The sequence below is a fragment of the Symphalangus syndactylus genome, chromosome 22 (assembly GCF_028878055.3).
Source record: "Symphalangus syndactylus isolate Jambi chromosome 22, NHGRI_mSymSyn1-v2.1_pri, whole genome shotgun sequence".
NCBI classification, from domain to species: Eukaryota; Metazoa; Chordata; class Mammalia; order Primates; family Hylobatidae; genus Symphalangus; species Symphalangus syndactylus.
In genome coordinates this window covers 596,670-668,758 of record NC_072444.2, presented here as the reverse complement: position 1 = coordinate 668,758, position 72,089 = coordinate 596,670, and positions in this window count along the sequence as shown.

Genomic DNA, 72,089 nt, shown 5'->3' with positions numbered 1-72,089 from the left:
TGAGCAGTTATGAAACACTCTTTTTGTAGAAAATGCAAGTGGAGATTCGGAGCGCTAAGAGGGTAATAGTGGAAAAAGGAATGTCTTCAAATATAAACTACACAGAATCATTCGGTGAAACTTCTTTCTGTTCTGTGCATTCAGCTAACAGAGTTAAACCATACTTTTGATTGAGCAGATCTGAACACTCTTTCTGTAGAAAATGCAACTGGACATTTGTAGCGCTAAGAGAGTAGTAGTGGAAAAAGGAATATATTCAAATATATACTACACAGAAGCATTCTGTGAAACTTATTTCTGATCTGAGCATTCAGCTAACAGAGTTAAACCATACTTTTGATTGAGCAGTTTTGAAACACTCTGTCTGTAGAAAATGCAACTGGACAATTGTAGCGCTAAGTGGGTAATAGTGGAAAAAAGAATATGTACAAATATAAACTACACAGAAGCATTGTATGAAACTTCTTTCTGTTCTGTGCATTCAACTAACAGAGTTGAACCTTACTTTTGATTGAGCCGTTCTGAAACACTCTTTCTGTAGAAACTGCAATTGGACATTCTGAGCGCTAAGAGGCCTATATTGGGAAAAAGAATGTCTACAAATAAAAACTACACAGAAGAATTGTGTGAAACTTCTTTCTGTTCTGTTTGTTCAACTAAAAGAGTTGAACCTTAGTTTTGATTGAGCCGTTCTGAAACACTATTTCTGTAGAAAATGCAAGTGGAGATTCGGAGCGCTAAGAGGGTAATAGTGGAAAAAGGAATGTCTCCAAATATAAACTACACAGAATCATTCTGTGAAAATTCTTTCTGATCTGTGCATTCAGCTAACAGAGTTAAACCATACTTTTGATTGAGCAGATCTGAACACTCTTTCTGTAGAATATGCAACTGGACATTTGGAGCGCTAAGAGAGTAGTAGTGGAAAAAGGAATATATTCAAATATAAACTACACAGAAGCATTCTGTGAAACTTCTTTCTGATCTGAGCATTCAGCTAACAGAGTTAAACCATACTTTTGATTGAGCAGTTTTGAAACACTCTGTCTGTAGAAAATGCAACTGGACATTCGTAGCGCTAAGTGGGTAATAGTGGAAAAAAGAATATGTTCAAATATAAACTACACAGAAGCATTGTATGAAACTTCTTTCTGTTCTGTGCATTCAACTAACAGAGTTGAACCTTACTTTTGATTGAGCCGTTCTGAAACACTCTTTCTGTAGAAACTGCAATTGGACATTCTGAGCGCTAGGAGGCCTATATTGGGAAAAAGAATGTCTACAAATAAAAACTACACAGAAGAATTGTGTGAAACTTCTTTCTGTTCTGTTTGTTCAACTAAAAGAGTTGAACCTTAGTTTTGATTGAGCCGTTCTGAAACACTCTTTCTGTAGAAAATGCAAGTGGAGATTCGGAGCGCTAAGAGGGTAATAGTGGAAAAAGGAATGTCTCCAAATATAAACTACATAGAATCATTCTGTGAAACTTCTTTCTCATCTGTGCATTCAGCTAACAGAGTTAAACCATACTTTTGATTGAGCAGATCTGAACACTCTTTCTGTAGAAAATGCAACTGGACATTTGGAGCGCTAAGAGAGTAGTAGTGGAAAAAGGAATATATTCAAATATAAACTACACAGAAGCATTCTGTGAAACTTCTTTCTGATCTGAGCATTCAGCTAACAGAGTTAAACCATACTTTTGATTGAGCAGTTTTGAAACACTCGGTCTGTAGAAAATGCAACTGGACATTCGTAGAGCTAAGTGGGTAATAGTGGAAAAAAGAATATGTTCAAATATAAACTACACAGAAGCATTGTATGAAACTTCTTTCTGTTCTGTGCTTTCAACTAACAGAGTTGAACCTTACATTTGATTGAGCCTTTCTGAAACACTCTTTCTGTAGAAACTACAATTGGACATTCTGAGCGCTAAGAGGCCTCTATTGGGAAAAATAATATCTTCAAATAAAAACTACACAGAAGCATTGTGTGAAACTTATTTCTGATATGTTCATTAAGCTAACAGAGTTAAACCATACTTTTGATTGCGCAGTTCTGAACACTCTTTCTGTAGAAAATGCAAGTGGACATTCGGAGCGCTAAGAGGGTAATAGTGGAAAAAGGAATATATTCAAATATAAACTACACAGTAGCATTCTGTGAAAATTCTTTCTGTTCTGTGCATTCAACTAACAGAGTTGAACCTTACTTTTGATTGAGCCGTTCTGAAACACTCTTTCTGTAGAAACTGCAATTGGACATGCTAAGCGCTAAGAGGCCTACATTGGGAAGAAGAATATCTTCAAATAAAAACTACACAGATGCATTCTGTGAAACTTATTTCTGATCTGTAAATTCAGTTAACAGAGATAAAACATATTTTTGATTGAGCAGTTATGAAACACTCTTTTTGTAGAAAATGCAAGTGGAGATTCGGAGCGCTAAGAGGGTAATAGTGGAAAAAGGAATGTCTTCAAATATAAACTACACAGAATCATTCGGTGAAACTTCTTTCTGATCTGTGCATTCAGCTAACAGAATTAAACCATACTTTTGATTGAGCAGATCTGAACACTCTTTCTGTAGAAAATGCAACTGGACATTTGGAGCGCTAAGAGCGTAGTAGTGGAAAAAGGAATATATTCAAATATAAACTACACAGAAGCATTCTGTGAAACTTCTTTCTGATCTGAGCATTCAGCTAACAGAGTTAAACCATACTTTTGATTGAGCAGTTTTGAAACACTCTGTCTGTAGAAAGTGCAACTGGACATTCGTAGCGCTAAGTGGGTAATAGTGGAAAAAAGAATATGTTCAAATATAAACTACACAGAAGCATTGTATGAAACTTCTTTCTGTTCTGTGCATTCAACTAACAGAGTTGAACCTTACTTTTGATTGAGCCTTTCTGAAACACTCTTTCTGTAGAAACTGCAATTGGACATTCTGAGCGCTAAGAGGCCTCTATTGGGAAAAATAATAACTTCAAATAAAAACTACACAGAAGCATTGTGTGAAACTTATTTCTGATATGTTCATTAAGCTAACAGAGTTAAACCATACTTTTGATTGCGCAGTTCTGAACACTCTTTCTGTAGAAAATGCAAGTGGACATTCGGAGCGCTAAGAGGGTAATAGTGGAAAAAGGACTATATTCAAATTTAAACTACACAGTGGCATTCTGTGAAAATTCTTTCTGTTCTGTGCATTCAACTAACAGAGTTGAACCTTACTTTTGATTGAGCCGTTCTGAAACACTCTTTCTGTAGAAACTGCAATTGGACATGCTAAGCGCTAAGAGGCCTACATTGGGAAAAAGAATATCTTCAAATAAAAACTACACAGATGCATTCTGTGAAACTTATTTCTGATCTGTAAATTCAGTTAACAGAGATAAAACATATTTTTGATTGAGCAGTTATGAAACACTCTTTTTGTAGAAAATGCAAGTGGAGATTCGGAGCGCTAAGAGGGTAACAGTGGAAAAAGGAATGTCTTCAAATATAAACTACACAGAATCATTCGGTGAAACTTCTTTCTGATCTGTGCATTCAGCTAAGAGAGTTAAACCATACTTTTGATTGAGCAGATCTGAACACTCCTTCTGTAGAAAATGCAACTGGACATTTGGAGCGCTAAGAGCGTAGTAGTGGAAAAAGGAATATATTCAAATATAAACTACAGAGAAGCATTCTGTGAAACTTCTTTCTGATCTGAGCCTTCAGTTAACAGAGTTAAACCATACTTTTGATTGAGCAGTTTTGAAACACTCTGTCTGTAGAAAATGCAACTGGACATTCGTAGCACTAAGTGTGTAATAGTGGAAAAAAGAATATGTTCAAATATAAACTACACAGAAGCATTGTATGAAACTTCTTTCTGTTCTGTGCATTCAAATAACAGAGTTGAACCTTACTTTTGATTGAGCCTTTCTGAAACACTTTTTCTGTAGAAACTGCAATTGGACATTCTGAGCGCTAAGAAGCCTCTATTGGGAAAAATAATATCTTCAAATAAAAACTACACAGAAGCATTGTGTGAAACTTATTTCTGATATGTTCATTAAGCTAACAGAGTTAAACCATACTTTTGATTGCGCAGTTCTGAACACTCTTTCTGTAGAAAATGCAAGTGGACATTCGGAGCGCTAAGAGGGTAATAGTGGAAAAAGGAATATATTCAAATATAAACTACACAGTAGCATTCTGTGAAAATACTTTCTGTTCTGTGCATTCAACTAACAGAGTTGAACCTTACTTTTGATTGAGCCGTTCTGAAACACTCTTTCTGTAGAAACTGCAATTGGACATGCTAAGCGCTAAGAGGCCTACATTGGGAAAAAGAATATCTTCAAATAAAAACTACACAGATGCATTCTGTGAAACTTATTTCTGATCTGTAAATTCAGTTAACAGAGATAAAACATATTTTTGATTGAGCAGTTATGAAACACTCTTTTTGTAGAAAATGCAAGTGGAGATTCGGAGCGCTAAGAGGGTAATAGTGGAAAAAGGAATGTCTCCAAATATAAACTACACAGAATCATTCTGTGAAACTTCTTTCTGATCTGTGCATTCAGCTAACAGAGTTAAACCATACTTTTGATTGAGCAGATCTGAACACTCTTTCTGTAGGAAATGCAACTGGACATTTGGAGCGCTAAGAGAGTAGTAGTGGAAAAAGGAATATATTCAAATATAAACTACACAGAAGCATTCTGTGAAACTTCTTTCTGATCTGAGCATTCAGCTAACAGAGTTAAACCATACTTTTGATTGAGCAGTTTTGAAACACTCTGTCTGTAGAAAATGCAACTGGACATTCGTAGCGCTAAGTGGGTAATAGTGGAAAAAAGAATATGTTCAAATATAAACTACACAGAAGCATTGTATGAAACTTCTTTCTGTTCTGTGCATTCAACTAACAGAGTTGAACCTTACTTTTGATTGAGCCTTTCTGAAACACTCTTTCTGTACAAACTACAATTGGACATTCTGAGCGCTAAGAGGCCTCTATTGGGAAAAATAATATCTTCAAATAAAAACTACACAGAAGCATTGTGTGAAACTTATTTCTGATATGTTCATTAAGCTAACAGAGTTAAACCATACTTTTGATTGCGCAGTTCTGAACACTCTTTCTGTAGAAAATGCAAGTGGACATTCGGAGCGCTAAGAGGGTAATAGTGGAAAAAGGAATATATTCAAATATAAACTACACAGTAGCATTCTGTGAAAATTCTTTCTGTTCTGTGCATTCAACTAACAGAGTTGAACCTTACTTTTGATTGAGCCGTTCTGAAACACTCTTTCTGTAGAAACTGCAATTGGACATGCTAAGCGCTAAGAGGCCTACATTGGGAAAAAGAATATCTTCAAATAAAAACTACACAGATGCATTCTGTGAAACTTATTTCTGATCTGTAAATTCAGTTAACAGAGATAAAACATATTTTTGATTGAGCAGTTATGAAACACTCTTTTTGTAGAAAATGCAAGTGGAGATTCGGAGCGCTAAGAGGGTAACAGTGGAAAAAGGAATGTCTTCAAATATAAACTACACAGAATCATTCGGTGAAACTTCTTTCTGATCTGTGCATTCAGCTAAGAGAGTTAAACCATACTTTTGATTGAGCAGATCTGAACACTCTTTCTGTAGAAAATGCAACTGGACATTTTGAGCGCTAAGAGCGTAGTAGTGGAAAATGGAATATATTCAAATATAAACTACAGAGAAGCATTCTGTGAAACTTCTTTCTGATCTGAGCCTTCAGTTAACAGAGTTAAACCATACTTTTGATTGAGCAGTTTTGAAACCCTCTGTCTGTAGAAAATCCAACTGGACATTCGTAGCACTAAGTGGGTAATAGTGGAAAAAAGAATATGTTCAAATATAAACTACACAGAAGCATTGTATGAAACTTCTTTCTGTTCTGTGCATTCAACTAACAGAGTTGAACCTTACTTTTGATTGAGCCGTTCTGAAACACTCTTTCTGTAGAAACTGCAATTGGACATTCTGAGCGCTAGGAGGCCTATATTGGGAAAAAGAATGTCTACAAATAAAAACTACACAGAAGAATTGTGTGAAACTTCTTTCTGTTCTGTTTGTTCAACTAAACTAGTTGAACCTTAGTTTTGATTGAGTCGTTCTGAAACACTCTTTCTGTAGAAAATGCAAGTGGAGATTTGGAGCGCTAAGAGGGTAATAGTGGAAAAAGGAATGTCTCCAAATATAAACTACACAGAATCATTCTGTGAAACTTCTTTCTGATCTGTGCATTCAGCTAACAGGGTTAAACCATACTTTTGATTGAGCAGATCTGAACACTCTTTCTGTAGAAAATGCAACTGGACATTTGGAGCGCTAAGAGAGTAGTAGTGGAAAAAGGAATATATTCAAATATAAACTACATAGAAGCATTCTGTGAAACTTCTTTCTGATCTGAGCATTCAGCTAACAGAGTTAAACCATACTTTTGATTGAGCAGTTTTGAAACACTCTGTCTGTAGAAAATGCAACTGGACATTCGTAGCGCTAAGTGGGTAATAGTGGAAAAAAGAATATGTTCAAATATAAACTACACAGAATCATTGTATGAAACTTCTTTCTGTTCTGTGCATTCAACTAACAGAGTTGAACCTTACTTTTGATTGAGCCTTTCTGAAACACTCTTTCTGTAGAAACTGCAATTGGACATTCTGAGCGCTAAGAGGCCTCTATTGGGAAAAATAATATCTTCAAATAAAAACTACACAGAAGCATTGTGTGAAACTTATTTCTGATATGTTCATTAAGCTAACAGAGTTAAACCATACTTTTGATTGCGCAGTTCTGAACTCTCTTTCTGTAGAAAATGCAAGTGGACATTCCGAGCGCTAAGAGGGTAATAGTGGAAAAAGGAATATATTCAAATATAAACTACACAGTAGCATTCTGTGAAAATTCTTTCTGTTCTGTGCATTCAACTAACAGAGTTGAACCTTACTTTTGATTGAGCCGTTCTGAAACACTCTTTCTGTAGAAACTACAATTGGACATGCTAAGCGCTAAGAGGCCTACATTGGGAAAAAGAATATCTTCAAATAAAAACTACACAGATGCATTCTGTGAAAATTATTTCTGATCTGTAAATTCAGTTAACAGAGATAAAACATATTTTTGATTGAGCAGTTATGAAACACTCTTTTTGTAGAAAATGCAAGTGGAGATTCGGAGCGCTAAGAGGGTAATAGTGGAAAAAGGAATGTCTTCAAATATAAACTACACAGAATCATTCGGTGAAACTTCTTTCTGTTCTGTGCATTCAGCTAACAGATTTAAACCAAATTTTTGATTGAGCAGATCTGAACACTCTTTCTGTAGAAAATGCAACTGGACATTTGGAGCGCTAAGAGCGTAGTAGTGGAAAAAGGAATATATTCAAATATAAACTACACAGAAGCATTCTGTGAAACTTCTTTCTGATCTGAGCATTCAGCTAACAGAGTTAAACCATACTTTTGATTGAGCCGTTTTGAAACACTCTGTCTGTAGAAAATGCAACTGGACATTCGTAGCGCTAAGTGGGTAATAGTGGAAAAAAGAATATGTTCAAATATAAACTACACAGAAGCATTGTATGAAACTTCTTTCTGTTCTGTGCATTCAACTAACAGAGTTGAACCTTACTTTTGATTGAGCCGTTCTGAAACACTCTTTCTGTAGAAACTGCAATTGGACATTCTGAGCGCTAGGAGGCCTATATTGGGAAAAAGAATGTCTACAAATAAAAACTACACAGAAGAATTGTGTGAAACTTCTTTCTGTTCTGTTTGTTCAACTAAAAGAGTTGAACCTTAGTTTTGATTGAGCCGTTCTGAAACACTCTTTCTTTAGAAAATGCAAGTGGATATTCGGAGCGCTAAGAAGGTAATAGTGGAAAAAGGAATGTCTCCAAATATAAACTACACAGAATCATTCTGTGAAACTTCTTTCTGATCTGTGCATTCAGAAAACAGAGTTAAACCATACTTTTGATGGAGCAGATCTGAACACTCTTTCTGTAGAAAATGCAACTGGACATTTGGAGCGCTAAGAGAGTAGTAGTGGAAAAAGGAATATATTCAAATATAAACTACACAGAAGCATTCTGTGAAACTTCTTTCTGATCTGAGCATTCAGCTAACAGAGTTAAACCATACTTTTGATTGAGCAGTTTTGAAACCCTCTGTCTGTAGAAAATGCAACTGGACATTCGTAGCGCTAAGTGGGTAATAGTGGAAAAAAGAATATGTTCAAATATAAACTACACAGAAGCATTGTATGAAACTTCTTTCTGTTCTGTGCATTCAACTAACAGAGTTGAACCTTACTTTTGATTGAGCCTTTCTGAAACACTCTTTCTGTAGAAACTACAATTGGACATTCTGAGCGCTAAGAGGCCTCTATTGGGAAAAATAATATCTTCAAATAAAAACTACTCAGAAGCATTGTGTGAAACTTATTTCTGATATGTTCATTAAGCTAACAGAGTTAAACCATACTTTTGATTGCGCAGTTCTGAACACACTTTCTGTAGAAAATGCAAGTGGACATTCAGAGCGCTAAGACGGTAATAGTGGAAAAAGGAATATATTCAAATATAAACTACACAGTAGCATTCTGTGAAAATTCTTTCTGTTCTGTGCATTCAACTAACAGAGTTGAACCTTACTTTTGATTGAGCCGTTCTGAAACACTCTTTCTGTAGAAACTGCAATTGGACATGCTAAGCGCTAAGAGGCCTACATTGGGAAAAAGAATATCTTCAAATAAAAACTACACAGATGCATTCTGTGAAACTTATTTCTGATCTGTAAATTCAGTTAACAGAGATAAAACATATTTTTGATTGAGCAGTTATGAAACACTCTTTTTGTAGAAAATGCAAGTGGAGATTCGGAGCGCTAAGAGGGTAATAGTGGAAAATGGAATGTCTTCAAATATAAACTACACAGAATCATTCGGTGAAACTTCTTTCTGATCTGTGCATTCAGCTTACAGAGTTAAACCATACTTTTGATTGAGCAGATCTGAACACTCTTTCTGTAGAAAATGCAACTGGACATTTGGAGCGCTAAGAGCGTAGTAGTGGAAAAAGGAATATATTCAAATATAAACTACACAGAAGCATTCTGTGAAACTTCTTTCTGATCTGAGCATTCAGCTAACAGAGTTAAACCATACTTTTGATTGAGCAGTTTTGAAACACTCTTTCTGTAGAAACTGCAATTGGACATTCTGAGCGCTAGGAGGCCTATATTGGGAAAAAGAATGTCTACAAATAAAAACTACACAAAAGAATTGTGTGAAACTTCTTTCTGTTCTGTTTGTTCAACTAAAAGAGTTGAACCTTAGTTTTGATTGAGCCGTTCTGAAACACTCTTTTTGTAGAAAATGCAAGTGGAGATTCGGAGCGCTAAGAGGGTAATAGTGGAAAAAGGAATGTCTCCAAATATAAACTACACAGAATCATTCTGTGACACTTCTTTCTGATCTGTGCATTCAGCTAACAGACTTAAACCATACTTTTGATTGAGCAGATCTGAACACTCTTTCTGTAGAAAATGCAAGTGGACATTTGGAGCGCTAAGAGAGTAGTAGTGGAAAAAGGAATATATTCAAATATAAACTACACAGAAGCATTCTGTGAAACTTCTTTCTGATCTGAGCATTCAGCTAACAGAGTTAAACCATACTTTTGATTGAGCAGTTTTGAAACACTCTGTCTGTAGAAAATGCAACTGGACATTCGTAGCGCTAAGTGGGTAATAGTGGAAAAAAGAATATGTTCAAATATAAACTACACAGAAGCATTGTATGAAACTTCTTTCTGTTCTGTGCATTCAACTAACAGAGTTGAACCTTACTTTTGATTGAGCCTTTCTGAAACACTCTTTCTGTAGAAACTGCAATTGGACATTCTGAGCGCTAAGAGGCCTCAATTGGGAAAAATAATATCTTCAAATAAAAACTACACAGAAGCATTGTGTGAAACTTATTTCTGATACGTTCTTTAAGCTATCAGAGTTAAACCATACTTTTGATTGCGCAGTTCTGAACACTCTTTCTGTAGAAAATGCAAGTGGACATTCGGAGCGCTAACAGGGTAATAGTGCAAAAAGGAATATATTCAAATATAAACTACACAGTAGCATTCTGTGAAAATTCTTTCTGTTCTGTGCATTCAACTAACAGAGTTGAACCTTACTTTTGATTGAGCCGTTCTGAAACACTCTTTCTGTAGAAACTGCAATTGGACATGCTAAGCGCTAAGAGGCCTACATTGGGAAAAAGAATATCTTCAAATAAAAACTACACAGATGCATTCTGTGAAACTTATTTCTGATCTGTAAATTAAGTTAACAGAGATAAAACATATTTTTGATTGAGCAGTTATGAAACACTCTTTTTGTAGAAAATGCAAGTGGAGATTCGGAGCGCTTAGAGGGTAATAGTGGAAAAAGGAATGTCTTCAAATATAAACTACACAGAATCATTCGGTGAAACTTCTTTCTGATCTGTGCATTCAGCTAACAGACTTAAAACATACTTTTGATTGAGCAGATCTGAACACACTTTCTGTAGAAAATGCAACTGGACATTTGGAGCGCTAAGAGCGTAGTAGTGGAAAAAGGAATATATTCAAATATAAACTACACAGAAGCATTCTGTGAAACTTCTTTCTGATCTGAGCATTCAGCTAACAGAGTTAAACCATACTTTTGATTGAGCAGTTTTGAAACACTCTGTCTGTAGAAAATGCAACTGGACATTCGTAGCGCTAAGTGGGTAATAGTGGACAAAAGAATATGTTCAAATATAAACTACACAGAAGCATTGTATGAAACTTCTTTCTGTTCTGTGCATTCAACTAACAGAGTTGAACCTTACTTTTGATTGAGCCGTTCTGAAACACTCTTTCTGTAGAAACTGCAATTGGACATTCTGAGCGCTAGGAGGCCTATATTGGGAAAAAGAATGTCTAAAAATAAAAACTACACAGAAGAATTTTGTGAAATTTCTTTCTGTTCTGTTTGTTCAACTTAAAGAGTTGAACCTTAGTTTTGATTGAGCCGTTCTGAAACACTCTTTCTGTAGAAAATGCAAGTGGAGATTCGGAGCGCTAAGAGGGTAATAGTGGAAAAAGGAATGTCTCCAAATATAAACTACACAGAATCATTCTGTGACACTTCTTTCTGATCTGTGCATTCAGCTAACAGAGTTAAACCATACTTTTGATTGAGCAGATCTGAACACTCTTTCTGTAGAAAATGCTAGTGGACATTCGGAGCGCTAAGAGGGTAATAGTGGAAAAAGGAATATATTCAAATATAAACTACACAGTAGCATTCTGTGAAAATTCTTTCTGTTCTGTGCATTCAACTAACAGAGTTGAACCTTACTTTTGATTGAGCCGTTCTGAAACACTCTTTCTGTAGAAACTGCAATTGGACATGCTAAGCGCTAAGAGGCCTACATTGGGAAAAAGAATATCTTCAAATAAAAACTACACAGATGCATTCTGTGAAACTTATTTCTGATCTGTAAATTCAGTTAACAGAGATAAAACATATTTTTGATTGAGCAGTTATGAAACACTCTTTTTGTAGAAAATGCAAGTGGAGATTCGGAGCGCTTAGAGGGTAATAGTGGAAAAAGGAATGTCTTCAAATATAAACTACACAGAATCATTCTGTGAAACTTCTTTCTGATCTGTGCATTCAGAAAACAGAGTTAAACCATACTTTTGATTGAGCAGATCTGAACACTCTTTCTGTAGAAAATGCAACTGGACATTTGGAGCGCTAAGAGAGTAGTAGTGGAAAAAGGAATATATTCAAATATAAACTACACAGAAGCATTCTGTGAAACTTCTTTCTGATCTGAGCATTCAGCTAACAGTGTTAAACCATACTTTTGATTGAGCAGTTTTGAAACACTCTGTCTGTAGAAAATGCAACTGGACATTCGTAGCGCTAAGTGGGTAATAGTGGAAAAAAGAATATGTTCAAATATAAACTACACAGAAACATTGTATGAAACTTCTTTCTGTTCTGTGCATTCAACTAACAGAGTTGAACCTTACTTTTGATTGAGCCTTTCTGAAACACTCTTTCTGTAGAAACTACAATTGGACATTCTGAGCGCTAAGAGGCCTCTATTGGGAAAAATAATATCTTCAAATAAAAACTACTCAGAAGCATTGTGTGAAACTTATTTCTGATATGTTCATTAAGCTATCAGAGTTAAACCATACTTTTGATTGCGCAGTTCTGAACACTCTTTCTGTAGAAAATGCAAGTGGAGATTCGGAGCGCTAAGAGGGTAATAGTGGAAAAAGGAATGTCTTCAAATATAAACTACACAGAATCATTCGGTGAAACTTTTTTCTGATCTGTGCATTCAGCTAACAGAGTTAAACCATATTTTTGATTGAGCAGATCTGAACACTCTTTCTGTAGAAAATGCAACTGGACATTTGGTGCGCTAAGAGCGTAGTAGTGGAAAAAGGAATATATTCAAATATAAACTACACAGAAGCATTCTGTGAAACTTCTTTCTGATCTGAGCATTCAGCTAACAGAGTTAAACCATACTTTTGATTGAGCAGTTTTGAAACACTCTGTCTGTAGAAAATGCAACTGGACATTCGTAGCTCTAAGTGGGTAATAGTGGAAAAAAGAATATGTTCAAATATAAACTACACAGAAGCATTGTATGAAACTTCTTTCTGTTCTGTGCATTCAACTAACAGAGTTGAACCTTACTTTTGATTGAGCCGTTCTGAAACACTCTTTCTGTAGAAACTGCAATTGGACATTCTGAGCGCTAGGAGGCCTATATTGGGAAAAAGAATGTCTACAAATAAAAACTACACAGAAGAATTGTGTGAAACTTCTTTCTGTTCTGTTTGTTCAACTAAAAGAGTTGAACCTTAGTTTTGATTGAGCCGTTCTGAAACACTCTTTCTGTAGAAAATGCAAGTGGAGATTCGGAGCGCTAAGAGGGTAATAGTGGAAAAAGGAATGTCTCCAAATATAAACTACATAGAATCATTCTGTGAAACTTCTTTCTCATCTGTGCATTCAGCTAACAGAGTTAAACCATACTTTTGATTGAGCAGATCTGAACACTCTTTCTGTAGAAAATGCAACTGGACATTTGGAGCGCTAAGAGAGTAGTAGTGGAAAAAGGAATATATTCAAATATAAACTACACAGAAGCATTCTGTGAAACTTCTTTCTGATCTGAGCATTCAGCTAACAGAGTTAAACCATACTTTTGATTGAGCAGTTTTGAAACACTCGGTCTGTAGAAAATGCAACTGGACATTCGTAGAGCTAAGTGGGTAATAGTGGAAAAAAGAATATGTTCAAATATAAACTACACAGAAGCATTCTATGAAACTTCTTTCTGTTCTGTGCATTCAACTAACAGAGTTGAACCTTACATTTGATTGAGCCTTTCTGAAACACTCTTTCTGTAGAAACTACAATTGGACATTCTGAGGGCTAAGAGGCCTCTATTGGGAAAAATAATATCTTCAAATAAAAACTACACAGAAGCATTGTGTGAAACTTATTTCTGATATGTTCATTAAGCTAACAGAGTTAAACCATACTTTTGATTGCGCAGTTCTGAACACTCTTTCTGTAGAAAATGCAAGTGGACATTCGGAGCGCTAAGAGGGTAATAGTGGAAAAAGGGATATATTCAAATATAAACTACACAGTAGCATTCTGTGAAAATTCTTTCTGTTCTGTGCATTCAACTAACAGAGTTGAACCTTACTTTTGATTGAGCCGTTCTGAAACACTCTTTCTGTAGAAACTGCAATTGGACATGCTAAGCGCTAAGAGGCCTACATTGGGAAAAAGAATATCTTCAAATAAAAACTACACAGATGCATTCTGTGAAACTTATTTCTGATCTGTAAATTCTGTTAACAGAGATAAAACATATTTTTGATTGAGCAGTTATGAAACACTCTTTTTGTAGAAAATGCAAGTGGAGATTCGGAGCGCTAAGAGGGTAATAGTGGAAAAAGGAATGTCTTCAAATATAAACTACACAGAATCATTCGGTGAAACTTCTTTCTGATCTGTGCATTCAGCTAACAGAATTAAACCATACTTTTGATTGAGCAGATCTGAACACTCTTTCTGTAGAAAATGCAACTGGACATTTGGAGCGCTAAGAGCGTAGTAGTGGAAAAAGGAATATATTCAAATATAAACTACACAGAAGCATTCTGTGAAACATCTTTCTGATCTGAGCATTCAGCTAACAGAGTTAAACCATACTTTTGATTGAGCAGTTTTGAAACACTCTGTCTGTAGAAAATGCAACTGGACATTCGTAGCGCTAAGTGGGTAATAGTGGAAAAAAGAATATGTTCAAATATAAACTACACAGAAGCATTGTATGAAACTTCTTTCTGTTCTGTGCATTCAACTAACAGAGTTGAACCTTACTTTTGATTGAGCCTTTCTGAAACACTCTTTCTGTAGAAACTGCAATTGGACATTCTGAGCGCTAAGAGGCCCCTATTGGGAAAAATAATATCTTCAAATAAAAACTACACAGAAGCATTGTGTGAAACTTATTTCTGATATGTTCATTAAGCTAACAGAGTTAAACCATACTTTTGATTGCGCAGTTCTGAACACTCTTTCTGTAGAAAATGCAAGTGGACATTCGGAGCGCTAACAGGGTAATAGTGGAAAAAGGAATATATTCAAATATAAACTACACAGTAGCATTCTGTGAAAATTCTTTCTGTTCTGTGCATTCAACTAACAGAGTTGAACATTACTTTTGATTGAGCCGTTCTGAAACACTCTTTCTGTAGAAACTGCAATTGGACATGCTAAGCGCTAAGAGGCCTACATTGGGAAAAAGAATATCTTCAAATAAAAACTACACAGATGCATTCTGTGAAACTTATTTCTGATCTGTAAATTCATTTAACAGAGATAAAACATATTTTTGATTGAGCAGTTATGAAACACTCTTTTTGTAGAAAATGCAAGTGGAGATTCGGAGCGCTAAGAGGGTAACAGTGGAAAAAGGAATGTCTTCAAATATAAACTACACAGAATCATTCGGTGAAACTTATTTCTGATCTGTGCATTCAGCTAAGAGAGTTAAACCATACTTTTGATTGAGCAGATCTGAACACTCTTTCTGTAGAAAATGCAACTGGACATTTGGAGCGCTAAGAGCGTAGTAGTGGAAAAAGGAATATATTCAAATATAAACTACAGAGAAGCATTCTGTGAAACTTCTTTCTGATCTGAGCCTTCAGTTAACAGAGTTAAACCATACTTTTGATTGAGCAGTTTTGAAACACTCTGTCTGTAGAAAATGCAACTGGACATTAGTAGCACTAAGTGGGTAATAGTGGAAAAAAGAATATGTTCAAATATAAACTACACAGAAGCATTGTATGAAACTTCTTTCTGTTCTGTGCATTCAACTAACAGAGTTGAACCTTACTTTTGATTGAGCCTTTCTGAAACACTTTTTCTGTAGAAACTGCAATTGGACATTCTGAGCGCTAAGAGGCCTCTATTGGGAAAAATAATATTTTCAAATAAAAACTACACAGAAGCATTGTGTGAAACTTATTTCTGATATGTTCATTAAGCTAACAGAGTTAAACCATACTTTTGATTGCGCAGTTCTGAACACTCTTTCTGTAGAAAATGCAAGTGGACATTCGGAGCGCTAAGAGGGTAATAGTGGAAAAAGGAATATATTCAAATATAAACTACACAGTAGCATTCTGTGAAAATTCTTTCTGTTCTGTGCATTCAACTAACAGAGTTGAACCTTACTTTTGATTGAGCCGTTCTGAAACACTCTTTCTGTAGAAACTGCAATTGGACATGCTAAGCGCTAAGAGGCCTACATTGGGAAAAAGAATATCTTCAAATAAAAACTACACAGATGCATTCTGTGAAACTTATCTCTGATCTGTAAATTCAGTTAACAGAGATAAAACATATCTTTGATTGAGCAGTTATGAAACACTCTTTTTGTAGAAAATGCAAGTGGAGATTCGGAGCGCTAAGAGGGTAATAGTGGAAAAAGGAATGTCTTCAAATATAAACTACACAGAATCATTCGGTGAAACTTCTTTCTGATCTGTGCATTCAGCTAACAGAGTTAAACCATATTTTTGATTGAGCAGATCTGAACACTCTTTCTGTAGAAAATGCAACTGGACATTTGGAGCGCTAAGAGCGTAGTAGTGGAAAAAGGAATATATTCAAATATAAACAACACAGAAGCATTCTGTGAAACTTCTTTCTGATCTGAGCATTCAGCTAACAGAGTTAAACCATACTTTTGATTGAGCAGTTTTGAAACACTCTGTCTGTAGAAAATGCAACTGGACATTCGTAGCGCTAAGTGGGTAATAGTGGAAAAAAGAATATGTTCAAATATAAACTACACAGAAGCATTGTATGAAACTTATTTCTGTTCTGTGCATTCAATTAACAGAGTTGAACCTTACTTTTGATTGAGCCGTTCTGAAACACTCTTTCTGTAGAAACTGCAATTGGACATTCTGAGTGCTAGGAGGCCTATATTGGGAAAAAGAATGTCTACAAATAAAAACTACACAGAAGAATTGTGTGAAACTTCTTTCTGTTCTGTTTGTTCAACTAAAAGAGTTGAACCTTAGATTTGATTGAGCCGTTCTGAAACACTCTTTCTGTAGAAAATGCAAGTGGAGATTCGGAGCGCTAAGAGGGTAATAGTGGAAAAAGGAATGTCTCCAAATATAAACTACACAGAATCATTCTGTGAAACTTCTTTCTGATCTGTGCATTCAGCTAACAGAGTTAAACCATACTTTTGATTGAGCAGATCTGAACACTCTTTCTGTAGAAAATGCAACTGGACATTTTGAGCGCTAAGAGAGTAGTAGTGGAAAAAGGAATATATTCAAATATAAACTACACAGAAGCATTCTGTGAAACTTATTTCTGATCTGAGCATTCAGCTAACAGAGTTAAACCATACTTTTGATTGAGCAGTTTTGAAACACTCTGTCTGTAGAAAATGCAACTGGACATTCGTAGAGCTAAGTGGGTAATAGTGGAAAAAAGAATATGTTCAAATATAAACTACACAGAAGCATTGTATGAAACTTCTTTCTGTTCTCTGCATTCAACTAACAGAGTTGAACCTTACTTTTGATTGAGCCTTTCTGAAACACTCTTTCTGTAGAAACTGCAATTGGACATTCTGAGCGCTAAGAGGCCTCTATTGGGAAAAATAATATCTTTAAATAAAAACTACACAGAAACATTGTGTGAAACTTATTTCTGATATGTTCATTAAGCTAACAGAGTTAAACCATACTTTTGATTGCGCAGTTCTGAACACTCTTTCTGTAGAAAATGCAAGTGGACATTCGGAGCGCTAAGAGGGTAATAGTGGAAAAAGGAATATATTCAAATATAAACTACACAGTAGCATTCTGTGAAAATTCTTTCTGTTCTGTGCATTCAACTAACAGAGTTGAACCTTAGTTTTGAATATCCGTTCTGAAACACTCTTTCTGTAGAAAATGCAATTGGACATGCTAAGCGCTAAGAGGCCTACATTGGGAAACAGAATATCTTCAAATAAAAACTACACAGATGCATTCTGTGAAACTTATTTCTGATCTGTAAATTCAGTTAACAGAGATAAAACATATTTTTGATTGAGCAGTTATGAAACACTCTTTTTGTAGAAAATGCAAGTGGAGATTCGGAGCGCTAAGAGGGTAATAGTGGAAAAAGGAATGTCTTCAAATATAAACTACACAGAATCATTCGGTGAAACTTCTTTCTGATCTGTGCATTCAGCTAACAGAGTTAAACCATACTTTTGATTGAGCAGATCTGAACACTCTTTCTGTAGAAAATGCAACTGGACATTTTGAGCGCTAAGAGCGTAGTAGTGGAAAAAGTAATATATTCAAATATAAACTACACAGAAGCATTCTGTGAAACTTCTTTCTGATCTGAGCATTCAGCTAACAGAGTTAAACCATACTTTTGATTGAGCAGTTTTGAAACACTCTGTCTGTAGAAAATGCAACTGGACATTCGTAGCGCTAAGTGGGTAATAGTGGAAAAAAGAATATGTTCAAATATAAACTACACAGAAGCATTGTATGAAACTTCTTTCTGTTCTGTGCATTCAACTAACAGAGTTGAACCTTACTTTTGATTGAGCCGTTCTGAAACACTCTTTCTGTAGAAACTGCAATTGGACATTCTGAGTGCTAGGAGGCCTATATTGGGAAAAAGAATGTCTACAAATAAAAACTACACTGAAGAATTGTGTGAAACTTCTTTCTGTTCTGTTTGTTCAACTAAAAGAGTTGAACCTTAGTTTTGATTGAGCCGTTCTGAAACACTCTTTTTGTAGAAAATGCAAGTGAAGATTCGGAGCGCTAAGAGGGTAATAGTGGAAAAAGGAATGTCTCCAAATATAAACTACACAGAATCATTCTGTGAAACTTCTTTCTGATCTGTGCATTCAGCTAACAGAGTTAAACCATACCTTTGATTGAGCAGATCTGAACACTCTTTCTGTAGAAAATGCAACTGGACATTTGGAGCGCTAAGAGAGTAGTAGTGGAAAAAGGAATATATTCAAATATAAACTACACAGAAGCATTCTGTGAAACTTCTTTCTGATCTGAGCATTCAGCTAACAGAGTTAAACCATACTTTTGATTGAGCAGTTTTGAAACACTCTGTCTGTAGAAAATGCAACTGGACATTCGTAGCGCTAAGTGGGTAATAGTGGAAAAAAGAATATGTGCAAATATAAACTACACAGAAGCATTGTATGAAACTTCTTTCTGTTCTGTGCATTCAACTAACAGAGTTGAACCTTACTTTTGATTGAGCCTTTCTGAAACACTCTTTCTGTAGAAACTACAATTGGACATTCTGAGAGCTAAGAGGCCTCTATTGGGAAAAATAATATCTTCAAATAAAAACTACACAGAAGCATTGTGTGAAACTTATTTCTGATATGTTCATTAAGCTAACAGAGTTAAACCATACTTTTGATTGCGCAGTTCTGAACACTCTTTCTGTAGAAAATGCAAGTGGACATTCGGAGCGCTAAGAGGGTAATAGTGGAAAAAGGAATATATTCAAATATAAACTACACAGTAGCATTCTGTGAAAATTCTTTCTGTTCTGTGCATTCAACTAACAGATTTGAACCTTACTTTTGATTGAGCCATTCTGAAACACTCTTTCTGTAGAAACTGCAATTGGAGATGCTAAGCGCTAAGAGGCCTACATTGGGAAAAAGAATATCTTCAAATAAAAACTACACAGATGCATTCTGTGAAACTTATTTCTGATCTGTAAATTCAGTTAACAGAGATAAAACATATTTTTGATTGAGCAGTTATGAAACACTCTTTTTGTAGAAAATGCAAGTGCAGATTCGGAGCGCTAAGAGGGTAATAGTGGAAAAAGGAATGTCTTCAAATATAAACTACACAGAATCATTCGGTGAAACTTCTTTCTGATCTGTGCATTCAGCTAACAGAATTAAACCATACTTTTGATTGAGCAGATCTGAACACTCTTTCTGTAGAAAATGCAACTGGACATTTGGAGCGCTAAGAGCGTAGTAGTGGAAAAAGGAATATATTCAAATATAAACTACACAGAAGCATTCTGTGAAACTTCTTTCTGATCTGAGCATTCAGCTAACAGAGTTAAACCATACTTTTGATTGAGCAGTTTTGAAACACTCTGTCTGTAGAAAATGCAACTGGACATTCGTAGCGCTAAGTGGGTAATAGTGGAAAAAAGAATATGTTCAAATATAAACTACACAGAAGCATTGTATGAAACTTCTTTCTGTTCTGTGCATTCAACTAACAGAGTTGAACCTTACTTTTGATTGAGCCTTTCTGAAACACTCTTTCTGTAGAAACTGCAATTGGACATTCTGAGCGCTAAGAGGCCTCTATTGGGAAAAATAATATCTTCAAATAAAAACTACACAGAAGCATTGTGTGAAACTTATTTCTGATATGTTCATTAAGCTAACAGAGTTATACCATACTTTTGATTGCGCAGTTCTGAACACTCTTTCTGTAGAAAATGCAAGTGGACATTCGGAGCGCTAAGAGGGTAATAGTGGAAAAAGGAATATATTCAAATATAAACTACACAGTAGCATTCTGTGAAAATTCTTTCTGTTCTGTGCATTCAACTAACAGAGTTGAACCTTACTTTTGATTGAGCCGTTCTGAAACACTCTTTCTGTAGAAACTGCAATAGGACATGCTAAGCGCTAAGAGGCCTACATTGGGAAAAAGAATATCTTCAAATAAAAACTACACAGATGCATTCTGTGAAACTTATTTCTGATCTGTAAATTCAGTTAAGAGAGATAAAACATATTTTTGATTGAGCAGTTATGAAACACTCTTTTTGTAGAAAATGCAAGTGGAGATTCGGAGCGCTAAGAGGGTAATAGTGGAAAAAGGAATGTCTTCAAATATAAACTACACAGAATCATTCGGTGAAACTTCTTTCTGATCTGTGCATTCAGCTAACAGAGTTAAACCATACTTTTGATTGAGCAGATCTGAACACTCTTTCTGTAGAAAATGCAACTGGACATTTGGAGCGCTAAGAGCGTAGTAGTGGAAAAAGGAATATATTCAAATATAAACTACACAGAAGCATTCTGTGAAACTTCTTTCTGATCTGAGCATTCAGCTAACAGAGTTAAACCATACTTTTGATTGAGCAGTTTTGAAACACTCTGTCTGTAGAAAATGCAACTGGACATTCGTAGCGCTAAGGGGGTAATAGTGGAAAAAAGAATATGTTCAAATATAAACTACACAGAAGCATTGTATGAAACTTCTTTCTGTTCTGTGCATTCAACTAACAGAGTTGAACCTTACTTTTGATTGAGCCTTTCTGAAACACTCTTTCTGTAGAAACTGCAATTGGACATTCTGAGCGCTAAGAGGCCCCTATTGGGAAAAATAATATCTTCAAATAAAAACTACACAGAAGCATTGTGTGAAACTTATTTCTGATATGTTCATTAAGCTAACAGAGTTAAACCATACTTTTGATTGCGCAGTTCTGAACACTCTTTCTGTAGAAAATGCAAGTGGACATTCGGAGCGCTAACAGGGTAATAGTGGAAAAAGGAATATATTCAAATATAAACTACACAGTAGCATTCTGTGAAAATTCTTTCTGTTATGTGCATTCAACTAACAGAGTTGAACCTTACTTTTGATTGAGCCGTTCTGAAACACTCTTTCTGTAGAAACTGCAATTGGACATGCTAAGCGCTAAGAGGCCTACATTGGGAAAAAGAATATCTTCAAATAAAAACTACACAGATGCATTCTGTGAAACTTATTTCTGATCTGTAAATTCAGTTAACAGAGATAAAACATATTTTTGATTGAGCAGTTATGAAACACTCTTTTTGTAGAAAATGCAAGTGGAGATTCGGAGCGCTAAGAGGGTAACAGTGGAAAAAGGAATGTCTTCAAATATAAACTACACAGAATCATTCGGTGAAACTTATTTCTGATCTGTGCATTCAGCTAAGAGAGTTAAACCATACTTTTGATTGAGCAGATCTGAACACTCTTTCTGTAGAAAATGCAACTGGACATTTGGAGCGCTAAGAGCGTAGTAGTGGAAAAAGGAATATATTCAAATATAAACCACAGAGAAGCATTCTGTGAAACTTCTTTCTGATCTGAGCCTTCAGGTAACAGAGTTAAACCATACTTTTGATTGAGCAGTTTTGAAACACTCTGTCTGTAGAAAATGCAACTGGACATTCGTAGCACTAAGTGGGTAATAGTGGAAAAAAGAATATGTTCAAATATAAACTACACAGAAGCATTGTATGAAACTTCTTTCTGTTCTGTGCATTCAACTAACAGAGTTGAACCTTACTTTTGATTGAGCCTTTCTGAAACACTTTTTCTGTAGAAACTGCAATTGGACATTCTGAGCGCTAAGAGGCCTCTATTGGGAAAAATAATATCTTCAAATAAAAACTACACAGAAGCATTGTGTGAAACTTATTTCTGATATGTTCATTAAGCTAACAGAGTTAAACCATACTTTTGATTGCGCAGTTCTGAACACTCTTTCTGTTGAAAATGCAAGTGGACATTCGGAGCGCTAAGAGGGTAATAGTGGAAAAAGGAATATATTCAAATATAAACTACACAGTAGCATTCTTTTAAAATTCTTTCTGTTCTGTGCATTCAACTAACAGAGTTGAACCTTACTTTTGATTGAGCCGTTCTGAAACACTCTTTCTGTAGAAACTGCAATTGGACATGCTAAGCGCTAAGAGGCCTACATTGGGAAAAAGAATATCTTCAAATAAAAACTACACAGATGCATTCTGTGAAACTTATTTCTGATCTGTAAATTCAGTTAACAGAGATAAAACATATTTTTGATTGAGCAGTTATGAAACACTCTTTTTGTAGAAAATGCAAGTGGAGATTCGGAGCGCTAAGAGGGTAATAGTGGAAAAAGGAATGTCTTCAAATATAAACTACACAGAATCATTCGGTGAAACTTCTTTCTGATCTGTTCATTCAGCTAACAGAGTTAAACCATATTTTTGATTGAGCAGATCTGAACACTCTTTCTGTAGAAAATGCAACTGGACATTTGGAGCGCTAAGAGCGTAGTAGTGGAAAAAGGAATATATTCAAATATAAACTACACAGAAGCATTCTGTGAAACTTCTTTCTGATCTGAGCATTCAGCTAACAGAGTTAAACCATAATTTTGATTGAGCAGTTTTGAAACACTCTGTCTGTAGAAAATGCAACTGGACATTCGTAGCGCTAAGTGGGTAATAGTGGAAAAAAGAATATGTTCAAATATAAACTACACAGAAGCATTGTATGAAACTTCTTTCTGTTCTGTGCATTCAACTAACAGAGTTGAACCTTACTTTTGATTGAGCCGTTCTGAAACACTCTTTCTGTAGAAACTGCAATTGGACATTCTGAGCGCTAGGAGGCCTATATTGGGAAAAAGAATGTCTACAAATAAAAACTACACAGAAGAATTGTGTGAAACTTCTTTCTGTTCTGTTTGTTCAACTAAAAGAGTTGAACCTTAGTTTTGATTGAGCCGTTCTGAAACACTCTTTCTGTAGAAAATGCAAGTGGAGATTCGGAGCGCTAAGAGGGTAATAGTGGAAAAAGGAATGTCTCCAAATATAAACTACATAGAATCATTCTGTGAAACTTCTTTCTCATCTGTGCATTCAGCTAACAGAGTTAAACCATACTTTTGATTGAGCAGATCTGAACACTCTTTCTGTAGAAAATGCAACTGGACATTTGGAGCGCTAAGAGAGTAGTAGTGGAAAAAGGAATATATTCAAATATAAACTACACAGAAGCATTCTGTGAAACTTCTTTCTGATCTGAGCATTCAGCTAACAGAGTTAAACCATACTTTTGATTGAGCAGTTTTGAAACACTCGGTCTGTAGAAAATGCAACTGGACATTCGTAGAGCTAAGTGGGTAATAGTGGAAAAAAGAATATGTTCAAATATAAACTACACAGAAGCATTGTATGAAACTTCTTTCTGTTCTGTGCATTCAACTAACAGAGTTGAACCTTACATTTGATTGAGCCTTTCTGAAACACTCTTTCTGTAGAAACTACAATTGGACATTCTGAGCGCTAAGAGGCCTCTATTGGGAAAAATAATATCTTCAAATAAAAACTACACAGAAGCATTGTGTGAAACTTATTTCTGATATGTTCATTAAGCTAACAGAGTTAAACCATACTTTTGATTGCGCAGTTCTGAACACTCTTTCTGTAGAAAATGCAAGTGGACATTCGGAGCGCTAAGAGGGTAATAGTGGAAAAAGGAATATATTCAAATATAAACTACACAGTAGCATTCTGTGAAAATTCTTTCTGTTCTGTGCATTCAACTAACAGAGTTGAACCTTACTTTTGATTGAGCCGTTCTGAAACACTCTTTCTGTAGAAACTGCAATTGGACATGCTAAGCGCTAAGAGGCCTACATTGGGAAAAAGAATATCTTCAAATAAAAACTACACAGATGCATTCTGTGAAACTTATTTCTGATCTGTAAATTCAGTTAACAGAGATAAAACATATTTTTGATTGAGCAGTTATGAAACACTCTTTTTGTAGAAAATGCAAGTGGAGATTCGGAGCGCTAAGAGGGTAATAGTGGAAAAAGGAATGTCTTCAAATATAAACTACACAGAATCATTCGGTGAAACTTCTTTCTGATCTGTGCATTCAGCTAACAGAATTAAACCATACTTTTGATTGAGCAGATCTGAACACTCTTTCTGTAGAAAATGCAACTGGACATTTGGAGCGCTAAGAGCGTAGTAGTGGAAAAAGGAATATATTCAAATATAAACTACACAGAAGCATTCTGTGAAACTTCTTTCTGATCTGAGCATTCAGCTAAGAGAGTTAAACCATACTTTTGATTGAGCAGTTTTGAAACACTCTGTCTGTAGAAAGTGCAACTGGACATTCGTAGCGCTAAGTGGGTAATAGTGGAAAAAAGAATATGTTCAAATATAAACTACACAGAAGCATTGTATGAAACTTCTTTCTGTTCTGTGCATTCAACTAACAGAGTTGAACCTTACTTTTGATTGAGCCTTTCTGAAACACTCTTTCTGTAGAAACTGCAATTGGACATTCTGAGCGCTAAGAGGCCTCTATTGGGAAAAATAATATCTTCAAATAAAAACTACACAGAAGCATTGTGTGAAACTTATTTCTGATATGTTCATTAAGCTAACAGAGTTAAACCATACTTTTGATTGCGCAGTTCTGAACACTCTTTCTGTAGAAAATGCAAGTGGACATTCGGAGCGCTAAGAGGGTAATAGTGGAAAAAGGACTATATTCAAATATAAACTACACAGTAGCATTCTGTGAAAATTCTTTCTGTTCTGTGCATTCAACTAACAGAGTTGAACCTTACTTTTGATTGAGCCGTTCTGAAACACTCTTTCTGTAGAAACTGCAATTGGACATGCTAAGCGCTAAGAGGCCTACATTGGGAAAAAGAATATCTTCAAATAAAAACTACACAGATGCATTCTGTGAAACTTATTTCTGATCTGTAAATTCAGTTAACAGAGATAAAACATATTTTTGATTGAGCAGTTATGAAACACTCTTTTTGTAGAAAATGCAAGTGGAGATTCGGAGCGCTAAGAGGGTAACAGTGGAAAAAGGAATGTCTTCAAATATAAACTACACAGAATCATTCGGTGAAACTTCTTTCTGATCTGTGCATTCAGCTAAGAGAGTTAAACCATACTTTTGATTGAGCAGATCTGAACACTCCTTCTGTAGAAAATGCAACTGGACATTTGGAGCGCTAAGAGCGTAGTAGTGGAAAAAGGAATATATTCAAATATAAACTACAGAGAAGCATTCTGTGAAACTTCTTTTTGATCTGAGCCTTCAGGTAACAGAGTTAAACCATACTTTTGATTGAGCAGTTTTGAAACACTCTGTCTGTAGAAAATGCAACTGGACATTCGTAGCACTAAGTGGGTAATAGTGGAAAAAAGAATATGTTCAAATATAAACTACACAGAAGCATTGTATGAAACTTCTTTCTGTTCTGTGCATTCAAGTAACAGAGTTGAACCTTACTTTTGATTGAGCCTTTCTGAAACACTTTTTCTGTAGAAACTGCAATTGGACATTCTGAGCGCTAAGAGGCCTCTATTGGGAAAAATAATATCTTCAAATAAAAACTACACAGAAGCATTGTGTGAAACTTATTTCTGATATGTTCATTAAGCTAACAGAGTTAAACCATACTTTTGATTGCGCAGTTCTGAACACTCTTTCTGTTGAAAATGCAAGTGGACATTCGGAGCGCTAAGAGGGTAATAGTGGAAAAAGGAATATATTCAAATATAAACTACACAGTAGCATTCTGTGAAAATTCTTTCTGTTCTGTGCATTCAACTAACAGAGTTGAACCTTACTTTTGATTGAGCCGTTCTGAAACACTCTTTCTGTAGAAACTGCAATTGGACATGCTAAGCGCTAAGAGGCATACATTGGGAAAAAGAATATCTTCAAATAAAAACTACACAGATGCATTCTGTGAAACTTATTTCTGATCTGTAAATTCAGTTAACAGAGATAAAACATATTTTTGATTGAGCAGTTATGAAACACTCTTTTTGTAGAAAATGCAAGTGGAGATTCGGAGCGCTAAGAGGGTAATAGTGGAAAAAGGAATGTCTTCAAATATAAACTACACAGAATCATTCGGTGAAACTTCTTTCTGATCTGTGCATTCAGCTAACAGAGTTAAACCATATTTTTGATTGAGCAGATCTGAACACTCTTTCTGTAGAAAATGCAACTGGACATTTGGAGCGCTAAGAGCGTAGTAGTGGAAAAAGGAATATATTCAAATATAAACTACACAGAAGCATTCTGTGAAACTTCTTTCTGATCTGAGCATTCAGCTAACAGAGTTAAACCATACTTTTGATTGAGCAGTTTTGAAACACTCTGTCTGTAGAAAATGCAACTGGACATTCGTAGCGCTAAGTGGGTAATAGTGGAAAAAAGAATATGTTCAAATATAAACTACACAGAAGCATTGTATGAAACTTCTTTCTGTTCTGTGCATTCAACTAACAGAGTTGAACCTTACTTTTGATTGAGCCGTTCTGAAACACTCTTTCTGTAGAAACTGCAATTGGACATTCTGAGGGCTAGGAGGCCTATATTGGGAAAAAGAATGTCTACAAATAAAAACTACACAGAAGAATTGTGTGAAACTTCTTTCTGTTCTGTTTGTTCAACTAAAAGAGTTGAACCTTAGTTTTGATTGAGCCGTTCTGAAACACTCTTTCTGTAGAAAATGCAAGTGGAGATTCGGAGCGCTAAGAGGGTAATAGTGGAAAAAGGAATGTCTCCAAATATAAACTACATAGAATCATTCTGTGAAACTTCTTTCTGATCTGTGCATTCAGCTAACAGAGTTAAACCATACTTTTGATTGAGCAGATCTGAACACTCTTTCTGTAGAAAATGCAACTGGACATTTGGAGCGCTAAGAGAGTAGTAGTGGAAAAAGGAATATATTCAAATATAAACTACACAGAAGCATTCTGTGAAACTTCTTTCTGATCTGAGCATTCAGCTAACAGAGTTAAACCATACTTTTGATTGAGCAGTTTTGAAACACTCGGTCTGTAGAAAATGCAACTGGACATTCGTAGAGCTAAGTGGGTAATAGTGGAAAAAAGAATATGTTCAAATATAAACTACACAGAAGCATTGTATGAAACTTCTTTCTGTTCTGTGCATTCAACTAACAGAGTTGAACCTTACATTTGATTGAGCCTTTCTGAAACACTCTTTCTGTAGAAACTACAATTGGACATTCTGAGCGCTAAGAGGCCTCTATTGGGAAAAATAATATCTTCAAATAAAAACTACACAGAAGCATTGTGTGAAACTTATTTCTGATATGTTCATTAAGCTAACAGAGTTAAACCATACTTTTGATTGCGCAGTTCTGAACACTCTTTCTGTAGAAAATGCAAGTGGACATTCGGAGCGCTAAGAGGGTAATAGTGGAAAAAGGAATATATTCAAATATAAACTACACAGTAGCATTCTGTGAAAATTCTTTCTGTTCTGTGCATTCAACTAACAGAGTTGAACCTTACTTTTGATTGAGCCGTTCTGAAACACTCTTTCTGTAGAAACTGCAATTGGACATGCTAAGCGCTAAGAGGCCTACATTGGGAAAAAGAATATCTTCAAATAAAAACTACACAGATGCATTCTGTGAAACTTATTTCTGATCTGTAAATTCAGTTAACAGAGATAAAACATATTTTTGATTGAGCAGTTATGAAACACTCTTTTTGTAGAAAATGCAAGTGGAGATTCGGAGCGCTAAGAGGGTAATAGTGGAAAAAGGAATGTCTTCAAATATAAACTACACAGAATCATTCGGTGAAACTTCTTTCTGATCTGTGCATTCAGCTAACAGAATTAAACCATACTTTTGATTGAGCAGATCTGAACACTCTTTCTGTAGAAAATGCAACTGGACATTTGGAGCGCTAAGAGCGTAGTAGTGGAAAAAGGAATATATTCAAATATAAACTACACAGAAGCATTCTGTGAAACTTCTTTCTGATCTGAGCATTCAGCTAACAGAGTTAAACCATACTTTTGATTGAGCAGTTTTGAAACACTCTGTCTGTAGAAAGTGCAACTGGACATTCGTAGCGCTAAGTGGGTAATAGTGGAAAAAAGAATATGTTCAAATATAAACTACACAGAAGCATTGTATGAAACTTCTTTCTGTTCTGTGCATTCAACTAACAGAGTTGAACCTTACTTTTGATTGAGCCTTTCTGAAACACTCTTTCTGTAGAAACTGCAATTGGACATTCTGAGCGCTAAGAGGCCTCTATTGGGAAAAATAATATCTTCAAATAAAAACTACACAGAAGCATTGTGTGAAACTTATTTCTGATATGTTCATTAAGCTAACAGAGTTAAACCATACTTTTGATTGCGCAGTTCTGAACACTCTTTCTGTAGAAAATGCAAGTGGACATTCGGAGCGCTAAGAGGGTAATAGTGGAAAAAGGACTATATTCAAATATAAACTACACAGTAGCATTCTGTGAAAATTCTTTCTGTTCTGTGCATTCAACTAACAGAGTTGAACCTTACTTTTGATTGAGCCGTTCTGAAACACTCTTTCTGTAGAAACTGCAATTGGACATGCTAAGCGCTAAGAGGCCTACATTGGGAAAAAGAATATCTTCAAATAAAAACTACACAGATGCATTCTGTGAAACTTATTTCTGATCTGTAAATTCAGTTAACAGAGATAAAACATATTTTTGATTGAGCAGTTATGAAACACTCTTTTTGTAGAAAATGCAAGTGGAGATTCGGAGCGCTAAGAGGGTAACAGTGGAAAAAGGAATGTCTTCAAATATAAACTACACAGAATCATTCGGTGAAACTTCTTTCTGATCTGTGCATTCAGCTAAGAGAGTTAAACCATACTTTTGATTGAGCAGATCTGAACACTCCTTCTGCAGAAAATGCAACTGGACATTTGGAGCGCTAAGAGCGTAGTAGTGGAAAAAGGAATATATTCAAATATAAACTACAGAGAAGCATTCTGTGAAACTTCTTTCTGATCTGAGCCTTCAGTTAACAGAGTTAAACCATACTTTTGATTGAGCAGTTTTGAAACACTCTGTCTGTAGAAAATGCAACTGGACATTCGTAGCACTAAGTGTGTAATAGTGGAAAAAAGAATATGTTCAAATATAAACTACACAGAAGCATTGTATGAAACTTCTTTCTGTTCTGTGCATTCAAATAACAGAGTTGAACCTTACTTTTGATTGAGCCTTTCTGAAACACTTTTTCTGTAGAAACTGCAATTGGACATTCTGAGCGCTAAGAGGCCTCTATTGGGAAAAATAATATCTTCAAATAAAAACTACACAGAAGCATTGTGTGAAACTTATTTCTGATATGTTCATTAAGCTAACAGAGTTAAACCATACTTTTGATTGCGCAGTTCTGAACACTCTTTCTGTAGAAAATGCAAGTGGACATTCGGAGCGCTAAGAGGGTAATAGTGGAAAAAGGAATATATTCAAATATAAACTACACAGTAGCATTCTGTGAAAATACTTTCTGTTCTGTGCATTCAACTAACAGAGTTGAACCTTACTTTTGATTGAGCCGTTCTGAAACACTCTTTCTGTAGAAACTGCAATTGGACATGCTAAGCGCTAAGAGGCCTACATTGGGAAAAAGAATATCTTCAAATAAAAACTACACAGATGCATTCTGTGAAACTTATTTCTGATCTGTAAATTCAGTTAACAGAGATAAAACATATTTTTGATTGAGCAGTTATGAAACACTCTTTTTGTAGAAAATGCAAGTGGAGATTCGGAGCGCTAAGAGGGTAATAGTGGAAAAAGGAATGTCTCCAAATATAAACTACACAGAATCATTCTGTGAAACTTCTTTCTGATCTGTGCATTCAGCTAACAGAGTTAAACCATACTTTTGATTGAGCAGATCTGAACACTCTTTCTGTAGGAAATGCAACTGGACATTTGGAGCGCTAAGAGAGTAGTAGTGGAAAAAGGAATATATTCAAATATAAACTACACAGAAGCATTCTGTGAAACTTCTTTCTGATCTGAGCATTCAGCTAACAGAGTTAAACCATACTTTTGATTGAGCAGTTTTGAAACACTCTGTCTGTAGAAAATGCAACTGGACATTCGTAGCGCTAAGTGGGTAATAGTGGAAAAAAGAATATGTTCAAATATAAACTACACAGAAGCATTGTATGAAACTTCTTTCTGTTCTGTGCATTCAACTAACAGAGTTGAACCTTACTTTTGATTGAGCCTTTCTGAAACACTCTTTCTGTACAAACTACAATTGGACATTCTGAGCGCTAAGAGGCCTCTATTGGGAAAAATAATATCTTCAAATAAAAACTACACAGAAGCATTGTGTGAAACTTATTTCTGATATGTTCATTAAGCTAACAGAGTTAAACCATACTTTTGATTGCGCAGTTCTGAACACTCTTTCTGTAGAAAATGCAAGTGGACATTCGGAGCGCTAAGAGGGTAATAGTGGAAAAAGGAATATATTCAAATATAAACTACACAGTAGCATTCTGTGAAAATTCTTTCTGTTCTGTGCATTCAACTAACAGAGTTGAACCTTACTTTTGATTGAGCCGTTCTGAAACACTCTTTCTGTAGAAACTGCAATTGGACATGCTAAGCGCTAAGAGGCCTACATTGGGAAAAAGAATATCTTCAAATAAAAACTACACAGATGCATTCTGTGAAATTATTTCTGATCTGTAAATTCAGTTAACTGAGATAAAACGTATTTTTGATTGAGCAGTTATGAAACACTCTTTTTGTAGAAAATGCAAGTGGAGATTCGGAGCGCTAAGAGGGTAATAGGGGAAAAAGGAATGTCTTCAAATATGAACTACACAGAATCATTCGGTGAAACTTCTTTCTGATCTGTGCATTCAGCTAACAGAATTAAACCATACTTTTGATTGAGCAGATCTGAACACTCTTTCTGTAGAAAATGCAACTGGACCTTTGGAGCGCTAAGAGCGTAGTAGTGGAAAAAGGAATATATTCAAATATAAACTACACAGAAGCATTCTGTGAAACTTCTTTCTGATCTGATCATTCAGCTAACAGAGTTAAACCATACTTTTGATTGAGCAGTTTTGAAACACTCTGTCTGTAGAAAATGCAACTGGACATTCGTAGCGCTAAGTGGGTAATAGTGGAAAAAAGAATATGTTCAAATATAAACTACACAGAAGCATTGTATGAAACTTCTTTCTGTTCTGTGCATTCAACTAACAGAGTTGAACCTTACTTTTGATTGAGCCTTTCTGAAACACTCTTTCTGTAGAAACTGCAATTGGACCTTCTGAGCGCTAAGAGGCCTCTATTGGGAAAAATAATATCTTCAAATAAAAACTACACAGAAGCATTGTGTGAAACTTATTTCTGATATGTTCATTAAGCTAACAGAGTTAAACCATACTTTTGATTGCGCAGTTCTGAACACTCTTTCTGTAGAAAATGCAAGTGGACATTCGGAGCGCTAAGAGGGTAATAGTGGAAAAAGGAATATATTCAAATATAAACTACACAGTAGCATTCTGTGAAAATTCTTTCTGTTCTGTGCATTCAACTAACAGAGTTGAACCTTACTTTTGATTGAGCCGTTCTGAAACACTCTTTCTGTAGAAACTGCAATTGGACATGCTAAGCGCTAAGAGGCCTACATTGGGAAAAAGAATATCTTCAAATAAAAACTACACAGATGCATTCTGTGAAACTTATTTCTGATCTGTAAATTCAGTTAACAGAGATAAAACATATTTTTGATTGAGCAGTTATGAAACACTCTTTTTGTAGAAAATGCAAGTGGAGATTCGGAGCGCTAAGAGGGTAACAGTGGAAAAAGGAATGTCTTCAAATATAAACTACACAGAATCATTCGGTGAAACTTCTTTCTGATCTGTGCATTCAGCTAAGAGAGTTAAACCATACTTTTGATTGAGCAGATCTGAACACTCTTTCTGTAGAAAATGCAACTGGACATTTTGAGCGCTAAGAGCGTAGTAGTGGAAAATGGAATATATTCAAATATAAACTACAGAGAAGCATTCTGTGAAACTTCTTTCTGATCTGAGCATTCAGCTAACAGAGTTAAACCATACTTTTGATTGAGCAGTTTTGAAACCCTCTGTCTGTAGAAAATCCAACTGGACATTCGTAGCACTAAGTGGGTAATAGTGGAAAAAAGAATATGTTCAAATATAAACTACACAGAAGCATTGTATGAAACTTCTTTCTGTTCTGTGCATTCAACTAACAGAGTTGAACCTTACTTTTGATTGAGCCGTTCTGAAACACTCTTTCTGTAGAAACTGCAATTGGACATTCTGAGCGCTAGGAGGCCTATATTGGGAAAAAGAATGTCTACAAATAAAAACTACACAGAAGAATTGTGTGAAACTTCTTTCTGTTCTGTTTGTTCAACTAAACTAGTTGAACCTTAGTTTTGATTGAGTCGTTCTGAAACACTCTTTCTGTAGAAAATGCAAGTGGAGATTTGGAGCGCTAAGAGGGTAATAGTGGAAAAAGGAATGTCTCCAAATATAAACTACACAGAATCATTCTGTGAAACTTCTTTCTGATCTGTGCATTCAGCTAACAGGGTTAAACCATACTTTTGATTGAGCAGATCTGAACACTCTTTCTGTAGAAAATGCAACTGGACATTTGGAGCGCTAAGAGAGTAGTAGTGGAAAAAGGAATATATTCAAATATAAACTACATAGAAGCATTCTGTGAAACTTCTTTCTGATCTGAGCATTCAGCTAACAGAGTTAAACCATACTTTTGATTGAGCAGTTTTGAAACACTCTGTCTGTAGAAAATGCAACTGGACATTCGTAGCGCTAACTGGGTAATAGTGGAAAAAAGAATATGTTCAAATATAAACTACACAGAATCATTGTATGAAACTTCTTTCTGTTCTGTGCATTCAACTAACAGAGTTGAACCTTACTTTTGATTGAGCCTTTCTGAAACACTCTTTCTGTAGAAACTGCAATTGGACATTCTGAGCGCTAAGAGGCCTCTATTGGGAAAAATAATATCTTCAAATAAAAACTACACAGAAGCATTGTGTGAAACTTATTTCTGATATGTTCATTAAGCTAACAGAGTTAAACCATACTTTTGATTGCGCAGTTCTGAACTCTCTTTCTGTAGAAAATGCAAGTGGACATTCCGAGCGCTAAGAGGGTAATAGTGGAAAAAGGAATATATTCAAATATAAACTACACAGTAGCATTCTGTGAAAATTCTTTCTGTTCTGTGCATTCAACTAACAGAGTTGAACCTTACTTTTGATTGAGCCGTTCTGAAACACTCTTTCTGTAGAAACTACAATTGGACATGCTAAGCGCTAAGAGGCCTACATTGGGAAAAAGAATATCTTCAAATAAAAACTACACAGATGCATTCTGTGAAAATTATTTCTGATCTGTAAATTCAGTTAACAGAGATAAAACATATTTTTGATTGAGCAGTTATGAAACACTCTTTTTGTAGAAAATGCAAGTGGAGATTCGGAGCGCTAAGAGTGTAATAGTGGAAAAAGGAATGTCTTCAAATATAAACTACACAGAATCATTCGGTGAAACTTCTTTCTGTTCTGTGCATTCAGCTAACAGAGTTAAACCATACTTTTGATTGAGCAGATCTGAACACTCTTTCTGTAGAAAATGCAACTGGACATTTGTAGCGCTAAGAGAGTAGTAGTGGAAAAAGGAATATATTCAAATATATACTACACAGAAGCATTCTGTGAAACTTATTTCTGATCTGAGCATTCAGCTAACAGAGTTAAACCATACTTTTGATTGAGCAGTTTTGAAACACTCTGTCTGTAGAAAATGCAACTGGACAATTGTAGCGCTAAGTGGGTAATAGTGGAAAAAAGAATATGTACAAATATAAACTACACAGAAGCATTGTATGAAACTTCTTTCTGTTCTGTGCATTCAACTAACAGAGTTGAACCTTACTTTTGATTGAGCCGTTCTGAAACACTCTTTCTGTAGAAACTGCAATTGGACATTCTGAGCGCTAGGAGGCCTATATTGGGAAAAAGAATGTCTACAAATAAAAACTACACAGAAGAATTGTGTGAAACTTCTTTCTGTTCTGTTTGTTCAACTAAACTAGTTGAACCTTAGTTTTGATTGAGTCGTTCTGAAACACTCTTTCTGTAGAAAATGCAAGTGGAGATTTGGAGCGCTAAGAGGGTAATAGTGGAAAAAGGAATGTCTCCAAATATAAACTACACAGAATCATTCTGTGAAACTTCTTTCTGATCTGTGCATTCAGCTAACAGGGTTAAACCATACTTTTGATTGAGCAGATCTGAACACTCTTTCTGTAGAAAATGCAACTGGACATTTGGAGCGCTAAGAGAGTAGTAGTGGAAAAAGGAATATATTCAAATATAAACTACATAGAAGCATTCTGTGAAACTTCTTTCTGATCTGAGCATTCAGCTAACAGAGTTAAACCATACTTTTGATTGAGCAGTTTTGAAACACTCTGTCTGTAGAAAATGCAACTGGACATTCGTAGCGCTAACTGGGTAATAGTGGAAAAAAGAATATGTTCAAATATAAACTACACAGAATCATTGTATGAAACTTCTTTCTGTTCTGTGCATTCAACTAACAGAGTTGAACCTTACTTTTGATTGAGCCTTTCTGAAACACTCTTTCTGTAGAAACTGCAGTTGGACATTCTGAGCGCTAAGAGGCCTCTATTGGGAAAAATAATATCTTCAAATAAAAACTACACAGAAGCATTGTGTGAAACTTATTTCTGATATGTTCATTAAGCTAACAGAGTTAAACCATACTTTTGATTGCGCAGTTCTGAACTCTCTTTCTGTAGAAAATGCAAGTGGACATTCCGAGCGCTAAGAGGGTAATAGTGGAAAAAGGAATATATTCAAATATAAACTACACAGTAGCATTCTGTGAAAATTCTTTCTGTTCTGTGCATTCAACTAACAGAGTTGAACCTTACTTTTGATTGAGCCGTTCTGAAACACTCTTTCTGTAGAAACTACAATTGGACATGCTAAGCGCTAAGAGGCCTACATTGGGAAAAAGAATATCTTCAAATAAAAACTACACAGATGCATTCTGTGAAAATTATTTCTGATCTGTAAATTCAGTTAACAGAGATAAAACATATTTTTGATTGAGCAGTTATGAAACACTCTTTTTGTAGAAAATGCAAGTGGAGATTCGGAGCGCTAAGAGTGTAATAGTGGAAAAAGGAATGTCTTCAAATATAAACTACACAGAATCATTCGGTGAAACTTCTTTCTGTTCTGTGCATTCAGCTAACAGAGTTAAACCATACTTTTGATTGAGCAGATCTGAACACTCTTTCTGTAGAAAATGCAACTGGACATTTGTAGCGCTAAGAGAGTAGTAGTGGAAAAAGGAATATATTCAAATATATACTACACAGAAGCATTCTGTGAAACTTATTTCTGATCTGAGCATTCAGCTAACAGAGTTAAACCATACTTTTGATTGAGCAGTTTTGAAACACTCTGTCTGTAGAAAATGCAACTGGACAATTGTAGCGCTAAGTGGGTAATAGTGGAAAAAAGAATATGTACAAATATAAACTACACAGAAGCATTGTATGAAACTTCTTTCTGTTCTGTGCATTCAACTAACAGAGTTGAACCTTACTTTTGATTGAGCCGTTCTGAAACACTCTTTCTGTAGAAACTGCAATTGGACATTCTGAGCGCTAAGAGGCCTATAATGGGAAAAAGAATGTCTACAAATAAAAACTACACAGAAGAATTGTGTGAAACTTCTTTCTGTTCTGTTTGTTCAACTAAAAGAGTTGAACCTTAGTTTTGATTGAGCCGTTCTGAAACACTATTTCTGTAGAAAATGCAAGTGGAGATTCGGAGCGCTAAGAGGGTAATAGTGGAAAAAGGAATGTCTCCAAATATAAACTACACAGAATCATTCTGTGAAACTTCTTTCTGATCTGTGCATTCAGCTAACAGAGTTAAACCATACTTTTGATTGAGCAGATCTGAACACTCTTTCTGTAGAAAATGCAACTGGACATTTGGAGCGCTAAGAGAGTAGTAGTGGAAAAAGGAATATATTCAAATATAAACTACACAGAAGCATTCTGTGAAACTTCTTTCTGATCTGAGCATTCAGCTAACAGAGTTAAACCATACTTTTGATTGAGCAGTTTTGAAACACTCTGTCTGTAGAAAATGCAACTGGACATTCGTAGCGCTAAGTGGGTAATAGTGGAAAAAAGAATATGTTCAAATATAAACTACACAGAAGCATTGTATGAAACTTCTTTCTGTTCTGTGCATTCAACTAACAGAGTTGAACCTTACTTTTGATTGAGCATTTCTGTAACACTCTTTCTGTAGAAACTGCAATTGGACATTCTGAGCGCTAAGAGGCCTCTTTTTGGAAAAATAATATCTTCAAATAAAAACTACACAGAAGCATTGTGTGAAACTTATTCCTGATATGTTCATTAAGCTAACAGAGTTAAACCATACTTTTGATTGCGCAGTTCTGAACACTCTTTCTGTAGAAATGCAAGTGGACATTCGGAGCGCTAAGAGGGTAATAGTGGAAAAAGGAATATATTCAAATATAAACTACACAGTAGCATTCTGTGAAAATTCTTTCTGTTCTGTGCATTCAAATAACAGAGTTGAACCTCACTTTTGATTGAGCCGTTCTGAAACACTCTTTCTGTAGAAACTGCAATTGGACATGCTAAGCGCTAAGAGGCCTACATTGGGAAAAAGAATATCTTCAAATAAAAACTACACAGATGCATTCTGTGAAACTTATTTCTGATCTGTAAATTCAGTTAACAGAGATAAAACATATTTTTGATTGAGCAGTTATGAAACACTCTTTTTGTAGAAAATGCAAGTGGAGATTCGGAGCGCTAAGAGGGTAACAGTGGAAAAAGGAATGTCTTCAAATATAAACTACACAGAATCATTCGGTGAAACTTCTTTCTGATCTGTGCATTCAGCTAAGAGAGTTAAACCATACTTTTGATTGAGCAGATCTGAACACTCCTTCTGTAGAAAATGCAACTGGACATTTGGAGCGCTAAGAGCGTAGTAGTGGAAAAAGGAATATATTCAAATATAAACTACAGAGAAGCATTCTGTGAAACTTCTTTCTGATCTGAGCCTTCAGTTAACAGAGTTAAACCATACTTTTGATTGAGCAGTTTTGAAACACTCTGTCTGTAGAAAATGCAACTGGACATTCGTAGCACTAAGTGTGTAATAGTGGAAAAAAGAATATGTTCAAATATCAACTACACAGAAGCATTGTATGAAACTACTTTCTGTTCTGTGCATTCAAATAACAGAGTTGAACCTTACTTTTGATTGAGCCTTTCTGAAACACTTTTTCTGTAGAAACTGCAATTGGACATTCTGAGCGCTAAGAGGCCTCTATTGGGAAAAATAATATCTTCAAATAAAAACTACACAGAAGCATTGTGTGAAACTTATTTCTGATATGTTCATTAAGCTAACAGAGTTAAACCATACTTTTGATTGCGCAGTTCTGAACACTCTTTCTGTAGAAAATGCAAGTGGACATTCGGAGCGCTAAGAGGGTAATAGTGGAAAAAGGAATATATTCAAATATAAACTACACAGTAGCATTCTGTGAAAATACTTTCTGTTCTGTGCATTCAACTAACAGAGTTGAACCTTACTTTTGATTGAGCCGTTCTGAAACACTCTTTCTGTAGAAACTGCAATTGGACATGCTAAGCGCTAAGAGGCCTACATTGGGAAAAAGAATATCTTCAAATAAAAACTACACAGATGCATTCTGTGAAACTTATTTCTGATCTGTAAATTCAGTTAACAGAGATAAAACATATTTTTGATTGAGCAGTTATGAAACACTCTTTTTGTAGAAAATGCAAGTGGAGATTCGGAGCGCTAAGAGGGTAATAGTGGAAAAAGGAATGTCTCCAAATATAAACTACACAGAATCATTCTGTGAAACTTCTTTCTGATCTGTGCATTCAGCTAACAGAGTTAAACCATACTTTTGATTGAGCAGATCTGAACACTCTTTCTGTAGGAAATGCAACTGGACATTTGGAGCGCTAAGAGAGTAGTAGTGGAAAAAGGAATATATTCAAATATAAACTACACAGAAGCATTCTGTGAAACTTCTTTCTGATCTGAGCATTCAGCTAACAGAGTTAAACCATACTTTTGATTGAGCAGTTTTGAAACACTCTGTCTGTAGAAAATGCAACTGGACATTCGTAGCGCTAAGTGGGTAATAGTGGAAAAAAGAATATGTTCAAATATAAACTACACAGAAGCATTGTATGAAACTTCTTTCTGTTCTGTGCATTCAACTAACAGAGTTGAACCTTACTTTTGATTGAGCCTTTCTGAAACACTCTTTCTGTACAAACTACAATTGGACATTCTGAGCGCTAAGAGGCCTCCATTGGGAAAAATAATATCTTCAAATAAAAACTACACAGAAGCATTGTGTGAAACTTATTTCTGATATGTTCATTAAGCTAACAGAGTTAAACCATACTTTTGATTGCGCAGTTCTGAACACTCTTTCTGTAGAAAATGCAAGTGGACATTCGGAGCGCTAAGAGGGTAATAGTGGAAAAAGGAATATATTCAAATATAAACTACACAGTAGCATTCTGTGAAAATTCTTTCTGTTCTGTGCATTCAACTAACAGAGTTGAACCTTACTTTTGATTGAGCCGTTCTGAAACACTCTTTCTGTAGAAACTGCAATTGGACATGATAAGCGCTAAGAGGCCTACATTGGGAAAAAGAATATCTTCAAATAAAAACTACACAGATGCATTCTGTGAAATTATTTCTGATCTGTAAATTCAGTTAACTGAGATAAAACATATTTTTGATTGAGCAGTTATGAAACACTCTTTTTGTAGAAAATGCAAGTGGAGATTCGGAGCGCTAAGAGGGTAATACGGGAAAAAGGAATGTCTTCAAATATGAACTACACAGAATCATTCGGTGAAACTTCTTTCTGATCTGTGCATTCAGCTAACAGAATTAAACCATACTTTTGATTGAGCAGATCTGAACACTCTTTCTGTAGAAAATGCAACTGGACCTTTGGAGCGCTAAGAGCGTAGTAGTGGAAAAAGGAATATATTCAAATATAAACTACACAGAAGCATTCTGTGAAACTTCTTTCTGATCTGATCATTCAGCTAACAGAGTTAAACCATACTTTTGATTGAGCAGTTTTGAAACACTCTGTCTGTAGAAAATGCAACTGGACATTCGTAGCGCTAAGTGGGTAATAGTGGAAAAAAGAATATGTTCAAATATAAACTACACAGAAGCATTGTATGAAACTTCTTTCTGTTCTGTGCATTCAACTAACAGAGTTGAACCTTACTTTTGATTGAGCCTTTCTGAAACACTCTTTCTGTAGAAACTGCAATTGGACATTCTGAGCGCTAAGAGGCCTCTATTGGGAAAAATAATATCTTCAAATAAAAACTACACAGAAGCATTTTGTGAAACTTATTTCTGATATGTTCATTAAGCTAACAGAGTTAAACCATACTTTTGATTGCGCAGTTCTGAACACTCTTTCTGTAGAAAATGCAAGTGGACATTCGGAGCGCTAAGAGGGTAATAGTGGAAAAAGGAATATATTCAAATATAAACTACACAGTAGCATTCTGTGAAAATTCTTTCTGTTCTGTGCATTCAACTAACAGAGTTGAACCTTACTTTTGATTGAGCCGTTCTGAAACACTCTTTCTGTAGAAACTGCAATTGGACATGCTAAGCGCTAAGAGGCCTACATTGGGAAAAAGAATATCTTCAAATAAAAACTACACAGATGCATTCTGTGAAACTTATTTCTGATCTGTAAATTCAGTTAACAGAGATAAAACATATTTTTGATTGAGCAGTTATGAAACACTCTTTTTGTAGAAAATGCAAGTGGAGATTCGGAGCGCTAAGAGGGTAACAGTGGAAAAAGGAATGTCTTCAAATATAAACTACACAGAATCATTCGGTGAAACTTCTTTCTGATCTGTGCATTCAGCTAAGAGAGTTAAACCATACTTTTGATTGAGCAGATCTGAACACTCTTTCTGTAGAAAATGCAACTGGACATTTTGAGCGCTAAGAGCGTAGTAGTGGAAAATGGAATATATTCAAATATAAACTACAGAGAAGCATTCTGTGAAACTTCTTTCTGATCTGAGCCTTCAGTTAACAGAGTTAAACCATACTTTTGATTGAGCAGTTTTGAAACCCTCTGTCTGTAGAAAATCCAACTGGACATTCGTAGCACTAAGTGGGTAATAGTGGAAAAAAGAATATGTTCAAATATAAACTACACAGAAGCATTGTATGAAACTTCTTTCTGTTCTGTGCATTCAACTAACAGAGTTGAACCTTACTTTTGATTGAGCCGTTCTGAAACACTCTTTCTGTAGAAACTGCAATTGGACATTCTGAGCGCTAGGAGGCCTATATTGGGAAAAAGAATGTCTACAAATAAAAACTACACAGAAGAATTGTGTGAAACTTCTTTCTGTTCTGTTTGTTCAACTAAACTAGTTGAACCTTAGTTTTGATTGAGTCGTTCTGAAACACTCTTTCTGTAGAAAATGCAAGTGGAGATTTGGAGCGCTAAGAGGGTAATAGTGGAAAAAGGAATGTCTCCAAATATAAACTACACAGAATCATTCTGTGAAACTTCTTTCTGATCTGTGCATTCAGCTAACAGGGTTAAACCATACTTTTGATTGAGCAGATCTGAACACTCTTTCTGTAGAAAATGCAACTGGACATTTGGAGCGCTAAGAGAGTAGTAGTGGAAAAAGGAATATATTCAAATATAAACTACATAGAAGCATTCTGTGAAACTTCTTTCTGATCTGAGCATTCAGCTAACAGAGTTAAACCATACTTTTGATTGAGCAGTTTTGAAACACTCTGTCTGTAGAAAATGCAACTGGACATTCGTAGCGCTAACTGGGTAATAGTGGAAAAAACAATATGTTCAAATATAAACTACACAGAATCATTGTATGAAACTTCTTTCTGTTCTGTGCATTCAACTAACAGAGTTGAACCTTACTTTTGATTGAGCCTTTCTGAAACACTCTTTCTGTAGAAACTGCAATTGGACATTCTGAGCGCTAAGAGGCCTCTATTGGGAAAAATAATATCTTCAAATAAAAACTACACAGAAGCATTGTGTGAAACTTATTTCTGATATGTTCATTAAGCTAACAGAGTTAAACCATACTTTTGATTGCGCAGTTCTGAACTCTCTTTCTGTAGAAAATGCAAGTGGACATTCCGAGCGCTAACAGGGTAATAGTGGAAAAAGGAATATATTCAAATATAAACTACACAGTAGCATTCTGTGAAAATTCTTTCTGTTCTGTGCATTCAACTAACAGAGTTGAACCTTACTTTTGATTGAGCCGTTCTGAAACATTCTTTCTGTAGAAACTACAATTGGACATGCTAAGCGCTAAGAGGCCTACATTGGGAAAAAGAATATCTTCAAATAAAAACTACACAGATGCATTCTGTGAAAATTATTTCTGATCTGTAAATTCAGTTAACAGAGATAAAACATATTTTTGATTGAGCAGTTATGAAACACTCTTTTTGTAGAAAATGCAAGTGGAGATTCGGAGCGCTAAGAGTGTAATAGTGGAAAAAGGAATGTCTTCAAATATAAACTACACAGAATCATTCGGTGAAACTTCTTTCTGTTCTGTGCATTCAGCTAACAGAGTTAAACCATACTTTTGATTGAGCAGATCTGAACACTCTTTCTGTAGAAAATGCAACTGGACATTTGTAGCGCTAAGAGAGTAGTAGTGGAAAAAGGAATATATTCAAATATATACTACACAGAAGCATTCTGTGAAACTTATTTCTGATCTGAGCATTCAGCTAACAGAGTTAAACCATACTTTTGATTGAGCAGTTTTGAAACACTCTGTCTGTAGAAAATGCAACTGGACAATTGTAGCGCTAAGTGGGTAATAGTGGAAAAAAGAATATGTACAAATATAAACTACACAGAAGCATTGTATGAAACTTCTTTCTGTTCTGTGCATTCAACTAACAGAGTTGAACCTTACTTTTGATTGAGCCGTTCTGAAACACTCTTTCTGTAGAAACTGCAATTGGACATTCTGAGCGCTAAGAGGCCTATAATGGGAAAAAGAATGTCTACAAATAAAAACTACACAGAAGAATTGTGTGAAACTTCTTTCTGTTCTGTTTGTTCAACTAAAAGAGTTGAACCTTAGTTTTGATTGAGCCGTTCTGAAACACTATTTCTGTAGAAAATGCAAGTGGAGATTCGGAGCGCTAAGAGGGTAATAGTGGAAAAAGGAATGTCTCCAAATATAAACTACACAGAATCATTCTGTGAAACTTCTTTCTGATCTGTGCATTCAGCTAACAGAGTTAAACCATACTTTTGATTGAGCAGATCTGAACACTCTTTCTGTAGAAAATGCAACTGGACATTTGGAGCGCTAAGAGAGTAGTAGTGGAAAAAGGAATATATTCAAATATAAACTACACAGAAGCATTCTGGGAAACTTCTTTCTGATCTGAGCATTCAGCTAACAGAGTTAAACCATACTTTTGATTGAGCAGTTTTGAAACACTCTGTCTGTAGAAAATGCAACTGGACATTCGTAGCGCTAAGTGGGTAATAGTGGAAAAAAGAATATGTTCAAATATAAACTACACAGAAGCATTGTATGAAACTTCTTTCTGTTCTGTGCATTCAACTAACAGAGTTGAACCTTACTTTTGATTGAGCATTTCTGTAACACTCTTTCTGTAGAAACTGCAATTGGACATTCTGAGCGCTAAGAGGCCTCTTTTGGGAAAAAAAATATCTTCAAATAAAAACTACACAGAAGCATTGTGTGAAACTTATTCCTGATATGTTCATTAAGCTAACAGAGTTAAACCATACTTTTGATTGCGCAGTTCTGAACACTCTTTCTGTAGAAATGCAAGTGGACATTCGGAGCGCTAAGAGGGTAATAGTGGAAAAAGGAATATATTCAAATATAAACTACACAGTAGCATTCTGTGAAAATTCTTTCTGTTCTGTGCATTCAAATAACAGAGTTGAGCCTCACTTTTGATTGAGCCGTTCTGAAACACTCTTTCTGTAGAAACTGCAATTGGACATGCTAAGCGCTAAGAGGCCTACATTGGGAAAAAGAATATCTTCAAATAAAAACTACACAGATGCATTCTGTGAAACGTATTTCTGATCTGTAAATTCAGTTAACAGAGATAAAACATATTTTTGATTGAGCAGTTATGAAACACTCTTTTTGTAGAAAATGCAAGTGGAGATTCGGAGCGCTAAGAGGGTAATAGTGGAAAAAGTAAAGTCTCCAAATATAAACTACACAGAATCATTCGGTAAAACTTCTTTCTGATCTGTGCATTCAGCTAACAGAGTTAAACCATACTTTTGATTGAGCAGATCTGAACACTCTTTCTGTAGAAAATGCAACTGGACATTTGGAGCGCTAAGAGCGTAGTAGTGGAAAAAGGAATATATTCAAATATAAACTACACAGAAGCATTCTGTGAAACTTCTTTCTGATCTGAGCATTCAGCTAACAGAGTTAAACCATACTTTTGATTGAGCCGTTTTGAAACACTCTGTCTGTAGAAAATGCAACTGGACATTCGTAGCGCTAAGTGGGTAATAGTGGAAAAAAGAATATGTTCAAATATAAACTACACAGAAGCATTGTATGAAACTTCTTTCTGTTCTGTGCATTCAGCTAACAGAGTTGAACCTTACTTTTGATTGAGCCGTTCTGAAACACTCTTTCTGTAGAAACTGCAATTGGACATTCTGAGCGCTAGGAGGCCTATATTGGGAAAAAGAATGTCTACAAATAAAAACTACACAGAAGAATTGTGTGAAACTTCTTTCTGTTCTGTTTGTTCAACTAAAAGAGTTGAACCTTAGTTTTGATTGAGCCGTTCTGAAACACTCTTTCTTTAGAAAATGCAAGTGGATATTCGGAGCGCTAAGAAGGTAATAGTGGAAAAAGGAATGTCTCCAAATATAAACTACACAGAATCATTCTGTGAAACTTCTTTCTGATCTGTGCATTCAGAAAACAGAGTTAAACCATACTTTTGATGGAGCAGATCTGAACACTCTTTCTGTAGAAAATGCAACTGGACATTTGGAGCGCTAAGAGAGTAGTAGTGGAAAAAGGAATATATTCAAATATAAACTACACAGAAGCATTCTGTGAAACTTCTTTCTGATCTGAGCATTCAGCTAACAGAGTTAAACCATACTTTTGATTGAGCAGTTTTGAAACCCTCTGTCTGTAGAAAATGCAACTGGACATTCGTAGCGCTAAGTGGGTAATAGTGGAAAAAAGAATATGTTCAAATATAAACTACACAGAAGCATTGTATGAAACTTCTTTCTGTTCTGTGCATTCAACTAACAGAGTTGAACCTTACTTTTGATTGAGCCTTTCTGAAACACTCTTTCTGTAGAAACTACAATTGGACATTCTGAGCGCTAAGAGGCCTCTATTGGGAAAAATAATATCTTCAAATAAAAACTACTCAGAAGCATTGTGTGAAACTTATTTCTGATATGTTCATTAAGCTAACAGAGTTAAACCATACTTTTGATTGCGCAGTTCTGAACACACTTTCTGTAGAAAATGCAAGTGGACATTCAGAGCGCTAAGACGGTAATAGTGGAAAAAGGAATATATTCAAATATAAACTACACAGTAGCATTCTGTGAAAATTCTTTCTGTTCTGTGCATTCAACTAACAGAGTTGAAACTTACTTTTGATTGAGCCGTTCTGAAACACTCTTTCTGTAGAAACTGCAATTGGACATGCTAAGCGCTAAGAGGCCTACATTGGGAAAAAGAATATCTTCAAATAAAAACTACACAGATGCATTCTGTGAAACTTATTTCTGATCTGTAAATTCAGTTAACAGAGATAAAACATATTTTTGATTGAGCAGTTATGAAACACTCTTTTTGTAGAAAATGCAAGTGGAGATTCGGAGCACTAAGAGGGTAATAGTGGAAAATGGAATGTCTTCAAATATAAACTACACAGAATCATTCGGTGAAACTTCTTTCTGATCTGTGCATTCAGCTTACAGAGTTAAACCATACTTTTGATTGAGCAGATCTGAACACTCTTTCTGTAGAAAATGCAACTGGACATTTGGAGCGCTAAGAGCGTAGTAGTGGAAAAAGGAATATATTCAAATATAAACTACACAGAAGCATTCTGTGAAACTTCTTTCTGATCTGAGCATTCAGCTAACAGAGTTAAACCATACTTTTGATTGAGCAGTTTTGAAACACTCTTTCTGTAGAAGCTGCAATTGGACATTCTGAGCGCTAGGAGGCCTATATTGGGAAAAAGAATGTCTACAAATAAAAACTACACAAAAGAATTGTGTGAAACTTCTTTCTGTTCTGTTTGTTCAACTAAAAGAGTTGAACCTTAGTTTTGATTGAGCCGTTCTGAAACACTATTTCTGTAGAAAATGCAAGTGGAGATTCGGAGCGCTAAGAGGGTAATAGTGGAAAAAGGAATGTCTCCAAATATAAACTACACAGAATCATTCTGTGAAACTTCTTTCTGATCTGTGCATTCAGCTAACAGAGTTAAACCATACTTTTGATTGAGCAGATCTGAACACTCTTTCTGTAGAAAATGCAACTGGACATTTGGAGCGCTAAGAGAGTAGTAGTGGAAAAAGGAATATATTCAAATATAAACTACACAGAAGCATTCTGTGAAACTTCTTTCTGATCTGAGCATTCAGCTAACAGAGTTAAACCATACTTTTGATTGAGCAGTTTTGAAACACTCTGTCTGTAGAAAATGCAACTGGACATTCGTAGCGCTAAGTGGGTAATAGTGGAAAAAAGAATATGTTCAAATATAAACTACACAGAAGCATTGTATGAAACTTCTTTCTGTTCTGTGCATTCAACTAACAGAGTTGAACCTTACTTTTGATTGAGCATTTCTGTAACACTCTTTCTGTAGAAACTGCAATTGGACATTCTGAGCGCTAAGAGGCCTCTTTTGGGAAAAATAATATCTTCAAATAAAAACTACACAGAAGCATTGTGTGAAACTTATTCCTGATATGTTCATTAAGCTAACAGAGTTAAACCATACTTTTGATTGCGCAGTTCTGAACACTCTTTCTGTAGAAATGCAAGTGGACATTCGGAGCGCTAAGAGGGTAATAGTGGAAAAAGGAATATATTCAAATATAAACTACACAGTAGCATTCTGTGAAAATTCTTTCTGTTCTGTGCATTCAAATAACAGAGTTGAACCTCACTTTTGATTGAGCCGTTCTGAAACACTCTTTCTGTAGAAACTGCAATTGGACATGCTAAGCGCTAAGAGGCCTACATTGGGAAAAAGAATATCTTCAAATAAAAACTACACAGATGCATTCTGTGAAACGTATTTCTGATCTGTAAATTCAGTTAACAGAGATAAAACATATTTTTGATTGAGCAGTTATGAAACACTCTTTTTGTAGAAAATGCAAGTGGAGATTCGGAGCGCTAAGAGGGTAATAGTGGAAAAAGGAAAGTCTCCAAATATAAACTACACAGAATCATTCGGTAAAACTTCTTTCTGATCTGTGCATTCAGCTAACAGAGTTAAACCATACTTTTGATTGAGCAGATCTGAACACTCTTTCTGTAGAAAATGCAACTGGACATTTGGAGCGCTAAGAGCGTAGTAGTGGAAAAAGGAATATATTCAAATATAAACTACACAGAAGCATTCTGTGAAACTTCTTTCTGATCTGAGCATTCAGCTAACAGAGTTAAACCATACTTTTGATTGAGCCGTTTTGAAACACTCTGTCTGTAGAAAATGCAACTGGACATTCGTAGCGCTAAGTGGGTAATAGTGGAAAAAAGAATATGTTCAAATATAAACTACACAGAAGCATTGTATGAAACTTCTTTCTGTTCTGTGCATTCAGCTAACAGAGTTGAACCTTACTTTTGATTGAGCCGTTCTGAAACACTCTTTCTGTAGAAACTGCAATTGGACATTCTGAGCGCTAGGAGGCCTATATTGGGAAAAAGAATGTCTACAAATAAAAACTACACAGAAGAATTGTGTGAAACTTCTTTCTGTTCTGTTTGTTCAACTAAAAGAGTTGAACCTTAGTTTTGATTGAGCCGTTCTGAAACACTCTTTCTTTAGAAAATGCAAGTGGATATTCGGAGCGCTAAGAAGGTAATAGTGGAAAAAGGAATGTCTCCAAATATAAACTACACAGAATCATTCTGTGAAACTTCTTTCTGATCTGTGCATTCAGAAAACAGAGTTAAACCATACTTTTGATGGAGCAGATCTGAACACTCTTTCTGTAGAAAATGCAACTGGACATTTGGAGCGCTAAGAGAGTAGTAGTGGAAAAAGGAATATATTCAAATATAAACTACACAGAAGCATTCTGTGAAACTTCTTTCTGATCTGAGCATTCAGCTAACAGAGTTAAACCATACTTTTGATTGAGCAGTTTTGAAACCCTCTGTCTGTAGAAAATGCAACTGGACATTCGTAGCGCTAAGTGGGTAATAGTGGAAAAAAGAATATGTTCAAATATAAACTACACAGAAGCATTGTATGAAACTTCTTTCTGTTCTGTGCATTCAACTAACAGAGTTGAACCTTACTTTTGATTGAGCCTTTCTGAAACACTCTTTCTGTAGAAACTACAATTGGACATTCTGAGCGCTAAGAGGCCTCTATTGGGAAAAATAATATCTTCAAATAAAAACTACTCAGAAGCATTGTGTGAAACTTATTTCTGATATGTTCATTAAGCTAACAGAGTTAAACCATACTTTTGATTGCGCAGTTCTGAACACACTTTCTGTAGAAAATGCAAGTGGACATTCAGAGCGCTAAGACGGTAATAGTGGAAAAAGGAATATATTCAAATATAAACTACACAGTAGCATTCTGTGAAAATTCTTTCTGTTCTGTGCATTCAACTAACAGAGTTGAAACTTACTTTTGATTGAGCCGTTCTGAAACACTCTTTCTGTAGAAACTGCAATTGGACATGCTAAGCGCTAAGAGGCCTACATTGGGAAAAAGAATATCTTCAAATAAAAACTACACAGATGCATTCTGTGAAACTTATTTCTGATCTGTAAATTCAGTTAACAGAGATAAAACATATTTTTGATTGAGCAGTTATGAAACACTCTTTTTGTAGAAAATGCAAGTGGAGATTCGGAGCACTAAGAGGGTAATAGTGGAAAATGGAATGTCTTCAAATATAAACTACACAGAATCATTCGGTGAAACTTCTTTCTGATCTGTGCATTCAGCTTACAGAGTTAAACCATACTTTTGATTGAGCAGATCTGAACACTCTTTCTGTAGAAAATGCAACTGGACATTTGGAGCGCTAAGAGCGTAGTAGTGGAAAAAGGAATATATTCAAATATAAACTACACAGAAGCATTCTGTGAAACTTCTTTCTGATCTGAGCATTCAGCTAACAGAGTTAAACCATACTTTTGATTGAGCAGTTTTGAAACACTCTTTCTGTAGAAGCTGCAATTGGACATTCTGAGCGCTAGGAGGCCTATATTGGGAAAAAGAATGTCTACAAATAAAAACTACACAAAAGAATTGTGTGAAACTTCTTTCTGTTCTGTTTGTTCAACTAAAAGAGTTGAACCTTAGTTTTGATTGAGCCGTTCTGAAACACTCTTTTTGTAGAAAATGCAAGTGGAGATTCGGAGCGCTAAGAGGGTAATAGTGGAAAAAGGAATGTCTCCAAATATAAACTACACAGAATCATTCTGTGACACTTCTTTCTGATCTGTGCATTCAGCTAACAGAGTTAAACCATACTTTTGATTGAGCAGATCTGAACACTCTTTCTGTAGAAAATGCAAGTGGACATTTGGAGCGCTAAGAGAGTAGTAGTGGAAAAAGGAATATATTCAAATATAAACTACACAGAAGCATTCTGTGAAACTTCTTTCTGATCTGAGCATTCAGCTAACAGAGTTAAACCATACTTTTGATTGAGCAGTTTTGAAACACTCTGTCTGTAGAAAATGCAACTGGACATTCGTAGCGCTAAGTGGGTAATAGTGGAAAAAAGAATATGTTCAAATATAAACTACACAGAAGCATTGTATGAAACTTCTTTCTGTTCTGTGCATTCAACTAACAGAGTTGAACCTTACTTTTGATTGAGCCTTTCTGAAACACTCTTTCTGTAGAAACTGCAATTGGACATTCTGAGCGCTAAGAGGCCTCAATTGGGAAAAATAATATCTTCAAATAAAAACTACACAGAAGCATTGTGTGAAACTTATTTCTGATACGTTCTTTAAGCTATCAGAGTTAAACCATACTTTTGATTGCGCAGTTCTGAACACTCTTTCTGTAGAAAATGCAAGTGGACATTCGGAGCGCTAACAGGGTAATAGTGCAAAAAGCAATATATTCAAATATAAACTACACAGTAACATTCTGTGAAAATTCTTTCTGTTCTGTGCATTCAACTAACAGAGTTGAACCTTACTTTTGATTGAGCCGTTCTGAAACACTCTTTCTGTAGAAACTGCAATTGGACATGCTAAGCGCTAAGAGGCCTACATTGGGAAAAAGAATATCTTCAAATAAAAACTACACAGATGCATTCTGTGAAACTTATTTCTGATCTGTAAATTCAGTTAACAGAGATAAAACATATTTTTGATTGAGCAGTTATGAAACACTCTTTTTGTAGAAAATGCAAGTGGAGATTCGGAGCGCTTAGAGGGTAATAGTGGAAAAAGGAATGTCTTCAAATATAAACTACACAGAATCATTCGGTGAAACTTCTTTCTGATCTGTGCATTCAGCTAACAGACTTAAACCATACTTTTGATTGAGCCGATCTGAACAAACTTTCTGTAGAAAATGCAACTGGACATTTGGAGCGCCAAGAGCGTAGTAGTGGAAAAAGGAATATATTCAAATATAAACTACACAGAAGCATTCTGTGAAACTTCTTTCTGATCTGAGCATTCAGCTAACAGAGTTAAACCATACTTTTGATTGAGCAGTTTTGAAACACTCTGTCTGTAGAAAATGCAACTGGACATTCGTAGCGCTAAGTGGGTAATAGTGGACAAAAGAATATGTTCAAATATAAACTACACAGAAGCATTGTATGAAACTTCTTTCTGTTCTGTGCATTCAACTAACAGAGTTGAACCTTACTTTTGATTGAGCCGTTCTGAAACACTCTTTCTGTAGAAACTGCAATTGGACATTCTGAGCGCTAGGAGGCCTATATTGGGAAAAAGAATGTCTACAAATAAAAACTACACAGAAGAATTTTGTGAAATTTCTTTCTGTTCTGTTTGTTCAACTAAAAGAGTTGAACCTTAGTTTTGATTGAGCCGTTCTGAAACACTCTTTCTGTAGAAAATGCAAGTGGAGATTCGGAGCGCTAAGAGGGTAATAGTGGAAAAAGGAATGTCTCCAAATATAAACTACACAGAATCATTCTGTGACACTTCTTTCTGATCTGTGCATTCAGCTAACAGAGTTAAACCATACTTTTGATTGAGCAGATCTGAACACTCTTTCTGTAGAAAATGCAACTGGACATTTGGAGCGCTAAGAGAGTAGTAGTGGAAAAAGTAATATATTCAAATATAAACTACACAGAAGCATTCTGTGAAACTTCCTTCTGATCTGAGCATTCAGCTAACAGAGTTAAACCATACTTTTGATTGAGCAGTTTTGAAACACTCTGTCTGTAGAAAATGCAACTGGACATTCGTAGCGCTAAGTGGGTAATAGTGGAAAAAAGAATATGTTCAAATATAAACTACACAGAAGCATTGTATGAAACTTCTTTCTGTTCTGTGCATTCAACTAACAGAGTTTAACCTGACATTTGATTGAGCCTTTCTGAAACACTCTTTCTGTAGAAACTGCAATTGGACATTCTGAGCGCTAAGAGGCCTCCATTGGGAAAAATAATATCTTCAAATAAAAACTACACAGAAGCATTGTGTGAAACTTATTTCTGATATGTTCATTAAGCTAACAGAGTTAAACCATACTTTTGATTGCGCAGTTCTGAACACTCTTTCTGTAGAAAATGCTAGTGGACATTCGGAGCGCTAAGAGGGTAATAGTGGAAAAAGGAATATATTCAAATATAAACTACACAGTAGCATTCTGTGAAAATTCTTTCTTTTCTGTGCATTCAACTAACAGAGTTGAACCTTACTTTTGATTGAGCCGTTCTGAAACACTCTTTCCTGTAGAAACTGCAATTGGACATGCTAAGCGCTAAGAGGCCTACATTGGGAAAAAGAATATCTTCAAATAAAAACTACACAGATGCATTCTGTGAAACTTATTTCTGATCTGTAAATTCAGTTAACAGAGATAAAACATATTTTTGATTGAGCAGTTATGAAACACTCTTTTTGTAGAAAATGCAAGTGGAAATTCGGAGCGCTAAGAGGGTAATAGTGGAAAAAGGAATGTCTTCAAATATGAACTACACAGAATCATTCGGTGAAACTTCTTTCTGATCTGTGCATTCAGCTAAGAGAGTTAAACCATACTTTTGATTGAGCAGATCTGAACACTCTTTCTGTAGAAAATGCAACTGGACATTTGGAGCGCTAAGAGCGTAGTAGTGGAAAAAGGAATATATTCAAATATAAACTACACAGAAGCATTCTGTGAAACTTCTTTCTGATCTGAGCATTCAGCTAACAGAGTTAAACCATACTTTTGATTGAGCAGTTTTGAAACACTCTGTCTGTAGAAAATGCAACTGGACATTCGTAGCGCTAAGTGGGTAATAGTGGAAAAAAGAATATGTTCAAATATAAACTACACAGAAGCATTGTATGAAACTACTTTCTGTTCTGTGCATTCAACTAACAGAGTTGAACCTTACTTTTGATTGAGCCTTTCTGAAACACTCTTTCTGTAGAAACTGCAATTGGACATTCTGAGCGCTAAGAGGCCTCTATTGGGAAAAATAATATCTTCAAATAAAAACTACACAGAAGCATTGTGTGAAACTTATTTCTGATATGTTCATTAAGCTAACAGAGTTAAACCATACTTTTGATTGCGCAGTTCTGAACACTCTTTCTGTAGAAAATGCAAGTGGACATTCGGAGCGCTAAGAGGGTAATAGTGGAAAAAGGAATATATACAAATATAAACTACACAGTAGCATTCTGTGAAAATTCTTTCTGTTCTGTGCATTCAATTAACACAGTTGAACCTTACTTTTGATTGAGCCGTTCTGAAACACTCTTTCTGTAGAAACTGCAATTGGACATGCTAAGCGCTAAGAGGCCTACATTGGGAAAAAGAATATCTTCAAATAAAAACTACACAGATGCATTCTGTGAAACTTATTTCTGATCTGTAAATTCAGTTAACAGAGATAAAACATATTTTTGATTGAGCAGTTATGAAACACTCTTTTTGTAGAAAATGCAAGTGGAGATTCGGAGCGCTTAGAGGGTAATAGTGGAAAAAGGAATGTCTTCAAATATAAACTACACAGAATCATTCGGTGAAACTTCTTTCTGATCTGTGCATTCAGCTAACAGACTTAAACCATACTTTTGATTGAGCCGATCTGAACAAACTTTCTGTAGAAAATGCAACTGGACATTTGGAGCGCCAAGAGCGTAGTAGTGGAAAAAGGAATATATTCAAATATAAACTACACAGAAGCATTCTGTGAAACTTCTTTCTGATCTGAGCATTCAGCTAACAGAGTTAAACCATACTTTTGATTGAGCAGTTTTGAAACACTCTGTCTGTAGAAAATGCAACTGGACATTCGTAGCGCTAAGTGGGTAATAGTGGACAAAAGAATATGTTCAAATATAAACTACACAGAAGCATTGTATGAAACTTCTTTCTGTTCTGTGCATTCAACTAACAGAGTTGAACCTTACTTTTGATTGAGCCGTTCTGAAACACTCTTTCTGTAGAAACTGCAATTGGACATTCTGAGCGCTAGGAGGCCTATATTGGGAAAAAGAATGTCTACAAATAAAAACTACACAGAAGAATTTTGTGAAATTTCTTTCTGTTCTGTTTGTTCAACTAAAAGAGTTGAACCTTAGTTTTGATTGAGCCGTTCTGAAACACTCTTTCTGTAGAAAATGCAAGTGGAGATTCGGAGCGCTAAGAGGGTAATAGTGGAAAAAGGAATGTCTCCAAATATAAACTACACAGAATCATTCTGTGACACTTCTTTCTGATCTGTGCATTCAGCTAACAGAGTTAAACCATACTTTTGATTGAGCAGATCTGAACACTCTTTCTGTAGAAAATGCAACTGGACATTTGGAGCGCTAAGAGAGTAGTAGTGGAAAAAGTAATATATTCAAATATAAACTACACAGAAGCATTCTGTGAAACTTCCTTCTGATCTGAGCATTCAGCTAACAGAGTTAAACCATACTTTTGATTGAGCAGTTTTGAAACACTCTGTCTGTAGAAAATGCAACTGGACATTCGTAGCGCTAAGTGGGTAATAGTGGAAAAAAGAATATGTTCAAATATAAACTACACAGAAGCATTGTATGAAACTTCTTTCTGTTCTGTGCATTCAACTAACAGAGTTTAACCTGACATTTGATTGAGCCTTTCTGAAACACTCTTTCTGTAGAAACTGCAATTGGACATTCTGAGCGCTAAGAGGCCTCCATTGGGAAAAATAATATCTTCAAATAAAAACTACACAGAAGCATTGTGTGAAACTTATTTCTGATATGTTCATTAAGCTAACAGAGTTAAACCATACTTTTGATTGCGCAGTTCTGAACACTCTTTCTGTAGAAAATGCTAGTGGACATTCGGAGCGCTAAGAGGGTAATAGTGGAAAAAGGAATATATTCAAATATAAACTACACAGTAGCATTCTGTGAAAATTCTTTCTTTTCTGTGCATTCAACTAACAGAGTTGAACCTTACTTTTGATTGAGCCGTTCTGAAACACTCTTTCCTGTAGAAACTGCAATTGGACATGCTAAGCGCTAAGAGGCCTACATTGGGAAAAAGAATATCTTCAAATAAAAACTACACAGATGCATTCTGTGAAACTTATTTCTGATCTGTAAATTCAGTTAACAGAGATAAAACATATTTTTGATTGAGCAGTTATGAAACACTCTTTTTGTAGAAAATGCAAGTGGAGATTCGGAGCGCTAAGAGGGTAATAGTGGAAAAAGGAATGTCTTCAAATATGAACTACACAGAATCATTCGGTGAAACTTCTTTCTGATCTGTGCATTCAGCTAAGAGAGTTAAACCATACTTTTGATTGAGCAGATCTGAACACTCTTTCTGTAGAAAATGCAACTGGACATTTGGAGCGCTAAGAGCGTAGTAGTGGAAAAAGGAATATATTCAAATATAAACTACACAGAAGCATTCTGTGAAACTTCTTTCTGATCTGAGCATTCAGCTAACAGAGTTAAACCATACTTTTGATTGAGCAGTTTTGAAACACTCTGTCTGTAGAAAATGCAACTGGACATTCGTAGCGCTAAGTGGGTAATAGTGGAAAAAAGAATATGTTCAAATATAAACTACACAGAAGCATTGTATGAAACTTCTTTCTGTTCTGTGCATTCAACTAACAGAGTTGAACCTTACTTTTGATTGAGCCTTTCTGAAACACTCTTTCTGTAGAAACTGCAATTGGACATTCTGAGCGCTAAGAGGCCTCTATTGGGAAAAATAATATCTTCAAATAAAAACTACACAGAAGCATTGTGTGAAACTTATTTCTGATATGTTCATTAAGCTAACAGAGTTAAACCATACTTTTGATTGCGCAGTTCTGAACACTCTTTCTGTAGAAAATGCAAGTGGACATTCGGAGCGCTAAGAGGGTAATAGTGGAAAAAGGAATATATACAAATATAAACTACACAGTAGCATTCTGTGAAAATTCTTTCTGTTCTGTGCATTCAACTAACACAGTTGAACCTTACTTTTGATTGAGCCGTTCTGAAACACTCTTTCTGTAGAAACTGCAATTGGACATGCTAAGCGCTAAGAGGCCTACATTGGGAAAAAGAATATCTTCAAATAAAAACTACACAGATGCATTCTGTGAAACTTATTTCTGATCTGTAAATTCAGTTAACAGAGATAAAACATATTTTTGATTGAGCAGTTATGAAACACTCTTTCTGTAGAAAATGCAAGTGGAGATTCGGAGCGCTAAGAGGGTAATAGTGGAAAAAGGAATGTCTCCAAATATAAACTACACAGAATCATTCTGTGACACTACTTTCTGATCTGTGCATTCAGCTAACAGAGTTAAACCATACTTTTGATTGAGCAGATCTGAACACTCTTTCTGTAGAAAATGCAAGTGGACATTTGGAGCGCTAAGAGAGTAGTAGTGGAAAAAGGAATATATTCAAATATAAACTACACAGAAGCATTCTGTGAAACTTCTTTCTGATCTGAGCATTCAGCTAACAGAGTTAAACCATACTTTTGATTGAGCAGTTTTGAAACACTCTGTCTGTAGAAAATGCAACTGGACATTCGTAGCGCTAAGTGGGTAATAGTGGAAAAAAGAATATGTTCAAATATAAACTACACAGAAGCATTGTATGAAACTTCTTTCTGTTCTGTGCATTCAACTAACAGAGTTGAACCTTACTTTTGATTGAGCCTTTCTGAAACACTCTTTCTGTAGAAACTGCAATTGGACATTCTGAGGGCTAAGAGGCCTCAATTGGGAAAAATAATATCTTCAAATAAAAACTACACAGAAGCATTGTGTGAAACTTATTTCTGATACGTTCATTAAGCTAACAGAGTTAAACCATACTTTTGATTGCGCAGTTCTGAACACTCTATCTGTAGAAAATGCAAGTGGACATTCGGAGCGCTAACAGGGTAATAGTGGAAAAAGGAATATATTCAAATATAAACTACACAGTAGCATTCTGTGAAAATTCTTTCTGTTCTGTGCATTCAACTAACAGATTTGAACCTTACTTTTGATTGAGCCGTTCTGAAACACTCTTTCTGTAGAAACTGCAATTGGACATGCTAAGCGCTAAGAGGCCTACATTGGGAAAAAGAATATCTTCAAATAAAAACTACACAGATGCATTCTGTGAAACTTATTTCTGATCTGTAAATTCAGTTAACAGAGATAAAACATATTTTTGATTGAGCAGTTATGAAACACTCTTTTTGTAGAAAATGCAAGTGGAGATTCGGAGCGCTTAGAGGGTAATAGTGGAAAAAGGAATGTCTTCAAATATAAACTACACAGAATCATTCTGTGAAACTTCTTTCTGATCTGTGCATTCAGAAAACAGAGTTAAACCATACTTTTGATTGAGCAGATCTGAACACTCTTTCTGTAGAAAATGCAACTGGACATTTGGAGCGCTAAGAGAGTAGTAGTGGAAAAAGGAATATATTCAAATATAAACTACACAGAAGCATTCTGTGAAACTTCTTTCTGATCTGAGCATTCAGCTAACAGAGTTAAACCATACTTTTGATTGAGCAGTTTTGAAACACTCTGTCTGTAGAAAATGCAACTGGACATTCGTAGCGCTAAGTGGGTAATAGTGGAAAAAAGAATATGTTCAAATATAAACTACACAGAAGCATTGTATGAAACTCCTTTCTGTTCTGTGCATTCAACTAACAGAGTTGAACCTTACTTTTGATTGAGCCTTTCTGAAACACTCTTTCTGTAGAAACTACAATTGGACATTCTGAGCGCTAAGAGGCCTCTATTGGGAAAAATAATATCTTCAAATAAAAACTACTCAGAAGCATTGTGTGAAACTTATTTCTGATATGTTCATTAAGCTATCAGAGTTAAACCATACTTTTGATTGCGCAGTTCTGAACACTCTTTCTGTAGAAAATGCAAGTGGACGTTCGGAGCGCTAAGAGGGTAATAGTGGAAAAAGGAATGTCTTCAAATATAAACTACACAGAATCATTCGGTGAAACTTCTTTCTGATCTGTGCATTCAGCTAACAGAGTTAAACCATATTTTTGATTGAGCAGATCTGAACACTCTTTCTGTAGAAAATGCAACTGGACATTTGGTGCGCTAAGAGCGTAGTAGTGGAAAAAGGAATATATTCAAATATAAACTACACAGAAGCATTCTGTGAAACTTCTTTCTGATCTGAGCATTCAGCTAACAGAGTTAAACCATACTTTTGATTGAGCAGTTTTGAAACACTCTGTCTGTAGAAAATGCAACTGGACATTCGTAGCGCTAAGTGGGTAATAGTGGAAAAAAGAATATGTTCAAATATAAACTACACAGAAGCATTGTATGAAACTTCTTTCTGTTCTGTGCATTCAACTAACAGAGTTGAACCTTACTTTTGATTGAGCCGTTCTGAAACACTCTTTCTGTAGAAACTGCAATTGGACATTCTGAGCGCTAGGAGGCCTATATTGGGAAAAAGAATGTCTACAAATAAAAACTACACAGAAGAATTGTGTGAAACTTCTTTCTGTTCTGTTTGTTCAACTAAAAGAGTTGAACCTTAGTTTTGATTGAGCCGTTCTGAAACACTCTTTCTGTAGAAAATGCAAGTGGAGATTCGGAGCGCTAAGAGGGTAATAGTGGAAAAAGGAATGTCTCCAAATATAAACTACATAGAATCATTCTGTGAAACTTCTTTCTCATCTGTGCATTCAGCTAACAGAGTTAAACCATACTTTTGATTGAGCAGATCTGAACACTCTTTCTGTAGAAAATGCAACTGGACATTTGGAGCGCTAAGAGAGTAGTAGTGGAAAAAGGAATATATTCAAATATAAACTACACAGAAGCATTCTGTGAAACTTCTTTCTGATCTGAGCATTCAGCTAACAGAGTTAAACCATACTTTTGATTGAGCAGTTTTGAAACACTCGGTCTGTAGAAAATGCAACTGGACATTCGTAGAGCTAAGTGGGTAATAGTGGAAAAAAGAATATGTTCAAATATAAACTACACAGAAGCATTGTATGAAACTTCTTTCTGTTCTGTGCATTCAACTAACAGAGTTGAACCTCACATTTGATTGAGCCTTTCTGAAACACTCTTTCTGTAGAAACTACAATTGGACATTCTGAGCGCTAAGAGGCCTCTATTGGGAAAAATAATATCTTCAAATAAAAACTACACAGAAGCATTGTGTGAAACTTATTTCTGATATGTTCATTAAGCTAACAGAGTTAAACCATACTTTTGATTGCGCAGTTCTGAACACTCTTTCTGTAGAAAATGCAAGTGGACATTCGGAGCGCTAAGAGGGTAATAGTGGAAAAAGGAATATATTCTAATATAAACTACACAGTAGCATTCTGTGAAAATTCTTTCTGTTCTGTGCATTCAACTAACAGAGTTGAACCTTACTTTTGATTGAGCCGTTCTGAAACACTCTTTCTGTAGAAACTGCAATTGGACATGCTAAGCGCTAAGAGGCCTACATTGGGAAAAGAATATCTTCAAATAAAAACTACACAGATGCATTCTGTGAAACTTATTTCTGATCTGTAAATTCAGTTAACAGAGATAAAACATATTTTTGATTGAGCAGTTATGAAACACTCTTTTTGTAGAAAATGCAAGTGGAGATTCGGAGCGCTAAGAGGGTAATAGTGGAAAAAGGAATGTCTTCAAATATAAACTACACAGAATCATTCGGTGAAACTTCTTTCTGATCTGTGCATTCAGCTAACAGAATTAAACCATACTTTTGATTGAGCAGATCTGAACACTCTTTCTGTAGAAAATGCAACTGGACATTTGGAGCGCTAAGAGCGTAGTAGTGGAAAAAGGAATATATTCAAATATAAACTACACAGAAGCATTCTGTGAAACATCTTTCTGATCTGAGCATTCAGCTAACAGAGTTAAACCATACTTTTGATTGAGCAGTTTTGAAACACTCTGTCTGTAGAAAATGCAACTGGACATTCGTAGCGCTAAGTGGGTAATAGTGGAAAAAAGAATATGTTCAAATATAAACTACACAGAAGCATTGTATGAAACTTCTTTCTGTTCTGTGCATTCAACTAACAGAGTTGAACCTTACTTTTGATTGAGCCTTTCTGAAACACTCTTTCTGTAGAAACTGCAATTGGACATTCTGAGCGCTAAGAGGCCTCTATTGGGAAAAATAATATCTTCAAATAAAAACTACACAGAAGCATTGTGTGAAACTTATTTCTGATATGTTCATTAAGCTAACAGAGTTAAACCATACTTTTGATTGCGCAGTTCTGAACACTCTTTCTGTAGAAAATGCAAGTGGACATTCGGAGCGCTAAGAGGGTAATAGTGGAAAAAGGACTATATTCAAATATAAACTACACAGTAGCATTCTGTGAAAATTCTTTCTGTTCTGTGCATTCAACTAACAGAGTTGAACCTTACTTTTGATTGAGCCGTTCTGAAACACTCTTTCTGTAGAAACTGCAATTGGACATGCTAAGCGCTAAGAGGCCTACATTGGGAAAAAGAATATCTTCAAATAAAAACTACACAGATGCATTCTGTGAAACTTATTTCTGATCTGTAAATTCAGTTAACAGAGATAAAACATATTTTTGATTGAGCAGTTATGAAACACTCTTTTTGTAGAAAATGCAAGTGGAGATTCGGAGCGCTAAGAGGGTAACAGTGGAAAAAGGAATGTCTTCAAATATAAACTACACAGAATAATTCGGTGAAACTTCTTTCTGATCTGTGCATTCAGCTAAGAGAGTTAAACCATACTTTTGATTGAGCAGATCTGAACACTCCTTCTGTGGAAAATGCAACTGGACATTTGGAGCGCTAAGAGCGTAGTAGTGGAAAAAGGAATATATTCAAATATAAACTACAGAGAAGCATTCTGTGAAACTTCTTTCTGATCTGAGCCTTCAGTTAACAGAGTTAAACCATACTTTTGATTGAGCAGTTTTGAAACACTCTGTCTGTAGAAAATGCAACTGGACATTCGTAGCACTAAGTGTGTAATAGTGGAAAAAAGAATATGTTCAAATATAAACTACACAGAAGCATTGTATGAAACTTCTTTCTGTTCTGTGCATTCAAATAACAGAGTTGAACCTTACTTTTGATTGAGCCTTTCTGAAACACTTTTTCTGTAGAAACTGCAATTGGACATTCTGAGCGCTAAGAGGCCTCTATTGGGAAAAATAATATCTTCAAATAAAAACTACACAGAAGCATTGTGTGAAACTTATTTCTGATATGTTCATTAAGCTAACAGAGTTAAACCATACTTTTGATTGCGCAGTTCTGAACACTCTTTCTGTAGAAAATGCAAGTGGACATTCGGAGCGCTAAGAGGGTAATAGTGGAAAAAGGAATATATTCAAATATAAACTACACAGTAGCATTCTGTGAAAATTCTTTCTGTTCTGTGCATTCAACTAACAGAGTTGAACCTTACTTTTGATTGAGCCGTTCTGAAACACTCTTTCTGTAGAAACTGCAATTGGACATGCTAAGCGCTAAGAGGCCTACATTGGGAAAAAGAATATCTTCAAATAAAAACTACACAGATGCATTCTGTGAAACTTATTTCTGATCTGTAAATTCAGTTAACAGAGATAAAACATATTTTTGATTGAGCAGTTATGAAACACTCTTTTTGTAGAAAATGCAAGTGGAGATTCGGAGCGCTAAGAGGGTAATAGTGGAAAAAGGAATGTCTCCAAATATAAACTACACAGAATCATTCTGTGAAACTTCTTTCTGATCTGTGCATTCAGCTAACAGAGTTAAACCATACTTTTGATTGAGCAGATCTGAACACTCTTTCTGTAGGAAATGCAACTGGACATTTGGAGCGCTAAGAGAGTAGTAGTGGAAAAAGGAATATATTCAAATATAAACTACACAGAAGCATTCTGTGAAACTTCTTTCTGATCTGAGCATTCAGCTAACAGAGTTAAACCATACTTTTGATTGAGCAGTTTTGAAACACTCTGTCTGTAGAAAATGCAACTGGACATTCGTAGCGCTAAGTGGGTAATAGTGGAAAAAAGAATATGTTCAAATATAAACTACACAGAAGCATTGTATGAAACTTCTTTCTGTTCTGTGCATTCAACTAACAGAGTTGAACCTTACTTTTGATTGAGCCTTTCTGAAACACTCTTTCTGTACAAACTACAATTGGACATTCTGAGCGCTAAGAGGCCTCTATTGGGAAAAATAATATCTTCAAATAAAAACTACACAGAAGCATTGTGTGAAACTTATTTCTGATATGTTCATTAAGCTAACAGAGTTAAACCATACTTTTGATTGCGCAGTTCTGAACACTCTTTCTGTAGAAAATGCAAGTGGACATTCGGAGCGCTAAGAGGGTAATAGTGGAAAAAGGAATATATTCAAATATAAACTACACAGTAGCATTCTGTGAAAATTCTTTCTGTTCTGTGCATTCAACTAACAGAGTTGAACCTTACTTTTGATTGAGCCGTTCTGAAACACTCTTTCTGTAGAAACTGCAATTGGACATGCTAAGCGCTAAGAGGCCTACATTGGGAAAAAGAATATCTTCAAATAAAAACTACACAGATGCATTCTGTGAAATTATTTCTGATCTGTAAATTCAGTTAACTGAGATAAAACATATTTTTGATTGAGCAGTTATGAAACACTCTTTTTGTAGAAAATGCAAGTGGAGATTCGGAGCGCTAAGAGGGTAATAGTGGAAAAAGGAATGTCTTCAAATATGAACTACACAGAATCATTCGGTGAAACTTCTTTCTGATCTGTGCATTCAGCTAACAGAATTAAACCATACTTTTGATTGAGCAGATCTGAACACTCTTTCTGTAGAAAATGCAACTGGACATTTGGAGCGCTAAGAGCGTAGTAGTGGAAAAAGGAATATATTCAAATATAAACTACAGAGAAGCATTCTGTGAAACTTCTTTCTGATCTGAGCCTTCAGTTAACAGAGTTAAACCATACTTTTGATTGAGCAGTTTTGAAACACTCTGTCTGTAGAAAATCCAACTGGACATTCGTAGCACTAAGTGGGTAATAGTGGAAAAAAGAATATGTTCAAATATAAACTACACAGAAGCATTGTATGAAACTTCTTTCTGTTCTGTGCATTCAACTAACAGAGTTGAACCTTACTTTTGATTGAGCCGTTCTGAAACACTCTTTCTGTAGAAACTGCAATTGGACATTCTGAGCGCTAGGAGGCCTATATTGGGAAAAAGAATGTCTACAAATAAAAACTACACAGAAGAATTGTGTGAAACTTCTTTCTGTTCTGTTTGTTCAACTAAACTAGTTGAACCTTAGTTTTGATTGAGTCGTTCTGAAACACTCTTTCTGTAGAAAATGCAAGTGGAGATTTGGAGCGCTAAGAGGGTAATAGTGGAAAAAGGAATGTCTCCAAATATAAACTACACAGAATCATTCTTTGAAACTTCTTTCTGATCTGTGCATTCAGCTAACAGGGTTAAACCATACTTTTGATTGAGCAGATCTGAACACTCTTTCTGTAGAAAATGCAACTGGACATTTGGAGCGCTAAGAGAGTAGTAGTGGAAAAAGGAATATATTCAAATATAAACTACATAGAAGCATTCTGTGAAACTTCTTTCTGATCTGAGCATTCAGCTAACAGAGTTAAACCATACTTTTGATTGAGCAGTTTTGAAACACTCTGTCTGTAGAAAATGCAACTGGACATTCGTAGCGCTAAGTGGGTAATAGTGGAAAAAAGAATATGTTCAAATATAAACTACACAGAAGCATTGTATGAAACTTCTTTCTGTTCTGTGCATTCAACTAACAGAGTTGAACCTTACTTTTGATTGAGCCTTTCTGAAACACTCTTTCTGTAGAAACTGCAATTGGACATTCTGAGCGCTAAGAGGCCTCTATTGGGAAAAATAATATCTTCAAATAAAAACTACACAGAAGCATTGTGTGAAACTTATTTCTGATATGTTCATTAAGCTAACAGAGTTAAACCATACTTTTGATTGCGCAGTTCTGAACTCTCTTTCTGTAGAAAATGCAAGTGGACATTCCGAGCGCTAAGAGGGTAATAGTGGAAAAAGGAATATATTCAAATATAAACTACACAGTAGCATTCTGTGAAAATTCTTTCTGTTCTGTGCATTCAACTAACAGAGTTGAACCTTACTTTTGATTGAGCCGTTCTGAAACACTCTTTCTGTAGAAACTACAATTGGACATGCTAAGCGCTAAGAGGCCTACATTGGGAAAAAGAATATCTTCAAATAAAAACTACACAGATGCATTCTGTGAAAATTATTTCTGATCTGTAAATTCAGTTAACAGAGATAAAACATATTTTTGATTGAGCAGTTATGAAACACTCTTTTTTAGAAAATGCAAGTGGAGATTCGGAGCGCTAAGAGGGTAATAGTGGAAAAAGGAATGTCTTCAAATATAAACTACACAGAATCATTCGGTGAAACTTCTTTCTGTTCTGTGCATTCAGCTAACAGAGTTAAACCATACTTTTGATTGAGCAGATCTGAACACTCTTTCTGTAGAAAATGCAACTGGACATTTGTAGCGCTAAGAGAGTAGTAGTGGAAAAAGGAATATATTCAAATATATACTACACAGAAGCATTCTGTGAAACTTATTTCTGATCTGAGCATTCAGCTAACAGAGTTAAACCATACTTTTGATTGAGCAGTTTTGAAACACTCTGTCTGTAGAAAATGCAACTGGAAAATTGTAGCGCTAAGTGGGTAATAGTGGAAAAAAGAATATGTACAAATATAAACTACACAGAAGCATTGTATGAAACTTCTTTCTGTTCTGTGCATTCAACTAACAGAGTTGAACCTTACTTTTGATTGAGCCGTTCTGAAACACTCTTTCTGTAGAAACTGCAATTGGACATTCTGAGCGATAAGAGGCCTATATTGGGAAAAAGAATGTCTACAAATAAAAACTACACAGAAGAATTGTGTGAAACTACTTTCTGTTCTGTTTGTTCAACTAAAAGAGTTGAACCTTAGTTTTGATTGAGCCGTTCTGAAACACTATTTCTGTAGAAAATGCAAGTGGAGATTCGGAGCGCTAAGAGGGTAATAGTGGAAAAAGGAATGTCTCCAAATATAAACTACACAGAATCATTCTGTGAAACTTCTTTCTGATCTGTGCATTCAGCTAACAGAGTTAAACCATACTTTTGATTGAGCAGATCTGAACACTCTTTCTGTAGAAAATGCAACTGGACATTTGGAGCGCTAAGAGAGTAGTAGTGGAAAAAGGAATATATTCAAATATAAACTACACAGAAGCATTCTGTGAAACTTCTTTCTGATCTGAGCATTCAGCTAACAGAGTTAAACCATACTTTTGATTGAGCAGTTTTGAAACACTCTGTCTGTAGAAAATGCAACTGGACATTCGTAGCGCTAAGTGGGTAATAGTGGAAAAAAGAATATGTTCAAATATAAACTACACAGAAGCATTGTATGAAACTTCTTTCTGTTCTGTGCATTCAACTAACAGAGTTGAACCTTACTTTTGATTGAGCATTTCTGTAACACTCTTTCTGTAGAAACTGCAATTGGACATTCTGAGCGCTAAGAGGCCTCTTTTGGGAAAAATAATATCTTCAAATAAAAACTACACAGAAGCATTGTGTGAAACTTATTCCTGATATGTTCATTAAGCTAACAGAGTTAAACCATACTTTTGATTGCGCAGTTCTGAACACTCTTTCTGTAGAAATGCAAGTGGACATTCGGAGCGCTAAGAGGGTAATAGTGGAAAAAGGAATATATTCAAATATAAACTACACAGTAGCATTCTGTGAAAATTCTTTCTGTTCTGTGCATTCAAATAACAGAGTTGAACCTCACTTTTGATTGAGCCGTTCTGAAACACTCTTTCTGTAGAAACTGCAATTGGACATGCTAAGCGCTAAGAGGCCTACATTGGGAAAAAGAATATCTTCAAATAAAAACTACACAGATGCATTCTGTGAAACGTATTTCTGATCTGTAAATTCAGTTAACAGAGATAAAACATATTTTTGATTGAGCAGTTATGAAACACTCTTTTTGTAGAAAATGCAAGTGGAGATTCGGAGCGCTAAGAGGGTAATAGTGGAAAAAGGAAAGTCTCCAAATATAAACTACACAGAATCATTCGGTAAAACTTCTTTCTGATCTGTGCATTCAGCTAACAGAGTTAAACCATACTTTTGATTGAGCAGATCTGAACACTCTTTCTGTAGAAAATGCAACTGGACATTTGGAGCGCTAAGAGCGTAGTAGTGGAAAAAGGAATATATTCAAATATAAACTACACAGAAGCATTCTGTGAAACTTCTTTCTGATCTGAGCATTCAGCTAACAGAGTTAAACCATACTTTTGATTGAGCCGTTTTGAAACACTCTGTCTGTAGAAAATGCAACTGGACATTCGTAGCGCTAAGTGGGTAATAGTGGAAAAAAGAATATGTTCAAATATAAACTACACAGAAGCATTGTATGAAACTTCTTTCTGTTCTGTGCATTCAACTAACAGAGTTGAACCTTACTTTTGATTGAGCCGTTCTGAAACACTCTTTCTGTAGAAACTGCAATTGGACATTCTGAGCGCTAGGAGGCCTATATTGGGAAAAAGAATGTCTACAAATAAAAACTACACAGAAGAATTGTGTGAAACTTCTTTCTGTTCTGTTTGTTCAACTAAAAGAGTTGAACCTTAGTTTTGATTGAGCCGTTCTGAAACACTCTTTCTTTAGAAAATGCAAGTGGATATTCGGAGCGCTAAGAAGGTAATAGTGGAAAAAGGAATGTCTCCAAATATAAACTACACAGAATCATTCTGTGAAACTTCTTTCTGATCTGTGCATTCAGAAAACAGAGTTAAACCATACTTTTGATGGAGCAGATCTGAAAACTCTTTCTGTATAAAATGCAACTGGACATTTGGAGCGCTAAGAGAGTAGTAGTGGAAAAAGGAATATATTCAAATATAAACTACACAGAAGCATTCTGTGAAACTTCTTTCTGATCTGAGCATTCAGCTAACAGAGTTAAACCATACTTTTGATTGAGCAGTTTTGAAACCCTCTGTCTGTAGAAAATGCAACTGGACATTCGTAGCGCTAAGTGGGTAATAGTGGAAAAAAGAATATGTTCAAATATAAACTACACAGAAGCATTGTATGAAACTTCTTTCTGTTCTGTGCATTCAACTAACAGAGTTGAACCTTACTTTTGATTGAGCCTTTCTGAAACACTCTTTCTGTAGAAACTACAATTGGACATTCTGAGCGCTTAGAGGCCTCTATTGGGAAAAATAATATCTTCAAATAAAAACTACTCAGAAGCATTGTGTGAAACTTATTTCTGATATGTTCATTAAGCTAACAGAGTTAAACCATACTTTTGATTGCGCAGTTCTGAACACACTTTCTGTAGAAAATGCAAGTGGACATTCAGAGCGCTAAGACGGTAATAGTGGAAAAAGGAATATATTCAAATATAAACTACACAGTAGCATTCTGTGAAAATTCTTTCTGTTCTGTGCATTCAACTAACAGAGTTGAACCTTACTTTTGATTGAGCCGTTCTGAAACACTCTTTCTGTAGAAACTGCAATTGGACATGCTAAGCGCTAAGAGGCCTACATTGGGAAAAAGAATATCTTCAAATAAAAACTACACAGATGCATTCTGTGAAACTTATTTCTGATCTGTAAATTCAGTTAACAGAGATAAAACATATTTTTGATTGAGCAGTTATGAAACACTCTTTTTGTAGAAAATGCAAGTGGAGATTCGGAGCGCTAAGAGGGTAATAGTGGAAAATGGAATGTCTTCAAATATAAACTACACAGAATCATTCGGTGAAACTTCTTTCTGATCTGTGCATTCAGCTTACAGAGTTAAACCATACTTTTGATTGAGCAGATCTGAACACTCTTTCTGTAGAAAATGCAACTGGACATTTGGAGCGCTAAGAGCGTAGTAGTGGAAAAAGGAATATATTCAAATATAAACTACACAGAAGCATTCTGTGAAACTTCTTTCTGATCTGAGCATTCAGCTAACAGAGTTAAACCATACTTTTGATTGAGCAGTTTTGAAACACTCTTTCTGTAGAAACTGCAATTGGACATTCTGAGCGCTAGGAGGCCTATATTGGGAAAAAGAATGTCTACAAATAAAAACTACACAAAAGAATTGTGTGAAACTTCTTTCTGTTCTGTTTGTTCAACTAAAAGAGTTGAACCTTAGTTTTGATTGAGCCGTTCTGAAACACTCTTTTTGTAGAAAATGCAAGTGGAGATTCGGAGCGCTAAGAGGGTAATAGTGGAAAAAGGAATGTCTCCAAATATAAACTACACAGAATCATTCTGTGACACTTCTTTCTGATCTGTGCATTCAGCTAACAGAGTTAAACCATACTTTTGATTGAGCAGATCTGAACACTCTTTCTGTAGAAAATGCAAGTGGACATTTGGAGCGCTAAGAGAGTAGTAGTGGAAAAAGGAATATATTCAAATATAAACTACACAGAAGCATTCTGTGAAACTTCTTTCTGATCTGAGCATTCAGCTAACAGAGTTAAACCATACTTTTGATTGAGCAGTTTTGAAACACTCTGTCTGTAGAAAATGCAACTGGACATTCGTAGCGCTAAGTGGGTAATAGTGGAAAAAAGAATATGTTCAAATATAAACTACACAGAAGCATTGTATGAAACTTCTTTCTGTTCTGTGCATTCAACTAACAGAGTTGAACCTTACTTTTGATTGAGCCTTTCTGAAACACTCTTTCTGTAGAAACTGCAATTGGACATTCTGAGCGCTAAGAGGCCTCAATTGGGAAAAATAATATCTTCAAATAAAAACTACACAGAAGCATTGTGTGAAACTTATTTCTGATACGTTCTTTAAGCTATCAGAGTTAAACCATACTTTTGATTGCGCAGTTCTGAACACTCTTTCTGTAGAAAATGCAAGTGTACATTCGGAGCGCTAACAGGGTAATAGTGCAAAAAGCAATATATTCAAATATAAACTACACAGTAGCATTCTGTGAAAATTCTTTCTGTTCTGTGCATTCAACTAACAGAGTTGAACCTTACTTTTGATTGAGCCGTTCTGAAACACTCTTTCTGTAGAAACTGCAATTGGACATGCTAAGCGCTAAGAGGCCTACATTAGGAAAAAGAATATCTTCAAATAAAAACTACACAGATGCATTCTGTGAAACTTATTTCTGATCTGTAAATTCAGTTAACAGAGATAAAACATATTTTTGATTGAGCAGTTATGAAACACTCTTTTTGTAGAAAATGCAAGTGGAGATTCGGAGCGCTTAGAGGGTAATAGTGGAAAAAGGAATGTCTTCAAATATAAACTACACAGAATCATTCGGTGAAACTTCTTTCTGATCTGTGCATTCAGCTAACAGACTTAAACCATACTTTTGATTGAGCAGATCTGAACACACTTTCTGTAGAAAATGCAACTGGACATTTGGAGCGCTAAGAGCGTAGTAGTGGAAAAAGGAATATATTCAAATATAAACTACACAGAAGCATTCTGTGAAACTTCTTTCTGATCTGAGCATTCAGCTAACAGAGTTAAACCATACTTTTGATTGAGCAGTTTTGAAACACTCTGTCTGTAGAAAATGCAACTGGACATTCGTAGCGCTAAGTGGGTAATAGTGGACAAAAGAATATGTTCAAATATAAACTACACAGAAGCATTGTATGAAACTTCTTTCTGTTCTGTGCATTCAACTAACAGAGTTGAACCTTACTTTTGATTGAGCCGTTCTGAAACACTCTTTCTGTAGAAACTGCAATTGGACATTCTGAGCGCTAGGAGGCCTATATTGGGAAAAAGAATGTCTACAAATAAAAACTACACAGAAGAATTTTGTGAAATTTCTTTCTGTTCTGTTTGTTCAACTAAAAGAGTTGAACCTTAGTTTTGATTGAGCCGTTCTGAAACACTCTTTCTGTAGAAAATGCAAGTGGAGATTCGGAGCGCTAAGAGGGTAATAGTGGAAAAAGGAATGTCTCCAAATATAAACTACACAGAATCATTCTGTGACACTTCTTTCTGATCTGTGCATTCAGCTAACAGAGTTAAACCATACTTTTGATTGAACAGATCTGAACACTCTTTCTGTAGAAAATGCAACTGGACATTTGGAGCGCTAAGAGAGTAGTAGTGGAAAAAGGAATATATTCAAATATAAACTACACAGAAGCATTCTGTGAAACTTCTTTCTGATCTGAGCATTCAGCTAACAGAGTTAAACCATACTTTTGATTGAGCAGTTTTGAAACACTCTGTCTGTAGAAAATGCAACTGGACATTCGTAGCGCTAAGTGGGTAATAGTGGAAAAAAGAATATGTTCAAATATAAACTACACAGAAGCATTGTATGAAACTTCTTTCTGTTCTGTGCATTCAACTAACAGAGTTGAACCTTACTTTTGATTGAGCCTTTCTGAAACACTCTTTCTGTAGAAACTGCAATTGGACATTCTGAGCGCTAAGAGGCCTCTATTGGGAAAAATAATATCTTCAAATAAAAACTACACAGAAGCATTGTGTGAAACTTATTTCTGATATGTTCATTAAGCTAACAGAGTTAAACCATACTTTTGATTGCGCAGTTCTGAACACTCTTTCTGTAGAAAATGCAAGTGGACATTCGGAGCGCTAAGAGGGTAATAGTGGAAAAAGGAATATATACAAATATAAACTACACAGTAGCATTCTGTGAAAATTCTTTCTGTTCTGTGCATTCAACTAACACAGTTGAACCTTACTTTTGATTGAGCCGTTCTGAAACACTCTTTCTGTAGAAACTGCAATTGGACATGCTAAGCGCTAAGAGGCCTACATTGGGAAAAAGAATATCTTCAAATAAAAACTACACAGATGCATTCTGTGAAACTTATTTCTGATCTGTAAATTCAGTTAACAGAGATAAAACATATTTTTGATTGAGCAGTTATGAAACACTCTTCCTGTAGAAAATGCAAGTGGAGATTCGGAGCGCTAAGAGGGTAATAGTGGAAAAAGGAATGTCTCCAAATATAAACTACACAGAATCATTCTGTGACACTACTTTCTGATCTGTGCATTCAGCTAACAGAGTTAAACCATACTTTTGATTGAGCAGATCTGAACACTCTTTCTGTAGAAAATGCAAGTGGACATTTGGAGCGCTAAGAGAGTAGTAGTGGAAAAAGGAATATATTCAAATATAAACTACACAGAAGCATTCTGTGAAACTTCTTTCTGATCTGAGCATTCAGCTAACAGAGTTAAACCATACTTTTGATTGAGCAGTTTTGAAACACTCTGTCTGTAGAAAATGCAACTGGACATTCGTAGCGCTAAGTGGGTAATAGTGGAAAAAAGAATATGTTCAAATATAAACTACACAGAAGCATTGTATGAAACTTCTTTCTGTTCTGTGCATTCAACTAACAGAGTTGAACCTTACTTTTGATTGAGCCTTTCTGAAACACTCTTTCTGTAGAAACTGCAATTGGACATTCTGAGCGCTAAGAGGCCTCAATTGGGAAAAATAATATCTTCAAATAAAAACTACACAGAAGCATTGTGTGAAACTTATTTCTGATACGTTCATTAAGCTAACAGAGTTAAACCATACTTTTGATTGCGCAGTTCTGAACACTCTTTCTGTAGAAAATGCAAGTGGACATTCGGAGCGCTAACAGGGTAATAGTGGAAAAAGGAATATATTCAAATATAAACTACACAGTAGCATTCTGTGAAAATTCTTTCTGTTCTGTGCATTCAACTAACAGAGTTGAACCTTACTTTTGATTGAGCCGTTCTGAAACACTCTTTCTGTAGAAACTGCAATTGGACATGCTAAGCGCTAAGAGGCCTACATTGGGAAAAAGAATATCTTCAAATAAAAACTACACAGATGCATTCTGTGAAACTTATTTCTGATCTGTAAATTCAGTTAACAGAGATAAAACATATTTTTGATTGAGCAGTTATGAAACACTCTTTTTGTAGAAAATGCAAGTGGAGATTCGGAGCGCTTAGAGGGTAATAGTGGAAAAAGGAATGTCTTCAAATATAAACTACACAGAATCATTCTGTGAAACTTCTTTCTGATCTGTGCATTCAGAAAACAGAGTTAAACCATACTTTTGATTGAGCAGATCTGAACACTCTTTCTGTAGAAAATGCAACTGGACATTTGGAGCGCTAAGAGAGTAGTAGTGGAAAAAGGAATATATTCAAATATAAACTACACAGAAGCATTCTGTGAAACTTCTTTCTGATCTGAGCATTCAGCTAACAGAGTTAAACCATACTTTTGATTGAGCAGTTTTGAAACACTCTGTCTGTAGAAAATGCAACTGGACATTCGTAGCGCTAAGTGGGTAATAGTGGAAAAAAGAATATGTTCAAATATAAACTACACAGAAGCATTGTATGAAACTTCTTTCTGTTCTGTGCATTCAACTAACAGAGTTGAACCTTACTTTTGATTGAGCCTTTCTGAAACACTCTTTCTGTAGAAACTACAATTGGACATTCTGAGCGCTAAGAGGCCTCTAT